General features: G+C 46.3%; 1 protein-coding gene across 1 annotated transcript; it reads right to left on the reverse strand.

Annotated features, from left to right (window-relative positions):
• Window positions 1-9,415: 9,415 nt before the first annotated feature.
• Window positions 9,416-59,533, reverse strand: TRPM8 (transient receptor potential cation channel subfamily M member 8). The gene is given in 22 exon segments (XM_045559080.1): window positions 9,416-9,626; window positions 9,628-9,870; window positions 18,959-19,136; window positions 21,277-21,448; window positions 22,725-22,866; window positions 23,394-23,485; window positions 29,661-29,877; window positions 30,279-30,391; window positions 31,134-31,279; window positions 31,964-32,093; window positions 32,922-33,017; window positions 34,592-34,882; window positions 38,591-38,709; window positions 39,800-39,902; window positions 43,083-43,280; window positions 45,767-45,834; window positions 46,408-46,582; window positions 51,794-51,966; window positions 52,365-52,542; window positions 53,090-53,246; window positions 56,083-56,156; window positions 59,415-59,533. Coding segments are annotated over 22 exon segments (3,282 nt in total). The 5' UTR covers window positions 59,532-59,533; the 3' UTR covers window positions 9,416-9,526.
• Between the last annotated feature and the right edge of the window lie 1,415 nt (window positions 59,534-60,948).

The raw sequence follows: 60,948 nt of genomic DNA on the forward strand, positions 1-60,948 counted from the left end.
ACAAAAAAAAAAAAAATTCTCCAACTGTAAATAGACCATACCTTTGAATCCAGTTGTCTAAACCGATGCCTCATTCTGCAAGAAAGTTAAAAAAAAGGAAAGTGAGCAAGAGAAAAAGAGACTGAGAGAGGATTGTCAGGCTCCATTTTCCAGTCTTTTCGAGTACAGAATTCAGGTCATTTTCACTTTCAGCTAAATCAAGGATCAGCTGTGTTTGCTTTTCTGATTTTCTTCCTAATACCCAAAGGAAGCAGAATTCCTCTCTAATCCCAATCAGGAGAGCACATAAACACCACCCCTGCTAGTGGGGTGGTGGAGGATGACTTGGAAGGTCTGTCCCTCCCTCCCAAAACCAAGATCTCAGCATCTAAGAGCACAGGAGTGCTACGGCGCCTGCGTTGTGGCTCAGACAGAGCGAGCCTCCCATGCCTCTTTCACTGGCTGTGCTGAACCCAACAAAGGGGTTCCTTGTGCTTGTATATACTCATACTCTATTAGAGTGAATCTTGAGGTGTATTTTGAACTCTCAGGAAGTGTGACCGCTGTCAGTGCGGAATGTTATCCCTCACGGTAAGAAGAGCATGCTTCTGTAGACTTCACAACACGTTCCCTGTGGACCACTTGTAGACTTAGCTATGACTTATCTATTTCATAAGATGTTTAATGAATGTATTTACAAGTCACTGTGATGTTTTTAACCACTCCATGTGATTCATAAATAATGTTCATAACTTTTCAGGACAGCCTGTAACAGATCAACCAAATGGTTTTTCCATCTTCTAATCTCTATACTTCTTCATTACAGAGATAAATAGGTGTGTGGCACCTGCAAGATAATGCCAATTACCCATGACCTGTGAGTCTTGCTGGAAGCCACCTCTGTAGCCACGACAGGGGGACCCACCCTCTTGTTAACCTGGTTCCATGGTCCTGCGCTGCAGGCTCCAAACACCTCCTTCTCCCCCGGGGCCTTGAAGGACAATCGGGACAGTAGGTGGGTGGTTGTTTTCACCTTCTTAAAGGGCTGGCACACAGTTATGTGCTTGTCATCTTCAACTACCTGGGCAGTATCTCTGTGGTGCTATTGCTCTCTGCTGAAAATGCCCTTTACCGAGTTTGCTCAGCTAGCTGCCTGCGTTCTGCCGGCTCACGTATACAAAGGGAGCCTTGCAAAGAGAAATGAACGGTGACATACTCCTCTGAGGTGTCGTTGGCTTTCGTGTTGATCTTGACAAGGTAATTTTCCTTCATGACACCTTCCCACGCCAGAGTCTCGTTGTCCTCATTTTTGAAACCTTGAATAATGAGAAAAAGAAAAACATTCAAATTGTTTCATTTGCCCCTCGCCTCCTAAATAAACACCTGCCAGGCATTTTTTAAGACTCTAGAAGTAGAATTAGATCCATCCTGCGCAGGCAGATCTGACTAAAGCTACTTCCTGGTGACAGCGCCAGAGCGGCGGAATAGTAATGCTTTCTTGGTGACAATGAGGAATTGCAGCTGCCTGTGTGAAAGAGGAATGCAATCTTTATTCTAGAAGGAGATCGATCCAAATCCTCTCTCTGTGTTTCGTGACTTAGCAAAATCATTCCACCAATGAGTTTGGCTCTCACTTTTGATATGTGCTCTTCTTCAATTCTGGTGACATAAAAATGCTAAACCATTCAGTTGGATAATTACTGATGGATTTTGTACTGACTCTCAACCTGAAACTGGGGTAGGAACTTCAAAGGAGAGGAAAATAAGCCCAGAACATTGTTCCTGTCCTCCTGAAACATGCAGTCTGGGTGTGGACCTCAAAGAAAACTCACCTAAGCAAGGACATGCTGTAGAGCTGGCCTAGGACATGCTCCAGTTAAGAGTCTTAGCTCAGTTTCCTACAGTGCCTGAGCCTTCCAGATGACAGGAAAACAGAGGAACAGATCAACATGTCACCTGTGCTGAAGGTACTAATGCAACAGACATCAAGCCTCCCCGTGGATTCGTGGGGACAGGGAAGCACATATGTTCCTACACATGTCCGCTTGGAATAAATTTATGTAGTTTTTACTTTTAACTCACTGTTTTAATTTATTCATCAACATCTTAGAGTTTAGGAACAATTATAAGATCTTTCTGGGTTTAAAAAGAATTAATTGGGGGCCAAAGGCAGAACCGATATGTAAGTGGCTAGAATTAAGCAAATCCCACATACTGAGTATGGATTTGTGTTTAAATGGTAGTTATTCACTTTACAAAGTAATTCTTAACTAATTTTTGCCAATTGTATTTTTCCTAGCAAAGTGGTTTCCAATGTCTTTTATTCAAACTAAAATATGTAAAGGCCAAGGCGGGTACTTAAACATCAACACAGAAAGGACAGACACTCCTGAACACGGATGGACAAAAAGCAAGACGACAAATGACCCAGAAAACACAATCAACCTCTGTAACAGTCAAAGAAACGCTAGTTGAAATGATGACGTGGCATTTTCACCAACCATACTGGAAAATTAGCAGGATCTGAAACAATGACTATATCCTGTTTTAGCAAAACTGTGGAGGAACAGGACTCCCACATAATGGGAAAAATCTGTCAATTGTCACACCCTTAGGTTAGTGGGGGTCTGGGGGAGACGGGCAATATACAAAGACTCCAAAGTGAGCGTATTCTTTTTTTTTTTTTTTGAGACAGAGTCTCACTCTGTTGCCCAGGCTAGAATGAGTGCCGTGGCGTCAGCCTAGCTCACAGCAACCTCAAACTCCTGGGCTCAAGCAATCCTTCTGCCTCAGCCTCCCGAGTAGCTGGGACTACAGGCATGCACCACCATGCCCGGCTAATTTTTTCTATATATATTTTTAGCTGTCCATATAATTTCTTTCTATTTTTAGTAAAGACGGGGTCTCGCTTTTTCTCAGGCTGGTCTCGAACTCCTGAGCTCCAATGATCCGCCCGCCTCGGCCTCCCAGAGTGCTAGGATTACAGGCGTGAGCCACCGTGCCTGGCCTAGTGAGCATATTCTTTATCTAGAAATTTCTCTTTAGAAATAACTCAAAGGAAAAAATTATTGATGTGCTCAAAAATGGATGCATAAAACTCTTTATCACAATGTTATATGCTAACAAAAAAGTCAAAACAGTCTACATATTTGGCAACAAGGAATTGGTTAAATTATAGTACATCCATAGGCTGGAATACTCCATCATTAAAAATTGTCATATAGGTTTTTATTTATGGACATGGAAAGTGTTTACAATGTATTATTAGTTGAACAGGTTAGATTATGAATGTGTATGCATAGAGAATTCCAATTGTTAAACACCCACATAAGAATGACGTAATGAACACCAGCATGTTGACAGCATTTATCTCTGGATGACGGGAGACATGTGCTCTTCAGCTTTATTTAGGCTTTTCTGCAGTTTTCAAATGTTCTACAATGAATATGAACTGCTCTCTGAATCACAAAAAAAACAATACATTTTATAAAAAAGCAATTACTGGGTAGTATGCTTTTTTATTGTTTGAAGATATCACCAAAAAGTACCAAGAGTAAAAGTTTGGGTTCTACTTTTCTGAAAATTATTTGAAACCTATTGCATTTTTCTCTTAACAAGGATAATTTCAAAATTAAACCCCTGACTTCCCCATCATTTGGAGGCCTAAGCAAAGTACGGTCAGGAAATGAATTGCCAACTGGAGGTTCTGGCGACCGCGCTGCTGTGGTTTCTGGATTTAGGGGTCTCCAAGGAGGAGCAAGTGAGTAGGCAGTGACCGTGGCCCTGGGGAGTCTCCAGGTAGCCGATGGGGCTCTTGCTCCCTCTCTCTCGTCATCACTGCATCGTCACTGGGTGGAGAAAGATCCTGTCCTTCTGTGGTCTCCCACTCCCTCTATCTCTTTATTTCCTCCTGAGAATAAGAACTGTTTGAAGAGGGAAAACGTCGACAGTTCACACTGTTTCTCCAACCACTGTGCGGTCATCACTCGCCCCTACCCCACCAAGGAGACAAGCCCAGATTAACATCACTCACTTCTGACTCACCTGGTTGCTGCCTCAAGCTGGGCTCCTTCCCACTTTCTGGCCATGATAGAGGATGTTTTTCCACTTTATGTTCACATTGTGCTTGATCATTAAATAAGTTTGGGGGGAATGTAATGCATTTTGTCCTGCCTTTTCCACCCCACCCCTAATCTGGGGTACTGTAATGTTAATAATTCGTCCCTTACTTGTACGCTGAGTTTCCGGATTCCACTGATCCCGAACCAAGTCTGACACGTCTTCAGAGAAAAGAGCTTTATCCCACCAGCTCCTCATCCACCCATCCCCAGCCTGGATCCCACTAGTGACAAGCAATTAACTCACTGCCTCAGAGTAAGTCATTTCATTTCCAGATAGCACTAATTGTTACACATTGTTTTTTCTTTATACTGAGCCAAAATCTTTCTTACTGCAACTTTTATCTGTTGTTTTTCTCCAGAACCATTCAGAAAAAAAAATATGAAACTTGTAAGGCTTCTGTTGTCCGAAGGCATAGACTAGGTCATCTCCCAGGTCCCAGGGACACTCATCACGACATGGTTCCAAGACAGAATGAAAGGTCCTCCTGGGGCTTGTCATTAAGTGCCTCTGATATTTGGGTGTTGTCTTCGAGTACAGTCAAATCCCAGATCTGAACTTTCAAATCCCATTTCTGATACAAAGACTTTTTATTCTTCGTGTTAGAAATGAGTCATTTTGTCTTCCAAGACAAAATGAGGGGGAGAAAGATGGCAACTTATCCAAGTTGTCAAAACACTTTCTTCATTAACAAAGGCAATTGCATATGTCTGACAGTTAATGACATCCCCAGAGTGACATTTAATATCTTAAAATAATGCTGTTAAAAGAGCTGGCTATGATGCTCCTTTAAGCTCTGACAGGAGTTTACGTTCTGAAAGCCAGCCTTTACGAGTCACGGCTACAGGGAGGGCGCAGAGGCATGTCATGACCAATATTTAAGGTCATATTTGAGTATCTTGCCTCTGTTTCTATGTAGTTAAAGAGCCCCACAAAAAAATGATGGTTCTTGGCAAGTTAAATTCTTCTTAACTTACACCAATTATCATACCTAGGTTAGTAAAATTTATATTTTTACTTTCTGATTCTTCAAAATATTTGGGGTTACACTAAGGGGACGGAATGATCAGCCCCATATAGAACATGAATCCAAAGATGGCAGTTGGTGACCATTTTATCAGATACCATGCGGGAAAAACCAGAGCCCAAGCATATCCAACAGCCATGGGAAGACACGCTGCCTGGGAACCGCAGGAACAAGGCAGGCGCCAAGCAGAGTAACGAGAACTCACTGCGGCAAAAGCCAGTGTGGAGGAAAGAACAACCTAACCTTATTCCTTCTGTCACGTGGACTGGGTTCTCCCTCAGATTTTGTTTCCAGAATTGCCCTCAACTCCCAGTTATCTGCCTAGCAGAGACTTTTCTTTTTCCCAGCGTGCTCCAGTGGGGGATATAGCACCAGACCCTCCCGTCCCTAACACCCTATCATGACCGCTCTTCCCCAGGTCACGAGAGGGGGCATCAGGATTTGAGGGTCCTCACTGCATGTGGCGGACTGAGGGTCTCCCCAGACTGGCCCTGGGAGTTTGTTTGCTCATTTCTGTCTTGAGGGACACAAGTCCAATCATCACAGTGATATTGTGATGCATGTTTCGTGACTCACGTCACCATTTCTTGCACCAGCGTGTCCCCTGGCTAGATTTGCTCCTTCCTCTGAGATTCAGGAGGGCACATTGGGACATGGTGGGCTGGGGACCTGTGTGGCACTAGAACCCGGCTGCAGGACACAGCCCACATCTTCCACGGATTGCCACAACCCTCCACCCTGGGGACTCCTCTGTCACCTCACCTCACCGCTCCCATCCTCCCCCCTCTGACCACTCCTCCCCTGTGGCCCCACCCCAGCCTCCGCCCCTCTGCCTGGCTAATTCCAATGCACCCTCCGGGTCTCAGTTTAGAAAACCGCTTCCTCCGGAAGGTCCTCCCTGACCCACTCTCGTCTCGGGTTAGAGCATCCTCTGTGTGGCCCTCATGGCTCTCTGCACACTCCCTAAAATCAGTGCTTCCCACGATTTTCAACTAAGGCTTTTTAGTTTTCATTCTCCTGACCACTCCCCCTAGGCTGTGAGCCCATTTGCGGGTGGGGAGCTTCTATCCTGCTCCGCACCACATCCCCAGGGCTGCCCGGGGATTGTCACGTGGGGCGTATCTGCTGAGTCAACTCTCGCAGGCCCCTCACCCCTGTACCATGGCTCCCTGGGACACCCACTGTCTCACCTCTGGCCACAAGCCCAGCCCCATGTGCCTTTGCTCACGGCCGCGTCCCCAGAACCAAGCGTTAATACTTGTCAAAGACTAAATGCCTCCTTCAAGCCGACTGCTCTTACGGCATTTATTTCCCAGGGGCTAACAGAGGCCACGCCCTGTTTTATGCTCTGCTTTTCGTGCCTGTGCACGGCTCCCATCCATCCTTGCCCTTACTCTGTTTTTCTTAAATTCGGATCAGCAGGTAACATGGGGTGAGTTTTAGAAAGCTCTTCCAAAGAGCACTGTGGCAGGAAACGAGGTTGGCAGGCTCTTGCTTTGGGGATTTATAAGAACTCAGTGGTTTTCCTTTCTTTCATCTCCCTGTTTAGACATTTTATGGGAATTTTTTCATTAGTTCCTGGTGGCTACCTAGAATATAAAGGATGCTAGGGTTTAGGACACACTACCCCAAGGTATGGCACCACGGCATATTGAATATTTTGAGCTGAAAGAATTTGAGAAAACCGCAGAATCAGAAAAGTCTCTCTGACTTTTCCCCATTCTCCTCCCCTAAAGGAGGACCTTTGACCTTCCCTGAAGCAGGTGACAATACCCTGGTGTGAGAGGCGGCCTCCTTATGCCCAGAGCAGAGGGGCATCCTCATCTCCAAGGTCACAGGGACACAGAGAGGAACACTGCTGCCCCCAGCGTGTGACCATTATATCATACCATGCTCCTTTTCCCTGTCCTGTTTCTCCACAACTCTCCATTCCTCACTAAACCTACTATAAAAAAAACACTCCAGTTTGTTTCTTCATTTCCTTATGAAGGTTCCTGGGTCACGCAAACCCTCCATTAAATAAATCTGCACACTCTTCTCTTATAAATTTGTTTTTTTTTATAGGGGCCTCAGCCACGAGCCTAAGATGGGTAGAGGAAAAGATATTTCCGTCTCTGCAGTAACAAGATTAGTTGAATAATTTATAAATATCAAGGAGCCCATCTCTATCCCAAATTGCAAAAGGTCATTTCCTGGAGCCAAGTGCACGCGTGTCTATGATATCCACATCAACCACGGATCGCGGGCAGCAAGGACCGGCTCAGGAAAGGTTTTTTTCAAGGATGGAAGACAGCCAGGTCTTCAAATGACTTATGAACATCTATCAGTTTTGGAAAAGAAGTGAAGGAGAATCAGCCAAGTTCAGAGCACAACGAAGCAGCTAGTTCTGACAGCTCCGTTTCCATGCCCAAGCTCGGGAGGCCCGGGAAGGCACGGCCAGGCCAGCCACGCGCCGAGCGCTCCCCAGGGCGGATGTGGCTGCAGGAGTTAGAGTGCAGAAAACTTCCTTGCAAATTGTTCAAGGCATCAAAGATAATGCTGGCCTGCTCAAAACTGCCTAAGTTTCACACAGCAGTGGAGCTAACGAGAGGCCAGCCCCCACGCACCTGCCCCCACCGGCGCCACTCCTTTCTGCTGTGAACTGGGGGTGCGGAGGGGGAGGCCCTGTCAGAGGACCAGCACATCTCGCTTGTTCAGGTGCTACGTGGTGCGGCAGGTGGCAGAATAGGGCCACAGATACTTCCTAGGTGCAGGCCACTCTTCCTCATCCTCCACCCCACCCCCCTTCAGGGCGGGCCTGTGACTCGCTTTACCCAACAGAATGCAGCAGAAGCGATGTCACCTGACTTTCTGAACAAGGCCTCAGGGGCAGTGCAGGGTCTGCTCTTTGCAGGAATCCAGCCGCTCTGCGTGGAAACCCAAGCTGGGGGACACCGGGGCTCCCTACTGTCAGCCCAGCCAACGCCACACATGACAGTACATGCAGACGTCAGGACCAGATGGCCCGCGGCCCACCGGATGCTCCAAGGAGCAGAGGCCAGCCATCCCAGCCTAGCCCTGGACAAGGACGGGCCCTCCGACGGGCCACTTTACGACTTTCCTAGGCTTGGTAGGGTGACCAGCAGGCCCTGAAATTCAGGGAGTCCTAGGAGGCAGGGCCTTCAACTTCACCATCGGGATGGCCCTGGGTGAAAGGAAACAAGCTGGTCACCCTAACTGCATGTCTGGGACACGGGACTCTCAGGCCTAAGATGGGAAAGTTGGGGAAAACCAGGACAAGCTGGTCACCCTGGGCCCTAGGCACATGTGCCATCATGAGTCCCTTCCTTCATAAAAAAGTATTAAAAATATTTCATGGCTGAATTGGTATAAAAACAAATAGATTTATATATTTAAAGTTTCTCTTTGATCTAAAAGTTTTTTTCTTATGATTTTTAAAACAAATTAAAAGGTATTCGAGGGCCCTAAGGCCCCGCGTGCCGGGGCACTCACTGTGCCCGACGGAGCAGTCGGCCCCGTGGCTGCGCCCGCCCCACAGATGGCTCCCTTGGCCTGGGTCTGAGGCTGGGGGCAGGAGAAGGGGCCAGTGCCCCTTCTGTCTTTTCTTTTGTGTCCAAGCATCCAAGTGAATAAAAGCAGGCCTGTCCCTCCTTGCATGCCTCCCTGGGTCGAGGCATGCCTGTGGGCCAGAAAGACTGTCTGGCTTGGTGGCTGTGGGATCAGGTGTTACGAAACCCAAGCCTGCTGTGGGTTTCCGCAGGCCCAGGAGGACAGCCAGATGCCAGCTCCTGCCTTCACAGGGGACGGCAGAGCCAAGGGGGAGCCAAGGGTGACAGCTGCTCCCACAGCAGGGTGAGGAGAGTAGCTGGGTGGGGACCTGCCTGCACCCCCGAGTTTGCCAGGGCTCAGGAGGTAAGTGACCACATGAGAGAGAGAACAATCCGACACATGGGCAGTGGACTCCAGCCTTCCTGAAGGAGGTGGGTGGCCAACAGGGGCAGCATGCACAGTGTCCCCCCCTGACAGCTCCACCAGCTGGGAGTGCGTGAGTTCGAGGGGAAGTCTCACCTCTGGAGAGCAACTAATAGGCTGGTGAATGTATTGGACTGTACATTCCAATGTCTAAATTGGGATGATGTTTTATCAAGTAAAATAATTGTAAGATTTTCTATTTCCCTAAGAGCGACCAGAAAAGTCACAAACCCTGCTGGAGTCAGGGTTCAAGTTTGCCAGAGAATAAATATCACAGAAGCAATGAAAAGCGAAAACAAAGTCATGATTTGACCCTACACCACGAATCCGGCATGTTCAACACACTATTTACATTATTATTATGCTCGTCCAGAAGTGATTCCCCTTAGACCTACGGCACTTCCTCATCTACGCTTTCCCTCGAGCGAGTCATGGCTGGCCTGACGCCGCACCTCTGTCCAGGTACAGGTGTGAGCCGGGAAATACCGGTGAGAAGTTCCTCCCTGTTGAGATGGGACCGGGCCTCCCTCCGGGAGCTTAATCACCGCTGCGACCCCAAGCACAGATGGACAAACCACTCACAGCACACAGAAGACTCCGAGTTCCTCTCCTTGCAGCAGCACTTGAAACACTTCTTCACCACCATGTAGAAGTAGGCGAAGATGACGAAGGGGAAGGGGATGTTGAGACGGCTGCAGTACTCCTGCACCAGGAAGTACCTCTGGAACTTCCACACCTGGTCGTTGTTCTCCTGCACGGTGCCCACCGTGTAGCTGGCAAGAGGGGAGAGAAGGCCAAGGCTTAGCATTCCACGTGCCTCATCATTTAATTGCCAAACACAGACACATTGGCATTAAGCTATTTCTTAAGTCCACACCGAGGAGAAGAATCCATCCTGGCTGAAGGGCCAGGACAATTCCGCACCAGGCAATGTTTAGTTCATGCTGGGCCCAAAGTGTGTTTGGCTTTGGGTATGGTTTTTTTTTTAATCACCAAAAAAATGTTCAATGAACTTTAAAATTATTTTTAGTTCAAGATTTTTCAAAGATTATCTTTTTTCATTCATTGTTATTGTGTGAGATACAAAAAGCCCCAAGATGTTGACCCTCCTAGGAATGATGTGCCCCTCACACATGTTTAATTGTAGACAGTCTGGGAAAATAGTTTGTTTGCACTAATCAAGAGCCCTAAAAATGTTCATCCCTTTGACCCAGTGACTTTCCTTCTGGGAATTTAACCTAAGAATAAGGGAGATACACAGAAAAAAATATATAAATGGATATATACACGTGGCTATTGCCCACAACACTGTAGGTAACAGCCCCCCTACCCCAAGGGAAAGGAACAACCTGAACGTTTAACACTAAGAAAATTGTTGTGGTTAATCAATATGATTTCATTATGCAGCCATTAAAAATTATGTCCATGAATAATTTTTATACTTTGAGAAAATGCTTATATATGTGTTAAGTGAAAATAACTAGGCTCAAACTTGTACTTACAACATGGTCTCCCTACGCAAATCACAATTAACAGATCAACCCCGAGTGGTGGTCATCTCAGGCGCTCTTCATTCTGTTTTCCCTTTGCTGTCCAAGCCCTGTGCAATGACTGTGAATTACTTACATAATTATAAAAATATCTATTTTGTGTCCTACCCCAAAACTGATTATTTCAATGACTTTTCAGTTACAGATTAAACCAAAATTATAAAATAGGCTAACACTCATTATACAACAGACACTACTAAGCAGTCTGCTTAAATTAACTGGTTTAATCTACAAGCAACTCTGTGAGGTTAAGTCCTGTTACCATCTGCAGTTAGCAGACCAGGAAATTGAGGTGCAGCTGGGGTAAGCTGTCTGAGTCCCCCAACCAGGAAGTGTTGCAGCTGGGGTGTGGACCCCGCCACCTGGCCCAGCGTCCGTCGGCTTCACCGCGACACAGTACCACCTCACAGAGTGCCGCGCGAAAGGTTTTAAGCAATGTTCTATTTCAAAAGGATTTTATGGGACCACTTCCTAGCTTAGCGACCTAGATAACTACAGAGCACTTTACAATTTGTAAAGTTCAGACATCCAAAGACACTTTTATTGCTAATATCAAATCATGCCTTCAAGAGCCAAAGCAGCAGCAGTGAGCCATTTGAAATCTATACGCAAGCCCTGAATGGGAGAGCGTTTCGTTCTCCAAATTCCGGGTAATGTCTTCAGAGGCCAAACCTAAATGAAGAGAACAGGCAGAGAAACTGTTTACAGCTATTGTGAGACCTCATTCTTGCACCTTGGTACATTGCAGTCTAAAACTTAAATACCTTAAACTAAGAAAAGATCATATACCTACTCAAAACACTAGCCTTCACAGACAATGGTTATGGCTTTGCTTGTAAGTTTAGCTTTGCTTCTCTCGGTGTTTAACGGTGGATGGAATGCCTCTGGGGTCTACACCGCACGTCCTGGATTCTGAGGAAGGCAGACCTTTGTAGCAAGCGCCTCTCCGACAGGGAGAGGTCTCCAAAGGGAAGGGACCCATGCTTATTGAACATTTACTACACATAAGCTCCTACACTCGGCATGTAAAGTGGTTACTGACGGATCCTCACATCAATCTTGAATGGTGGATCTTTTCAGGAGACAAACAAGCAGGGCTGTGATGTGCTCCAGCGACGCGAGCTGAATGGAGCAGTCGCCCAGCGCTTCTTCCGAATTAGGTCAGGCTGCTCTGAGACTAATACCGCGCACCACTGTCCACCCTCCTGCCTGCAAAGGGGACGCACCCCTCCGCCACTGCCATGACACAGGACAACAGCACCCTAGGTGGATGAAGTCCAGAATAACTATCCCCATTCAAATTATTGTCCCTAGAAGTAACCTTTGACATATCTAGTCAAAGATGGATTTTACTCACTGCCCCAAAATCAAACATAAAAAAAGCAACTGTATCCATTTTAGTGCATCATATGTGGTTTTCTGAGGTTCTATCCAAAAAGAAGTAAGAAGTCCTATTGGAAGAAGGAATATTCAGGATTCTTAGAGCAGGGGGAAGGCAGGCGGGACTCCCTCCCTCCTGTCCTTGGAGAGCTCAGAGTGGACCGTAGCCGAGAAGGGTCACGGAGGAGGAGACTTGCACTGTGGGTGACCTGCTCACTCAGAGTCAGGGAAAAACGGCTCATAACTTCCAGATCATCTAGAATAGGGATTGGCCAACTGCCACTCAGGGGCCAAATCCAACCTCCCCCCTGTTTCTGTACAGCCCGCAAGCGAAGAATGGCTTTCACAAAGCAGAGAGGAGCGGATGGGTGCAGTTTCACAGGACGCCGCCTCTTTCGGCGCATCTGGCCAGACCAAAGCCCCTGGCTGACCCTCACGGAAAGTCTGTGTATAGGCCAGTACCCATCAGCAAGGCTTTGCATTTGTATCATTCTCTATTTCAAAGGGGTCTACCTCCTATGTCACCATTTCACGTGTTCTCAGGACAACTCTGTTGACGACGAGGACCCTCCAGCTAGAAAGGCAGCCCCCGCTGTACCTCAGGGCAAGGTGGATCCCGGAGCAGCATCCCTTTCCCAGACAAAGGGTAAAAATCCTCATGCACAGCCCAGGGGGCACAGGTGAGCTGGCTGAGAAGTGGACATTAATACCCACAAGCTGCTTTGCATATATAATGCTGAGGTTTATTTATACATTGAGGTCCACCTTCCCCGCATGACAGCAGCTTCCAAGATGTTCTTTTTCTCTCCAGTGAACTCCGGACTTAGCAAAATAGACATGAGGGCTCTCCAGGGGAGGCTCACAATTGAGCATTGCTTCAAACTGCTTTGCTAAAATAATTTTTATATTCTTTAGAGATTGTTTTCAAATTCTGTAGAGGAGAGACTGAACTCTGCAGAGAAGGGCTTTCTGGTGCCGGCACCAAAGCATCAGAGCGGCTTAGAGACCGTCTCTCAGGCCCAGGGTCTCACCTGCCCCAACTCAGATGGTTCCCCAAGCTCCCTGCCCACCACTGACCGCCTGGTGTCTTCCCTGGGAGAGTTCTGCAATTTTCCCCTCACCTCAACATCTCCAGTGACATCTGTGCCCTCAGAGTCCTGTCCCAGGCAAATGCCCAGCTGCCTGGAGACCTGCAGTGACAGCCGAGGGCCATCTCCTGAAACCAGCCAAGCACCCACAGTGGAGCGAGAGAGGAGGCGGGGGCACAAGCCCCCATGGAGGGACAAAACTCCAGAAATTCACTGAGATTGGAGATGTTACTAAGAAATAACAGACGTTCAGAATTCAGATAGCTTTGTACATAAATGAAATCCAGAAGTACGTTAAAAGAATAATATTCCGTGACCACAGACTAGAAGGATGACTAAATATTAAGAACACTTATATAATTCATCATTTGTATAATTCATCATAATACTAGATCAAAAGGAAAAATATCATTTCAATAGTTGCTAGAAAGTCTTCTGGCAACATTCAACATCCTTTTCTGATTAAGAAAAAAAAGAGAAGAAGAAAGGAGCTTAATAAACCAAAAACAGGAGGAACTGTCCATGACATGATAAAAAGAAAAGGAAAAAAAAGAGAATTCAGTAAGGAGACTTGTTCCAAAATAAATAGAGAAAAACTTAAAATCCTTCCTACATATCAAAAAGTAGTTATTGAAAAAAAACATAAGAGAAATAGTATCTCTCTCACAACCATTAATGGCTGGAAACAAATGAACAAGAAATCTGCCAGAACCATGTTAAACAAACCAGAAAATTTCACTGAAAAATTACATATATTTGAATAAATGGAGATTGCACCATTTTTTTCTGGATGGTAAGATGCCAACTTTCCCTACATGTTTCTATAAAGTTAACATCATCACAATAAAATTCACAAGACTTTTTTTTGGAAGAAGGAAGAGGAAAGGATTCACAAGATGAGCCTTGGGCTCCTCTGGCAGTTAAATCCGCAAGAAAAGCCAGGAAAGTTTCGAATAAGAATAATGAGGGGGGCTTGTACAACAGATGTTAAAATGATTTAAAAAAAAAAAAAAACCTTCAGTAATCAAAGCCATTTGGTAGTAAAAACTGAAACAGAAAGACCGATCAACAGAACAGAATGCAAAGTCTGCAAAAAATTCACAAACAAAAAGTCGACGCTAAAACAACGAAAGAATTTTACAATGAAATGCAATATAAGAAACTTGTCAGCTAGATTCCTATCCGGTGAACACCTCCTCCAAACTTTTCCCGGATTGCAGACACTTTCCTTTGTCACTCCTCCCCGCACGCCAGCAATATCTAGCCAGTACTGCTCTGTGGCCTTTGGTGACCCTGACTCTTTGTCTCTCCCGATGCCCCAGCGTGTATGTCTGACACATCCTGGTTCCCCTCTTACACTGCCACATCAAAAAAGCAGGGACAACGCCAATAGCAGGAGACAACCAGCTATTTCACTACACTGATTTTGGAAGCGATGATTCAAGTTAGTTCATTGCTAACAGAATAACACAATTAAGATTGTGCCATACACCTGAGTGAAGACCCATGTGCTCTCCCTTCACCTTTAGGAAAATGTCCAAAATCTTCAATATGCCATAAAAGACTCTCTAGAACCTAGCCTCCGCCTCCCTCTCCATCCTCCCCGGAAGCTGATCCTTGCCCAGACTGGCCTATCTCCCTGTCTCTCCCTCCCCCACCAGCGCTCCCGGTTCCAGGTGCAGGGTCCTGCGCAAACATCACCTCCATGCAGTGCCCACTGCAGTTCCTAAACTCACCTCCAACAGTGTCTCACAATTAATAGCTCCCTCCTCTGGAACCAGCCTGTCCCCACTGCTTACATTACACTCTATTATATTTAATATGTTTACATGTCAGCCCCTCCCTTAACAGCAGGAACTTAACCTCTCTCTGCCTGCAACTCCTTATTTGTGAAATGGTGGTAAGCCCACACCTGCACGAAAATGATTAATAAAGGATGTAGCACCCGTGAAGCACTGGTACCCGCACTCCGCATGGGAGAGCCCTGATGAACACTAGCTACTGTTGTCATTACAAATACCTGGTCTCTTCTTCTCATTCTTTTCACCCCACGTGGATAGCCTGCCTTGGACCGTTGGAGTGGCACCCAGTCTTTAGTTGGTACCAGGTGAGTCTTTTCTTCTTTCTACTTTTCTACATATTTGTAATAAACACATATTATTCCTAAGGTTCTAAAAAACTTATTCTTAGAAATTACTCTCCATCAGGACATATTTGATGAGTGCTTTTCATAACTGCGCCAGGAGAATGTATCTTCAGGACACAGAGCTTGCAAGCACCACAGCTGCTGTGACGATGACCTGGAGTCATTTACTGACTTTAAATTCACTTCATGCCTCTGATAAGCCACACAGGGCCTGGGATCGATAATTCTAATGTAGCATAATCGCAGATGTGCACAGCCATTTCCTCCCACTGTCGAATACCATCTAGAGAGCTCTGCTGCACTCCTTCAGAATTCCCACGGGTACATTCACACTGCAGTTAATAAGGTTGCCATTGTGTACGGTTAAGCTCTTAAATGAATATTTTGATGTGGTGCCAGGCAGGGGTCACAGCCCGGGGCCATCTGCTCACGGAGTAATCCCTGAACAACTACAACCACGATCAGAAATGTCAGAAATGTTCACCCGAGGATTTCACCCAAGAACCACAATGAGGTGTCCCCTGCTGCTCTCAAGCCCCCAGACAGGGATCGGCAAGGCAGAGGCCTGTGGCTCAAGCCAGGACTAATCCAGGAGACTCCCCATGGGAAGGGAGATCCCCAGGTTGTCACACTGTAGCCCCAAACGTGGCAACAGTGGGGTCTGCCGTGATGGCTCAGGCCCCGTGGGGAAGACACCTGAGCCGCTGGCCTTGCACCTCCTTAACCCAGGAACGACGGGTGGGGCTCCTGTCCTGTTCAGCTCCAGTTTCTGTCATTCCATGATCGGAAGGTAGGTCATGGATGACAAAAGTGGCAATGTCCTCATGACGGCTTCTGTGAACACCTCACAGCGCAAAGATTCCTCACTGAGACTCACTGAGTTAGCAGAACTCAAAGGTCATGGTGTCCAGGGCTGTCGTCGGCCTTTGTGTTGAATTCCTGTTTCCTACAGGAACTGCCCGGTGCAGGTAGACGGCTCATTGCTGCAGAGACCCAAAGCCATCCCGTTTCCTCCTCACCTCTGCTTCAAGCTTGGGGATCGGTCCCCTCTTCCTCCCTCTCATGGATCCACAAGGGCCCATTTCCTGCCCATCCTCTTTCCCAGCTCAGACACTGGGCCCCTCTGACGTTGGGATGTCACTTGGACAAATGACAGTCATGACATTGTCGCTGCCTGTGAGTCAGGCAGGCCCCTGGATTCCCGAGTCCCTCCCTGGCCACCAGTTAGGGGCAGTGAGGGAGAAGGCTGCATGTTCCCGCTCTAAGGCCACGGAACACTAGCAGCCACAGGAGCTTTGTGGCCCAGCACCCGGCACAGAGCAGATGTTGTAGGCTTACGTGGCGAATCCCTTGCTGGTCTGTTATTCAGCACTGACGCGTCTCAGAATACGATATGACACACCAGGAACTAAGCTCGTAACTGATAACTGAATAATGAACTAAACGTGGGTAAGAACCTGTTCTCTCCACTCATGGAACAAACCCATGAAATGCCAGATGCGGAAATTAAAGTCACAGTCTCCGTGCTCCAGAGTTTACTGTGCAAGAGCAGAGTGGCGCGGGGACTCCTGCACAAAGCCACCAGGCCATCAGGGGACACTCCGGCAAAGGACGATGTGTAGCTGTGCAAAGGGCAGGGACGCACCAGGCAGCAGAGGGTCGGGATGGAACAGGGAATCCAGAGAGAAGGAGCATGTGCAAAAGCATCAGCCGTGACAGGTGACCCTGTCCAAAGATGAACACGTGGGTACCTGCCAGGGGAAGGCGGCGGGGAGGAGCCTGGAGAGCCAGGTCACGGACGGCCTTGGGAAGCCGAGGAGCCTGAAATTTACCCTGAAAGCTGTGGGGAAATACTAAAACCCTTCCAGAATGTTAAGCAGAACAACGACATTTTAGAAACATCACCATGGCCACAGACCAGAGGAGGACTTCTCCGGACACTGGGAGACCAGATGGCTGCCCACTGCTCAGTCCCTTCGACGTATGACGTCCCAGAGCAATATGCCCCACCCAGCCCTGCCCAAAGGAGGCCAGTGACCCACAAAGGCAGGTGCCCTCATCTGCAGTCCCTGGGCACCCTGGAATCTCAAGGCTCTAGGTGACAACTGTCTTTTCCTTATTTTCTTTTCTAAATTATGAAAGAAATGTGTGATCATTGTAACAAGTGACATATACACTTGATTTTTTAAGTTCTTATTTTTTATTGCTAGAAAACACGATTATACCATAAAATTAGTCTGCAATTTGTTTTTTATATTTAAAAAAAACCACCCGTCCAAGTCACTAAACATAGATGTAATTTTGTCTTTTTAAAAGCTGCATCATTCTATAATATGGATACTACACACTTTATTCGACCAGTCCCCTATGACAGACATCAAACAATGGTCCGATGGATATCTTTGTGCATAGATCTATAGGATAGATTCCCAGATATGGGTGTTAGGTTAAAGGTCTGTATGTTGTTCTTTTAACAGCTATTTTCAACTACTTTGCAAAGAATGAAAGGCAATTCACGTTCCCAGCAGCAATGCCCACATCCCAGCATCCCAACGCCAGGGGCTCCCTTGGACCTTCCTTCACCTGATGGGCTCAAAACCAGCATCTCATTGTTTTAATCTGAATTTTCCTACCCACAAGGCTGAATCCCTTCTCATGGATTTATTGGCCATTTAAACTTTTCTTCTCTGGATCGCTTGCTCGTATTCTCTGACAATTTTTCAATGGAGTTGTCTTTCTCTTATAAATTTGCAGGAGTTCTTTTTATATTAGGAATTAAAAGCCTTTGTTCATCATAAGCATCAGAAACATTTCCCCAACCTATCATTTATCATTTGACTTCATTTGAGATATCTTTTACCCTAAAAAAGTGCTTTATGAAATCAAATGTGTTTATCTTATCAGCCATAGCTTCTGGATTTCTGCTTTTGACTAAAAAGTTCTCTTCTACCCCAAGGTTTAACAAATAATTTATTAAATTTGCATATTTGTTTGTTAATTGTCTGTCGGACTGTGCTGGGATTTGTGTACGTCAAATGACCATCTACCCTAAAGAAGCAGCGTGAAACTAAACTCCCTCTGAAACTACCACGTGGGACTGTTAGAAATCCTCCTAAGAAACATGGAGCAGAAATGAAAAACATCATTTTCCAAATATCTTAAGGAGAATTTCCCAAACAAACATTTTAGAGTCACCATATTCTTCTTCCCCAACCTTGTTGGACATGAGCCCCGAAAGGGAGTCACTCTTTGGACTCTGCTCTTTGTATTCTGATTTCAACTGAAAATTTTAAAACACCAACTAAGGACTGATTTGAAGTCCTAGAATCCATGCCACTGAACCCCATAAAAATCAAGGCATCTTAGAGGTGAGCTGAACTGCATTTTAGTCACCAGTCTGCAGAGACGGCTAAATGGATGCTACGTACACAGCCTGCATTCACTGGAGGTCGCCATAGCCGCTTGTCTTTGGTGTCAAGTAAACTTAATGCACAGCTATAGGGACACACGTATTTTTAATATGGTCCCTTTAAGGCCACCACCCCCTGCAGACCACCAGTCCCCTCCAGACCTCTAACATAAGTTCCTTGAGGGTGGACCTTGGCTGCTCTGCTCCCAGAGCCTCCAGCCCTGCCTGGTGCAGGGCCTGGCACCTGCACCAGGGGGACACCAGGTGGCCACGCGGCCAAGCACATACCCGAACATGGCGACCAGCAGGTTGACCAGCAGGATGTTGGTGGACAGCATGTAGATGCACACCAGCGGGATGGTGATCCACTCGGGGAACCGGGGCAGGTTCTGCTCGTCCAGCTCCACGCACAGTGGTTTGGACTCGTTCCCAGTGAAGGTGCAGTGGGAAAAGTCATACGTGGTCCCTGAGGACGTAGAAACCAAGAGGCAAAGTGAGGACCCTGTGGAGGGGCGAGGGCGATGGCACCCCTGGGGCCACAAGATGATGCTCACGGAGTGTCTTAGGCACTTTGTCCAAACACGGTACAAGCCTTAGAACCACCCATTCATCCACTCAACACGTATTTACTGAGCAGCTACTATGAACCAGGGACTTTACTAAGATTGAGATCAAAGGAAGAGCAAAGAAGACATGTTCTTTGCCTTCAGGAAGCTTCCAGCCTCTTTAGGTAGACAGATGATTGCCCACCTATTAACCACTCCAGTTTAAAGTTTTAGCTCATAAGAAGTGCTAAAAAGGATATGCACAAGGTCCTATGTGGGTGTAAACTGAGGCACCTCATTCAGGAATTGTTTTCCCAAGAAAGAAGGGTCTGTGGACTGAGAGTAGAGGACAAGCAGGAGCCAAGCACATGAACTAATGAGGAGGGTGGGTGCCCAGAGCACCCCAACAGAGGCAGTGGCATGTGCAAAGGCCCTGTGGTAGGAGCAGGGGAACATCCGTGGAAATGAGAGAATGAGATGTACAGGGACTAGACATGTCGTTTTTATGTTTATACTAAAAAAATGATGAGTAGCCGCTAGACTGTTTTAAACATAAGAACACTACATCAGATTTTCTTTATCAGAGGATAAAGGATCGCTCTGGCCGCAGCTCAGATCAGGAGCGGAGGGGACTGCCGGAGGTCAGGGCTAAGAGTCGGGCAGCCAGTGATGAGGACGGCTTGGGCAGGGTGGTGGCAGTGGGATGAGAGAAAGTAGCTGTAGTTCAAAAACATTTAGGAGATAAAACGAAACTAGCTGAGGAACTGGATATGGGGGCAACATCAGGGGGTCAAGGATGACACTGAGGCTTCTGACGTGCACACATGCATGAACGGCGGTGACAGACCCTCCCGCAGGGGCCGTGGAGGAGGTCTGTGTCTAGAAATCTAGAAAGGAGCACCAAGACTTTTCATCTGGACGTGCTGAGGTGCATCTGAGGCATCTCAGAGGAGAAGGCAGTGGATATAAGCGTGTGGCCTCTGGGACTGGCTCTGGGCCAGAGATCCTCATCTGAGCGTGTGCGGGAGGCTGTGCCTGCAGGCAAGGGGGTGAGGTGCCCTGCGGGCAAGGGGGTGCTATGCCAGTGTTGCCCAAGATGGAACTGAGAGGCAGCAAGGTGGAGTCGCCCCCCAAGGGTGCACAGCGCGTTGGTGGCTAACCTCCCTCTGAACCCCACCTGCCACTTCCCTTTAGATCCCTGGGTGCTGTGCCCCACTGGGGACTAAACCTACTGACATGGAGGGGTGTCATAAGGACAAGATGAACCCGCTTGCGTGAAATGGCACGCACGGCGTGCAGAGCGGGAACACTAAGCACAAGGCGCCTTCCCTCGCTGCGTGGAAAAAGAGCTGCTTCTCAGACCTTGGAAGAGCTTCAGCAGAAGGGGCCAGAGAGGCTGCACGAGGCCAGGGGGCTAACAGAGAAAAGGACGGGGACTGCAAAATGCAACCACAGGGGCAGGCACTGGATCAAGGAAGCCACCAGGACCATCGATTGTGGCAGGATAGGAAATGACAAGCCAAGGCTACTGTTGTTGGCATCCTGAAGATGCTCTAGCCAGTTCCTTCAAAACATGCCCAATTTGCATAAGCCCACACTTTCCCTGTGCAAGCTGGGTCTGTGCCACCATTAGCCTGCCTCCAAATCCGGCTGGCAGTGGGCTGATGCTGGAAGTCTAAATTCCAGGTTCCCATGTGAAGTTTTCAGCATTGCTCTTTTTGAAAGAAAGGGGTGCCCAGTGACTCTGTTATGTGGGAGAGCACAACTTGCAACACTCGTTTCTAAACTAGGGAGTCTTGCTGCTTTCAATTGCCACCTTGCTACTGAAAATAAGAGAAACACTATTTTTTAAAAGGTTTAAAAATTGAAATGTTGGGCACACGTGTGCAAGGCTGACATAAAATCTTGCTTAGGGCAAAAGGAAAGGTTTTGAGGGATTAGTTTTCAATCCACGGTGTTGGACCCAATCTCACGGGTGCCATCTGGGGGTCAGCCCTGGAGGTGGGTTCAGGAAGCAACTCCCTCCTCCCAGCTGTCTCCACTGGGCCGAATCAGGCTTACCATCCACGTCACTGGGCACCTGGCCGAACATGGCCAGGTAGGGCTCGTAGATGACCGAGCGGAATATCCACCTCCAGCGATGCTCGTTTTGCCTGAGGATCCCTTGCCTGGCCACACCAAAGGCCACCATCCACACCGCAAAGAGGAACAGGAAGAAGAACACGTCGATCAGCTGCCAAGAGAGGACATTAGGATGGAGTCAGGACTGGTCGCCTGGTCTACTCGGCCTGGCCATTCTCAGTGGGCCACGGAGAAGGGCAGGGGTTCCAGGGCCTGGACCATCTAAGTCACCCAGAGTTCACGTGCTGATTTGCAAAAATAGCCGTCATCATCTTCGGGTCTGGGGTCATCTATTTTCCAGAATTAAAACCAACCGATGCATTTTTGCTTACTGGTCTCCAGCCAGCTCAGCAACAGCAGAGTTCTGAGAGCCCGGCTCAAGAACAAAGGAGGGACCTAAGACTGGGAGGACCCTCTGTCTGTACACCTCATGACGTACCAGGTGCCCTACTCAGGTGGTGGATGCCCTGAAAGCCCTGGGTGGGCCACTACACAGTCTATATGTGTCACAGAACTGCACAGGCACCCTAGACATTTGCACACATAAAAAATTTTTTTAAATTAAGGGGAAAAATCCTGATACAACCTGAAAAAAAAATGTTCATATTCTTTAAATCTCTAAATTATTTTCATAGTTTTGTTTTTTTTTTTTTAGGGAAATAAAAATCATCCTATTAAACAAGAATGAAGAGTTTAACTTTTAAAAAATTTTTGCACAGATAGCATGACTGCATGGTGACTGGATGCCTCAGATATGCTTTGAATTAAAACCGCAAACTCAAAGAACCTCAGCATTGGAAAGAAACTTCCAGATGAGCTAATCCAAACGCCATCTGATTTAAAGGTGGAAACAGTGGAGGTTTGGATCATCTGGAAAACAAATTTAGGGAAGCACCACCATCAGTGTGTTATTCTCTCTGTTACAAAACAAGTCTGGCATCACCTGTCCCTGTATCTGTGTTACACAGTGACATGATTCAGGCTCCAGCCCTCACTCTGTGCCTGGCTCACTGCTTGTCCCTAAACATATTAACCTCTTTGGACTCAACTGTCCACATCTGTAACGTTGGTATAAAAGACCTTCCCCTGCCTATGCTCTTAGCAAATTGTTAAAACTCAAATGAAAGCACGTTGTAAAGCATAAAATCTAAATAAGTGCAGTGTTATTTGTTAGCCATGCACTGAATGACATTATTTTGCTCCTAACAACCATCTTTTGTTAAATTTTAACACTGGAGAAGCCCCTGATGAAACACATCAAAGAAAGAAAACCTCACTGATTGTGAAATGCAGCAGTCACTGTAGGGACAAAATCCCGCCTGTCAACAATTAAAGGAACCCTGGGGACAGCAAGAAAAATGATGACAACCAACGTTCTTGACTCTTACCATCCTCTGCAACATTATGATCTTGGGTCCTAAGTTTCTGCTTACGGTGAAAATGTGGATCAACCTTAGGGTGAAGATAATGTAATCCAGGCAGAAAATGACTCGCCCAGAATACAGAGAGGTTTTGTTAGAACTGTGGAGCCTGTCGGGGAAGAGGGGGAGAGTTGGTGAAATATCGACAACACATTTCAAAGTTAGCTTTCTACAAATAACCAAATGTCAAGGATCAGGCAAGAGCTGGGAGATCGAGCGAGTGGAAACCAGCCAGGGACACCACCCCCCCCCGGCCATGGCCTTCTGCCCTCGTGGGCTCAAGTAGCACCAAGGTAAGGACATCACACCAGACTGAGCTCTCAGCGGTCCCTGCCTCATTTGTCCTGCATCCTCAAACACCACTGCGGGGACCCAAGCACGTCACCTCTGCCTGTCCTGGCTCACAGGCTTCTGTGATGACGGCAGTTCTGAACCCGTCCTCCCAGCCCTTTGCGACTTCTCTTCATTTCCCCTGATGAAACCCACCTTGTTCGCACCAGACCGTTTGAAATCTCTAACGGGGAAAACAAAACCAAACAAAACAATAGACTTCTCTTGGGACCAAAATGTACAAAGAGCTATTCTCCACTTTTGTGCCCCAGACACCTGACGCCGGGGAAAGTGATGAAGACTTACCGAAATACAATTCCTGCTATGAAGTAAAAGATCCCCAGTGTGTCCATGACGTTCCACAGGTCGGTAAAATAATTCACCCCATTCACGTACCACTGCACAGAGAGGGACAGAGAGGGAACATCAGCAGCTTGGAAACATCAATCACTTCCAGATTTTCGAGTGTCCACTCATTTTTTTCAGGTCTCTTTTGAGCCAGTGAAGCGTCTGCTTGTTCTTCCATATGCCAAGTAAGCCCTACCACATGCCTCATGCTAATCCTGGGGGATTGAAAAGCGGGCTGCACTCTGGCTGTTCTGTTCTCCATGTGCTGCTGGCAAAATCAAAAAAAAGGACATATGTATCCTGACTGTTCTTTCAAGATGAACTTGCCAAAAGTGAGTACAACCTGTGTGGGCAAATCCGAAACATCTGGCCATGCACAGTGGTATAGGCTGTGCACTGCACAATTCTAAAGGGTGTTATCCATACTGTTGTCATCGCAGATTTGTGTATTCACTGTAAAATTTTTCTGGAATATGGCAGTAAAATATCTTGATTAAAAGAAACCTTTTTTAAAAAAAAAATGTATATGTAGGTGCTGCATGTGGCACCTATGTATGTGTTCACAGAAATGACTGACAGAAACAATGTGCCTCAGGGATCAATTTGTAAGTATCCGTCATGATTTTTCAAAAGAAAGTATGTCAGGAAAACATTGAGACAAAGAGGAAAAGGATTATCCCTTAGAAGACTGCATCTGGACACCCCCTATAGCAACCCCTGACCTGGATTTGAGTAACTCAGGGTGGTCATCCAACCCTCTCTTTTATCCATCCATTCAGAATATATTTACTGAGAGCATATAGACTCCCAAATGCCTGTGCCCGGCTCCTGGACACAAAGATACTGGACTAGGTGCAATGTGATTCTCAAGAAATCCCCTGTCCCGTGGGAAAGACGGATGCCAAACATGTTTAAAAGGAAACGTGCTGAAGTGTGGCCTGGGGAGCAAGTTCGAATGAGGAAACCATCACTTGTGCAAGGCAGGAAAACACAGCAAAGAAGGGTCACCAAAGGTACCTGGCACTTCTTCACTTCACTAAATGAACTCAACAGTACGTGTCTGTCTGATAGTAAGGGATTATATTTCCTACTTTGCAGCTGAAAGCAAGGCCTCGAGAGGCCGAGGAACTTGGCCAGCAAGTGGCAGGCCTTGCAGTTCTGAATCTTAGCAGCTTCTCCCCACATCAGTCTGTTCCTTCAGATCCCACGGAAACCCTGCGATCTCAGACGTGGAAGGGATTCCAGACACATCATCGTCTTCTGAAGAAGCATCTCCTTTCCTTCAGTTGTAAATTCAAGTACAGCTTGAGTGGACCAAGCGGGCGAGGGCATTAGGAAATCAAGGTTTGAGCAGCCACAGTCTGATGACATTCCACTGTGTGAAGATTGACCCCTCCGGCTCAGAAACCGGGCAGGACCCCCGGGGAGGCAGCAGGAAGTGTCCCCTCGGCTGGTGCCAGCAGCCTGATCACCACCCCCCACAACCATGTGCTCTTCTGCTGCCCGGCAAGGTGAGGGCTACCTGCTGCCGGCTCCTCCCCCTGAAACCCCGCTGTGGGAGGCAGGTAGGTACCGGTCAGCTTGCACCGCCCCAGCCCAGCCTCGGCCCAGGTGGCCTGCGAGGGTCAGTTCTGGGGCTCTGAGCTACCACTGCAGAGAGCAAACACTTTTTAAAACGAAAAGAGGCCTCTTCTCTGAGTAGAATGCCAGAGACGGGCCATATTCATAAAATGTCAAGACCGCATTTCTTCATATCTCAGGATTGGGAAATTCAACGGGCCTCAGGATGGAATAGTGCCCTCCGTGAGGACATCATGGAATGTATCCCATTTTAAACAAACATTGCAATGTCTGTTCAATGGACTCAGGGGTTATTTAGCAACTGTATTTGCACTTCACTGCTTTGGTTCAAAATTCCAAATTAGCATATCGGCATCTGCATCTGGACAAGGGGACATAGGCAGACACTAACAAACACAGCTTTTTGACGCCAGACACAATCTAAAACGGGTAGCATCCTGTTTGGGTTTTTCCCCCTAGCAAGTGCGAACTAGGTTAATTAAGACAGCACCAGCCCAGGAGAACTATTTCTTAGAGACAACCAGTCACACCTGGGCTGGCCAAGGCATGCGTCTGCAGACAAGAAGAGAAACAGCGACCCCCAGTGTCGAGTTCTCTGAACAACAAGCATCTTCACGGCTATGCTCTGCAGACACGCTCAGGACCCCAGAGCCACAGGTCAGAGCTGTAAGGCTGGGGGAGACCTCGGACGGCAGAGCCAGACGGGCACCCAGACTGCTGACCCTGAGGACAGACACTTCCTGTGGCGTTACCTTCATACACCTTATTGCTGAATTAAAACCAGCCCATTCAAAGATAACTCTTAAAAAGAGGAAGAGATACTTATTAAACATCCTCATCATTCCCACTCCTGCGCAGAGTCCCTGCCTTCCCTGCGTCCTCCCTGGGCAACACCTCATGCTACCCCTGCCAGGGCCCTTCTTCAAGCAAACCATACCTGTGCTGGATCTCCTCCTGCGTGACCCATACAGGTGACATGGTTGCCAAGTGCACACAGGAGATTGACATGGAGAGTTGGCAATTTACGACTTCAGGTTTTACTGTTGCAAGTGCCCAGGGCCCACCACCCCATGAACGTGAGACTCGCCCTCCCGGGGCTGCTCCAGTGCTCATCTCTTTGAAAGCACCCAGAAATCATCCCCACTGGGAGAAAGCCCCAAAAGGACAGAAATATTTGTCTGGTTCGTTGCTGTATCCCCAGTGTCTAGAACAGTGTCCGGCAGATAGTAGGTGCTCAGTAAATATTTTGTAAAAGGAAAAACACACGCATGAAACATGCGCCGTAAGCCAAGACGCGTCTCCCTGCAGCTTCCATCCAGGGCAGGCTCTGCCTTCCACAGCGACCCCGCGTCGGTCTCCTCTCCCAGCCTCACAGTTTCTATAGATGCCCGAAGGAACCAAGCACTGTGCGGACTTGAACATCAGCTTCTGTGTCTTAACGCAGCCAGAGACAGGGCTGGGGACAGGAGTAGCGGAGAGCTGTGTGGGAGCACAAAGGCTGAGAAGCAGCAGGAAAAGTACTTTTGACTTTTTACCAACCAATCCAAGAAGAGGCCACCAAAGCGCCCTCTGCCCAAAAGGGCACCCACAAGCACCTTCACGCCAGGGGTGCGGGCAGAGCTCCTCTCCGGCTCTTGAGCGCTGGTCCACGAGCCGTCACTGTGGCCACCCACGTGGCCATGCTGGGGCCAAGCCCTTGGGTTGAATTATGAAGACCTGCCTCGTCAGCTCGTTTATTAAAACACACACACCTGCCAGAAACAAGTCGCTACCAGCCCCTGTGCTGGCCCTGGGGGTCCCAGATGAATGAGAAGCAAATGTCTCCATCAGATCACCCACGCCGTGCAGTGTGTGTTAGGAGGCCGAGACACCCAGGGGCGTCAACGCCAGTGGAGCTGATGCAAGAAGAGACAGGCTGGGCTCCTGCAAGGCCCCGTCTTCCCGTTTCTCTCGGAGGCCTCTTGCAGTAGGTTACCGCATACCCACCCGCGTGAGGACGAGGAACCAGGTCAGAGAAATTAAGTTACTAACGACCATCTGTCTCCAATTCCAGCTGGTTCTCTCTCCGTCCCCATCTCCCATCTGTGCCTGAGACTACGCATTTCTCCACAGGGCTGTGACTGCACCGTGGCTGGATTCTACTCCGCAACTACATCTAAGATGTGGGGCTGGTCCCTCAGCTGCAGAAACCAGACCATGACACGTGCTGCTCAAGTTCCCACAAACCCTGTGCCTTTTCTGGCAAGTGAAGCTGCCTCCCCTGCCATCTCCACGGAAGCGCACAGGGCACTGTCCACGCGTGTGACTCACACCACCGAGGGCCCATCAGAGGCCTGCATGACCGCCCAGAGCCCGGCTGCCTCTCCAGGGGCCTGTTCCTGCGACGGCGAGCTGCCCTCCACACCCACCGATCTCCACAGACCAGAGGGAACCCTTTGGCACTTGCCCCCTCCAGGGACAGACACTGCCATGGCCTTCCTAGTCCACAGATGAGACGTGGTCCACCTCTCTGGGGCGTGAGAGTTGGTCCCTCCCCGTTCCCCCAGCCCAGAAAGGCTAAGCTGGGAATGCTGTCGTCTTCTCCCTGAGGCCCTGCCGAAAGGCACCAGCACGGGAGTGGAGGAGAGAGAAGCCAGGGCCCTGGGACCCGACCACACCGGTTTGCAGGCGTAACTAGTCAGGAGAAGGGGACACGCGAGACCTCGCGCAGAGCAAGCCCTGCAGCTGGCTGGGGACTCCTGGTTAGACAAGCGTTGTCCTCGCACTGCCTCACTTGGTCTGGGCTGAGTCTCCTTGAGTCTTTCTCCGCTTCTCCCAAACAAGGTGCCCACGGCCCTGCTGCTGCCAACACGTCACATGTCAAAGCACAGAACTAGGGAGTGGAAAGAGGCAAGGTGGCAGGCGTCACGGGCCAAATTGTGTCCCCCAAGATTCATACTGTGAATTCCTAACCTCAGGACCTCAGAGTGTGGCCTTGTCTGGAAACAGGGTCACTGCAGATGTGACGAACTAGGCAAAGACAAGGTCACACTGAAGCTGGGTGGGCCCTGATCCGACACAACGCTGTCCTTATGAGAAGGGGGGTTTGGGACAGACACGCACACAGGGAGAACAGCGTATGGACGTGAGGACAGGGAGCGGAGTGATGCATCAACAAACCCAGGGACGGTAGATCGCCGACCATCGCCGATGGACCACCGGAAGCCGGGGGAGAGGCCCGGACAGATTCCCCTTCAGAAGGAACAACCGTGATCTCAGGCTCCAGGCCTCCAGAACTGTGAGACATCCAACCTCCGTTATTTCAGCCACCCTCTCTGTGGTGCTTGGTCGCGGTGGCCCTACAAACTAACACAGAAAGCCTGGCCTGGGTGGGGCCGTGGCCTCCGCAGGCTGACTGAAGTTACAGAAAACCCCTGCACGGCAGCAGGACCCAGTCCTGGGGGACAGCTGCCGGCCGACAGGAAGCCTGATAACCTTGCCGTACCCAACGCTGACAGGTGTCATTTCGCTTCTCCTTCCTCCACCTCCACGCCAGCTCCGTCCCCCTCCGCACCTCCAACCGACTAGGCAGGGAAGGGCAGATGCGGGTGCTGGTGCCCAGAGTCCCCCCACTGCCACACCCACAGCAGACGTCACTCACGGATCAAGACAGGCTTCTGCTGAGAACAGACTCTCAAACCCCTCCCAACCCAGGACTCCTGGAAGTCACCAAAAACAAACAAACAAAAAGTCTATTGGAGCAGGTGTGACAGGTGAAGCCACCTTAGGATTCGTCCACTGGTCAGTGACTCTGTGAGGGCAAGAAGGGCGTCCTTCCCCCCTCCAGGTCTCTCGCAGCATGTGCCGCTGTACCTCATAAACCGCGAGTTCCTAGCGCTCACTTGCTGCATCGATACATCCTCTGGATTTGGTCTCAGAAGGGACCAGAGAAATCACAGCAACAGCAGTTCTCAAACAATTTGTAAACTGCTGCTAAGTCTGAAAGGATTTCTGGGGGGAGTCTTTATAACGGCTCAGGGATAGTGCCATCCTTCACCAGGAACACTTACTTTCAACAATTACTAACTAAGCACCCGCTACCTGTGGGGTCTGTGCTAGAGTTGTGGGTTCAATGGCGGAGAGACAATGCCAAAAAGCGCAGATCCCAAGAAACCACAGAAAAGCGTGAAGGTTAATTCACACAAACTCCCTGAAACCCACAGGGACTTACACGGCTTCAAAACACTATCCGTCTGTCAGGCTGGGGTCGAAAGTCCTGCCAGCTCCATGCCCCTTGTCATGCTGCCCCGGTGACGGCAATGGTAGGAACACAAACCGCTCCTGATGACGGCAGTGGGTTTAAGTCCAAGGTCTCTCTTCCCTTTGGACACTCTCCCGTTCCTGGCTAATTCATCTCCATCAATTAACACAAAAGAAGTAAGTGACCCTGGCAAAGAGTGAGTTTGGTTCTGCGAGATCTCATTGCATTGCTAAGAAAGAGCTTGCAAATGCCCTTCATGCTGGTGGGCTCCCACATAATGGGAGCATTTATTTTGGGAAAATAATGACTGTCGAACTTCAGAAGTAACTTCTACTCCTCTTGGCTTTAGAAAAATGCCGTTCACCGAGGAAAGGAAGAGGTGCCCCATGTGGCGGCTGTCCTACCTGTCTCACTTCATCACAGAGGAGGACGAAGACCAGCGCGTAGAGGACCAGCTCGGGGGGCTGAGGCACAGGGTGGAAATCCATGAGCAGCACATAGGCGAACAGCAGCAGGAAGGCGATGTAGAAGACCACGTTCCAGGAGAAGACCACGAAGGGGGAGGTGAAGAAGGCCACGTAGTACCACAGCAGCTTCTTGTGCTTGTCCAGGGGCTTCTTCCTGGGCCCGGGGGTAAGGGCAGCGTCAGCATCGCGCAAGACACATGAGGGCGCAGCCGTGTGGGTTCCAGCCCCCCTTCCGCGCACAGACCAACACAGACCCACGCTGGGAGGAGGGGCAGGGTCAAATGGTGTTCTAAGGTGGACCCAACCAAAATCCAACCCCTGGCATTTGACAATTAACAAACGCAAATCCTGCCTCAGATATTGAAGACATGACCCCACCTCTACGCATTTAAATCAAACCCAAGAAAATCCAGGGAAGACACCAGACTGAATTCGTAGGCATGGATGTGAACTAGTGTGAAGTTCCAAACCTTGCAATCATTTGCACAAGAACACAGACACACACACTCCTATACACACACACACACACACACACACACACATACACACACGTACCTAAATGATACAAAGCCACAGCCCACCAAGGGTATAATAAACAGACACAGAATAATCTTCCAGTTCTTGGTGTCTCGGGAAATCTCTCCATACCATTGCTTGGAAAGAAAATTCTACAAGGAAGCAGAGACAAAAACAAAGATCCTTATCCACATAGCAATATGCAGGACAGGACCCAATCTTTCTTCCCAGCCCCACACCCTCCCAAAAATATGTAACTCTCTGAATCAAGGCCCTTATTCTTTTATATAATTTACCTGGATTCTAAGGGGCTATGATAAAGCAATTTAAAATTCTACTTGATTTTAAGTCTTCTTCTGAATTGGGTTATGTGAACTTTAAAATAGAAGTTTGTGAGTCCAAATTCCAAAAACCTATGAATATTTAACCAACTCTAGTTTTTATTACATAAGTGTAAACAATTATCTTTCTAGCTCCTTTCTCTTCAGTGATCCCAAATTCTCCGGTACAGCCAAGGCAACCTGTAGAGTCCCCAAGGACTCGTTTCCAGAGGCAGACAGGTGACGCTTTTGTCAGAAAACTACAAGGATGTCAGGAAAGGAAAGACGGCTGGTGTGTTGACATCAATTCAAGCTGAAATGCCAGAAAAAGCTTTCCCCAGACTGCACCAACCCTTGAAGTTGGAAATCAGAAAACTCACATCATCTCTAAGAGGTAGAGGGTTGAGCACAGATCTGACCACATCAGAGGAACTCACAGCTCTCAAAAAAGAACTCAACTACCCCTGCTATGGCTTTTATGTTGGAGGAGAAGGCTTCATTTTAATATTTTTTAATGCTGTTACTAGGGTCTGGCATTTCTGGGCATGTTGGTTGGCGGCTCAGTGTCGTCTACCTGGACCCCGGGCTGGGCAATGAAATGCTGGTCTGTCGCCTCCACCGCCAACTCCAGGCAGTTGCTTCCACCCCAGGCTTCACAGGAATAGACCAGCAGTTGCTCTGCCAAGTCCTCGTCGTTGCTGTAACACTCCGTGAACAGTTCTGCAGTGGCATCAGCACAGGGGGAGAGAGGCTGGAGGCGGGGCTCCGCACACCCGAAACTGTCCCCCCCAGGCTACCCCCAAACCCAAGAACAGCCTCTGTGTGGAATGCAGACTTAGAAAAGGCATAGGGAATGCCGTCAGGATACAATCCTTCACTGAATAACGGATTTCCTTTGGCCACACCATACCATCTGGAGCTCCGATGGCAGTAGGTGACAATAAACAGTGGTTTGAGCTGAGATAAACGAGGGAGCCTGCTCTTTGCTGGGCTCCATCTGGGCTCAGGCAACAGAGCCACAGCAACGGGGAAGGGACCCTCTGCCACCCCTTGACCCGAGCAGCCCTTCCCCCATTCATTTACATTCCGTGCTGTCCTGGCAGATAAAACACAGCACAAAACAATGGGCTGGGAGTAAAAAAAATGACCTGTTGCATTAAGGGTGTGCTTATATTTCATTGCCTAAGAACAAAGAAATTATTGGGGTGCAGATCCTCAGAGGAAATTTTTTTAAAAGTCAAGATATTAGGAGCCACTGCCTGATTGAGGTCATCCGGAAATGAACATAATATCTTTGAAATTTCCATAAATTAAAAGAAACAATTAGACACCTTTTTCCTAACACAGAGAAGCCAGAAGATCTTTTACATCAGATAAGACAAGTCCCCATCACCGGGGACTTACCGACCGCGCGGGTCTCGTACTCGTTCGCCAGCTCCTCGGACTCCCCGGCAGCGTTGATGTCGTTCTTCACCTTGGCCAGGGTCTTCAGGAGCTTGCTGGCCCCCAAGGCGGCCAGGGTACAGCCCCTGGTCTTTTCGGGCGTGGAGAATGTTAAGGTTAATTCATCTTCCCTTGAAGTAGTCGAGTCAACATTCATGTCAGACAAGGAGCAGCTCATGGCACAAGGGGGAGATGGTAAGATCTGAACTGTTCATATTGATTCAAAGTAAAATTTGTAATAACCACAAACTAACCCAGAGCCCGAATGTGTTCACAGTCTTGAACATGGAATTAGCACATAAAAAGAAAACATGAAGGTGAATGCCATGAGAAACTGACAGAAGACTATGATCGCGGGAGGTCTGACTAACCCACTGTGGTACTGTACCAGCTCAAAGGCGGGCAGTGGGTAAGAATACAGAAGACCTGAACAATGTCACTAGAAAGACTGTGAATTCAATATTCAATATCCAATTCTATGCTCTAAAAATGGAGAACGTAGTGCGAGTGCCCATAAATCATTTACAAACATTGTTACATGCTAAATAACTAAGAAAATTCTCAATAAATGTTCCAAAGCAGAATTTTCACAGGCCCCACTTCCTGTCCATAATGTGATAAATCTAGAAATTGATTCTTAAAATTAAATTTGAAAACCTCATCCACACAGAAAACATGCACACTCCCACACACACCAGAGAAGCAGGTGCCTACTGGGTTGCCCACCAAGAACAACTGCTGTCCCCCCGGAACCGTCCCCCACAAGCACACCTCCATCGACACAGAAACAGAGGCACAACCGTGCTTATCAGACAGCAGCGTCCCGTGCTGGTGATGATGTTTCTGACTAGGCATGAGATCGAAGTGTTGCAGCAAAGCTCACGTTAGGTGTAAATCTGGCGTGGGCTTGGACATCTACCTGTTCCCAAATGACTTTGGAGAGTTCCTTCTTGTTCTGAAGAATGGCCCAGATGAACAGCGCTTGCAGGGGGTGCCGGGTAATAGGAGACACGTCCTGGAGGGGCGAGAGTGTAGGGTCAGCGTGTGCATGTGGAAATCATTTTACGGACATGCAAACAGAACAGGAAGCCCTGGGAGAGCACACCACGTCTGGGGGGCTCTGTAGCTCGAGTATGAGCGCATTTTCCCAGCACGGTGATGTGATTTTCATCTCTGCCACTCACCAGGTGGTATAATTTGACACAAAGTCTTTTATCTATCATAAAAGACAAAGTACAACTAGATAGAAAAGTATAAAGCGTGAAAAAAATGTGCCAAGAGCAATTTGAAAACCGAATGGCAGGCTGGAGAGAAAGCAATGTGTTCTCATCCTTCTCATCATATAAATCTGTTTCTCATCCAGAAAAAAATCTTTCAAGCTAACTCCCAACTTTCTTGTGGTTTCAGTTCAATTTTATCACCACATAAAGCTAGCCTTGTTTCTTTGGACTGTTATTCAAAGATTTGATTCCTGATACATCAGCTAGAATCCCAGCTCCTAGTCAGCATTCTGTGTCTCCCAGTGGAACTTTGCAGATAGAAACAACTAAATGGGTACATTCCTCTCCAACTTCCTTACAAGTTTTACCAGGTGTAAAATGCATGAGGCACAGTTATGCACATTGCAGAGGGATTTAACATAAATAGAGTCAAACAGAAGCTCTCTAGATGCTTCCAATTCCTGCAAACACCTAGCTCACTTACATTTTTGCAACACACACACACACACACACACACACACACACACACAAAATCCCAGAATTACAAAAGGTAATGATCTAGTTTGAGTTCCCCCAGAAGCAATCCTGAGACACGGATTTGAGGTAAGTAGTTTATTCGGGAGGTAATCCCAAGAAAATCAATGGAGGAGTGAGGAAATGATATCAGAAAAGAAAGAAACCAATAAAAGGTGCATTACCAAGCAAGTTATCTCCCTGGGTAACTAGAAATTAACCCCTGTAGGCAACTCTAGGAGCCAGTGTAGAACACATGCCTCAGAGTTGCCTCCACCAAGTGGAGAGGGGCTCAGGTACTTGGACATCAACCTCCAGCAGTCCCCGGGCTCTGGCCAGAGCAAACTTGCAGCAGAGCTGCAGCTGCTGCAATGGGAAGCCAGGCCTGCCTGCACTTAGAGTGGGAGAGTCGGGGCGGCACGTACGCATCCTCTCACATGCACGCTGGACTATCCCGCTGGAAAAATTCACTGCCCCTTTTATTCACAAAAGAACACTTTGCCAGTTCTTCAGGGCTTTCCATGCATGAACAGGAAGGAGCTACTTCAAGGAAATCACGTCCAGTGGGCTGAGACATGAGCAGCCGTGTGTTTGTCCCTGTTCTCTGTTAGACACCTTCAGAAAGTAAATACATCACACTGAGCTTTGCCACTGAGAAAACTGCAACCAGCTTAAAACACAGCGTGGAGCATAAAGCAAGACATTAGAGAACGCGCCAGGCAGATGCCTTATCTCCAGTAAAGACAGTGTCAACATGCTAACTGCTTTATGGCTACGGGACAGGGCGTGGGAAGATAGAGGTGGAGGGTTTTTTGAAGGAAGACTGGAAATATCAGAGAATTCTCCCAGTACATACGTGGAATTCTACGTCCATCTCATCCCTGCTGTTTTTGTCTTCCTTCCGGAAGCCTCTCCGGAAGCTGGTCACCAGTTTCCAGACAAAGGTGAGCAAGGCGTCATTGTAAGAGTTCTTGGCGATCTGCAGGTTCCGATACACCAGGGTGCTGAAGTGGCTGGAGAAGAGCTCGGCGAGGACGTCGTGGGTGAGGAACTTGCGCAGGTTCAGGCCGTTCTCCAGAAACAGGCGGACAAACCTGGGTCTGTCCTTGACGAGGGCGGTGAACATGACTTCCTGAAGGTCCGCGGACTAAGGCAAAGAGCAGAGCAGGACCAGCAACACCGGGAAAACAACGTAAGGAAAGTGTAAGGCGCTTTTCTTTCCCAGCCACAGACTAATAGTATCTTCAACTTCTCTCTCCATCCTGTCTCGAGACTAAAATGTATCTTTTCAGTTTTAACATGACATTGGGTTAGAATTCAAACACCTGAACAGGGAAGTGGTGTGGTGGAATCTTTGAAATCAGCTAGATGTGAACTTAGCTGTGACTTGGCCTCTTGCTATTTTAAAGTGGAGATAAATATATTAATACCTAATGTAGGGATGACGTTGCTCAAAAATTGACCCCAGCATCTGACACAGGGGAAACACTCCATCAGGGCTGGGGTAGGGACCAGCAGTGCCGCTGAAGCCATCTCTCTGGGTCCACAGTAGACACCCAGCGTGAGCCGGCCACCAATGCCGTCTCTTTATTCTGTGCCATGGGGTCTGCTGCCCTTCACAGACGCCTGCGAACCTCCCACGGTGGCGACTGTTCTCAAATGCAGTTGTCAAGATGGAATCCACCAAACCACATGCAAGCCACATGCCACCAAGCAAATGCCTGTCATGTTACATCCCAGTAAGTCACTGAAACATTTAATGATTCACTTGATTATTAGTTATCTAGGTTTATCTGTACTTTCTGGACTTCTGATGAAATTTATCCCGTGGAAACTTACTGAGAATCTCAAGAAAGATAATCAATATTGACTTCAGACACAACCCAGAGGGCTACGGGCTACATCAGCTCTCAGATATGTTCTGTGTGTCCTCTGCAGCACTTCTTACAATTTGATTCCATTGCCAACATTTAAAAATCAGAAGGTTCATCCAAATCTACATTTCTAGCATTGAAATCCAGATTTAAGAGTGAAAACCAGCAGCTCTGACAACATGGGACTCGTTGGCTGGAGCCGAGGGGCAGCTGCCCCAGGAGCCTGGGCTCTCAGTCCCACCGTCCCCACCCCCACAGGGTGGCCCCCAGCCCACGTCACTTGCTCACAGGGCTTGCCTGACTGCTGGGCTAAAGTGAGCATCTCTTGCCAAGGGCAGCATCAGTGGTTTCATTTTTGTCTGATGTTGGTCTCATGGGGATCATGCATCACCTAGAAAGGGAGCTGTCAAGGGTCCCTTGATTCCCCTATTGTGGATCCAGCTGGGCTCAGCAGGGGAGGAGACAGCCACCCCTGGGAGGGTGGAATTTGTACATTCTTCCCTGTCCTCAAAGCAAGTGTCCCCTGTCCCCAGGATCTCATATTTCTTTCTAAATCCATTTGCCTTTCCATCAGTGACACACTTGCTAGCATGAGGCAGTGGTTCTCAAACTTTAATCAGAGTCCCCCGGAAGGCTTGGTAAAATGCAGATTGCTGGGAATCAACCTTGGAATTTCTGATTCAGCTGGTCCGAGGCGGAGTCTGATGATTTGCATGGTAACAAGTTCCCAGGTTATACCCAGCTGCCACCGGCCCAGGCCCACACCTTGAGGACCACTAGCATACGAGAATGGGAAAAGGCTTTGCAGTCAGACACATCTTGGTTTTCAAACCTTGATTCTATCATTTTCTAGCCATGTGACCTGGAAAATTGTGTCTCCGTGCCTCAGTTTGCCCTTCTACGAAACCAGTGGTTGTAAGAATGAAATAAGCCAACACAGGTCAGGTCCTTTCAAAGATCTGAGTTCAGAGCAGGTCCTCAAAAAAGCATCAGTAACCCCCCTGCTATGACACCCAGGGACCCTGGTTTAATAGCCAGCAAAAGGAGATAATCCGTGCTGTAGACTGGTACGAGGGGCACATATACTAACACAATGAAACTGCTTCATGCACTATAAATAGTTACACAGATGTTATCATTATTCCAAAGATTTTAATTTTTAAACAAATAGTGCTTAAAATGTGCCAATGTTCTAAGTACTTTAGAAACATTATCTGATTTAATCATCCTGACAACCCAATGATGGGTATTGCTATTATTATCATCTCTACTTTCAGACAAGCAGTGATCTGCTAGTAAATGTTTATCAACCTTTCCCTGAAAGAAAATAGAGGCCCTGATTTGTGGTGTGTGCCAATTCTCAGGGTGTAAATACTCCCGCCACGGCCAATTTTCAGCTACCAACGTGGCACCCTTGAGTTCCAGCATTCAGACACAACAGACATAAATAACCTTCTGAGTACAGGTAATAGTAAATGTAGTCAAAGGATTAGAAAGTGATGAGCTTTGATTATTACCTTTGCTTTCATAAAATCTATGTAATTCTAAGTTTGTATAATTTCATTTTTAATAATGACTGTCTTGAACAACCAACTCACAAAATCCCTAAAAATTTAGCAGTCAGTTCTTACAAGCCAGGACAAGTGGCTCCAACGTGTCACTGGAGGAAAAAACTGAGGCCTAGAGAGGTTATTTGCCCAAAGCCACGCTGATGGGCTGGCACCAGAGTCCAAGCTCTTAGCCATTATGCCTTTCACCCTTAACAATCCTTAGCTGAGGTAACAAAGTTAAATGTGCCAGTCAATATGTGCCTGGGTTTACGTTTATTTGTACCATCCGGCCTTGCTTAAATAGAACATTTCACACAAAATGTAAGTCATCTATAAATCAATTACCTAGATCTACATACAGTTCCACTTCCCCTTCACTAACTAAAGCCTCGCAGGGGTTCGTTATACTACAAAGACCAAATACAACGTAGTGTTTGCTAAAGGAATGAAAAACTTAAAAATTCATATGCCATTAGTTTATTTGCACTGCTATTAAAGTTGATCTCATGTTAATATAAATCAAATCTTAGTCTTTGATTGTACAACAATAGGCCTGAAGGTGCTCCCTGAACCTGGCTGATAAGGGTGAAAGTTACGGAGTATGTGCACTTCCAAATCTATGCATCCATGTATACAATTAAATGTATTCTCACTGCCTACTAATGACTTAAATTAATTTGGAAGAGGTGAAAGCAAAGAGGCAGCCTTGCAAAGCTCAGCGTGACAGTTCATAATTGTGTCTATTGAGCAGGGCTCCTGAGGCTGATTGGACTTCCAGTTGTACAGGAGAATACACTGCTGGGAAATACGACCCTAAAACACTAATCAAATTGAAAAGGGAGAAAAGGCAGTCTGCTGGGAAAATATACAGTTTTTATTGCATGTTCAGTTTCCATATTAAAGGTGCCCATTTGACTAAGGGAGTCCCAAGTTTCCAGCTCTAAGACATTCCTTGAGTGTCTTCAATCACGGTGTTCCGTTTTTCCTTACGCATCTCACAGCTGACAATTCCCTTTGAATCTGGTGAGGCAGGTGGGGCAGGGAGCAAAACAGTGCTGCTGCCTTGACTTTGAGCCAAGCTACTTTCAATCATCCTGCACACACTTTCCCATACTTCTGCCCACCGCTCCCAGGAGGAGATCTGCAGCTCCACACCCAGGTGGAGAATCACCTTTCACACTGTGGCCAAAGGCACTGGGGAGCTGATATTATCTCACGTTAGGCCATTTACTTTTATTATCTCTTCCCAACAAACCGACTAAGTCAATGTTATTATCCCAGACTACAGATGAGGAAATCGAGGCTCAGCAACACTGATGTACCAGAACAGAGCAATCCTTCACAAGATTCAATACTAAAGACCTTGTTGGATATGGACGAGCCATCATCCAGACTCAAAGTTGAGAAAACACAGGACGGCTTCCTGCTTACCTCCCAGCGGCGGTCATTGGTGAAGATCTCATCGTTGGCCAAGTCCAGCTGGTTCCACTCCAGCAGAAGCTTCAGCTGCCCATTCCAGTTATCCTTATCTTGTTCATTGGTGCTGAAGGCTGTGGGACGGCAAGGAAAGAGCCAACTCACCAAACGCCCGGAAGTAAGAGAGCCAGAACCAATCGGTATGCAAATCATCAGAGCCACTTGTCAAAGGTGGTGCTAAGCAAGTTCTTTTAGATTCAGATGCTTCCAACTGTCATTTCACTCTATCCTCAATCCTGATCCACATTCTGTATGTCCTAATGCATATGATGAGGATCATCTGAGGCTATCATAACATCTTTCCATTGCATATCCTAACAGTGTAACAATGGTATCCAGAGATTTTTCCATAAATTCAGATTCCATAAGTGTTACATTTCAAGGGCCATATCTAACTTATACTATATCCAAATCCATGAAATTATGAGCCATATTGCAATGATGTTCTTCTCTTTTCCAGAGCTAATATTTTCTGTATCTATACAGATAAAATTCCATTTTTGTAAATACCATTATAACCAAACCTCTGGCAGGCACAATAATAATGATTCTAATAAACAGCTAATGCTTAAATTGCACTTCCTATGTGCCTGGGTACTTCACACTTGTTAATCAGGCAGTTCAGCCCTAGAAGGCAGACCTTTGCCACGGACCTGTTTACTGCAGGTAATATCCACTTTGATGGATTCTAAGACAGCAAAGACCATAGGTGAGAATTTTTTCACCTGAGGTCCATTCATAAGCTTCAGGAAATTTGTAAGCCCCTGAAATTGAATGCAAAATTATTTGTGTGTGCACGTATGTGCATGTGTGTGACTCTATAGTAAAGGTCCGTAGTTTTGTCACATCTCAAAGGAGTCTGAGACTCAAAAAAATATATATGTATTTTAAACCACTGTTGGAAACAGCTCTTTGGAGAGTACTATGATCATATTTGATTGGTATTTTAATGACATAAAAATTCTTATTCTATTAAATACATACAACCAAAGAGATTTACTCCACCTGGGCAATAGTCATTATTCTAGCTTCCAATCTATGATAATCACAAGCAAATGCAAGACCATATTCTAATAAAGCCATTCTATAAAAGAAATGTAAGTCATTAAAAGCCACAGAAAGCAACACAAAGCTGAAACTTCAAAAAGGGCTATTTTTACTCACCTTTGTACAGAGCATAGGAAATGGCATTGCTCACGATTTCGTCCCCAGCTTCTTCCATTTTAATAACTGTTAACAGGTGAGAACTTTCAAGAATTTCCTTGAGCTGGCAACATTTAAAGAACAAAGTTGTCAGCCAACTGATTTTGGGCATGAGGAGCATAAACTTCTCTCTTTGGGTGAGAGCTCTTTTATCCCATCTTTTTAAAAAGACCACCTATAAGGGAGCTCCAGATCTTCTTCCCTTACCTTCAACACCTGTACCCACAGCTTCTAATTTCTAATGAGTCCTTGACCACAATGAGAATAAAGCATGGGTTATATGAGAGCACACATATCCCCATCAAAGAGCCGGCAGCCACATTTAACTACGGATGTGTGTGTATGTGTCTATCACAAAGCCTGGCACATGGTAGACACTCAGTTGTTGAACTGGTAAATAAATGAAGAAAGGACAACAGAAGACCATAGACACCACCCAAGTGTGGTCATAAAGACTCAAACAGTAGAAAAGTTAAGTTCAAATGCAAACAAGAACCAAAGGACTTGGTGACTGAAGAAAGAGATAAAGAATTTGCTATATTATCCTTTGTGATTGTTCTATAGTGTTTAATCTTAAATTAAAGAGCCCTCTAATTCCAAGGTTTAGCCTGGCAGCAGCTTGGTGAGGAAGGGCCCCTTCCCTCCAGAGGAGGAAGCAAGGCAGGTTTCAACTAGCCGGAGTTCCAGGTGCGGGTGGGTTTTCCTGGCAACATTTGGGATGAGGATCTGGAACTGCAGAGAGTCTCAGGTGGGCAGGAGAGAGAAGTGTCAGGTCAGGGTGCAGCCATTGGAAGGTAGAAACATGTGGACTAAGAAAGGCCCTTGGGTTTGGAAATTAGGAGGTGAGCTTTTAAGGCTGCAGTTTCCTGGAAAAGGTGGTGATGGAGACCTTAGTTCAGAAGATGCAGCAGCCAGGGGCTAATGAGGAAACAAATTAAAACTGGAGGAAAACACGATTCATGGGAATTTTGAGGGAGAGAGTGAGAGATGGTACAATGAAGGGAAAGGCCCTCTTCACCTGTCTGCAGCCTTTGTTCAGGCTGACAGAAAGAAATGATAGGCTAGGAGGAGGGGCACAGGTCTCAGGATTATGGGACACAAGTGGGAGTGAACTGTGCTAAGAGGTTCTTTTTATTTTCCTTTGAAATAAAAAGGAAGAAGGAGAAAATGAATATGGATACAGCACAACTGATGGGACCCAGCAACAGCTATAGGGGCCTCCTAGCTGGCATCCCCTCCCCACAAACTCTGGCCTCGTCCTATCCTTCCCCCCACTGAAGCCCGTGTGAGCTTTCCTGAGCACCACTCTGATCGCATGTTCTCCCTGCTTCAAACCTTTCAACAATGTCCCATTACACTTGAACAAGACCAAGCAGTGCCCAGGGAGCTGCTTGGTCTGGGCCCTCACAAGCTCTCAAGCTTCCACGCACAATATCTACCCTCACTGCCATCTTCCAGCTCCTCGGGTATGTCACGCTTGCCTCTCATCTCAGGACCTTTGCACGTTCTGTTTCCACCGTCACAATCCCATCCCTCACCTCATTAACTCCATCCACTCTTCCAATCTTGGCTCCCATGTCACTTCCTCTGAGAAGCTTTTCAGAAAACCCCACACAGGCCAGGCTCCCTTGGCACATGGCCTTCTGTGTCTATGTCACCTTTCTTCAGAACACCCGTTTCAGTTTGAAATTATACCATGCATTGTGTTGTAACTGCTCAACATGAACTTTTTTCCAACTTCGTTTTCCTCTGTGAGGATACAGATTCTTTCTGTTGTGTACATAATTCTTTCTGAAGCACCTATTTCATAACCTGGTACACAGTGTGTGCTCAATAATATCTATTGAATAAATGAACAAATGAAAGAGTTAGGATGAATGAACGATATATAGACTGGTTGATAGACTGTCAAGTTCTTGAGAAGTTGAGGACTAGCTAAGAACGGTTAGGAGAGCAGGGAGTGATCCCAGTAGGAGAAGGGTAATGGGGCTCTTAGAGAGGTCAAGACACTGCAAGTTCAGGTTTTGGGGTTGGTCGTCCACATGGTCAGTGAGCTCACCCACTATTATCCTGGAAGGTTGCTTAATTAGTATTTGACTGAACACACACATTCATTAATGAACAATTCCACTCTTGAGCTTGGTCTTTAGAAAAAATCTGTACCAATTGCAAAACCCCATATGAGTACATAATTAAAATTCCAGACTAATTTTTATTATTTATGTATGTCTTCTGACTGACATAATTATAATTATGATATATTATTAGCATATTAGATATGAATATGAATCATATATGAGTCTCAGAGAAAGCAATATAATCAAACAAGGTAGACTGTGTCTTTTAGCCTGTTTCAGATGAGCTGCCTATAACTGTTTTCTTGAAGCAGAAATCAAAATCCCTCACAAAGGTGTGGGGACCCATTAGGTGGCCTCTGTTTTTTGGAGATGATCTGGTCCAGACCCAGCAAGCCAACTTGTTGTCTGCAGCCTCTTTCCTTTGTGGAAACATTTCCATGTGGCAACACCTGCTCCTAAAAACATCCAAATACCAAAGGCCGTTTCTGAATGAGCTGGTGCGAATGCAGCTACTGACAACAGCATGACTTTCTAATGAACCGAGTGATCCAGGAAATGAAAGTCCTTACAAGTCAACAGCAGCCACGAAGCAGAGGAAAGTAAGAAAGCACAGCACTACCATGTCAAAGTCTTTTTATAAACATAGCAATAAGACTCATAATAAGCATTCGAGTGAGTCCACATTTCTTACATGATCTAATAAAGATGAGAGATTCTGAACTGAATCACAGGCCAGTGAATGCAGAAAGGCAAGTGTTCTGTAGTGGTGGTTTCTCCAATAGATACAGACTCAATGTAGTGTCTGCATTGCCAAAATACAGTTCCCCAGTATTTCTTCCCACCCCATCACTGATACATGTGAAACACAGAAGCACATGTGTTGACATCACGGCATAAAAGGATTATAAGCTCTGCAAACAGATCCGAATGCAGGCCTCGCACGCTGCCCCTTAGGAGGTCCGTATGGGCGCTTGGCGAGTCACTTAACTTACCCGAGCTTCAGTTTCCAGCAAAGCGTCTGGTTTGGGCCACAGTCAAGTCTCAAAGGCATGGAGAAAGTATCAGGTGTGTGCAGCTGCCAGTGGAGTTGGGCATTGAAAGCGTCCTCCCTTCCCACAATCTCGGGGTCTTTTCTCAGCTCTCAGACACGTCCCCACACGACTCACCCATTTGATCCAGTTCTCGGTCTCGTCCTCAGGCAGCCGGGACACGGTGCGGGGTAAAAAGCGCACCAGCTTCTCCTTGATGATGGAAGACGTCAGGGCGTCCTCCACCTCCACCAGGCTGGCGATCACATCCGCGATCTGGCCTGAGCCTTCCACCACCACACACGGAATCTTACTCTTGACGGAGGTGTTGATGGCCTGGGAGGAGGGAGAGAGTCGGGCAGGTGGACGAGATGCTGGTGCTGGGCAGAACCCAGCTCGAGACGGAGGCTCTTAACCCAGTTGGTGAACAAAACACACAGACACATCCCTGCACCTTTTCCTTTGGGGCTTTTGTCTTAAATCAGAAACAAACCAAATGTTGGCAATGACTTTACAAATGAGAAATGTAATCTGGTTGTATGACATACTGTGGCCAAAACAAATTCCATAATAAGAGCACATGTGACTAGTTTGTTTTCCATTAATAAGTGCTTTAAAATATCCCTGTATACAAAATAGATCATTCCAAATACTGACATAATAGATTTGAGTGACAACTATTAAGACGGTATTCAAAATTATTATTGATAGCTTATCTGATGAAGGTTACCAACACTTCAACTTTCAATGTATTGGTTTGCAAATACCTTAAAAACAGCAGCCACATGTTTTGTGTTATGTTTACTGATATATTTCCCTCCTCAAATCATTTCCCTCACCCTATTATTAAAAGAGAACAGAAATATATTTACTTCTGGGATAAACACCTACCACACTTTTATTTCCTTTATAATAACTGCAGAGGTCAGAACAGAGGAATCAGGTTTTAAGAATTTTAATCACGTAAGATAAAGGTGCATTCACACCAGCTCATTCAGAAATGGCCTTTGGTATTTGGATATTTTTAGGAGCAGGTGTTGCCACTTGGAAATGTTTCCATAAAGGAAGGAGGCTGCAAACATTAAAATAACAAGGGTTATTTTAATCACAGGGCCTGTTTCAGCCTGAGAGTCAAAGGTCGGATTTATGTAAATAATAAAAACAAATATGTTCTAGAACTAGATTGGGAGTTCAGCAATATTTGGTTGTAGAAGGGCTTCAGAATATCAAATGCAGCAACTGAAATCCTGGAATCGCAAAGATAAAGTGATCTACACATGGGTACAGAAGATACTGTCCAGCACTTTTTAAGGCCTGAATGCTTCCCTTAGAGAAGACCTCGCCCGGAGAGCAAAGCGTGTGGCGCCATGATGGGGGGCTGACGGAGGGTCAGAGCCGCAGAACAGGCAGTGCTCTCTGCCAGCCCCACTGTGGCACGTGCTGGGTGGGGGCTGAACCAGGAGGAAGAGCCAGACAGACACCAGCCGGGCATCTCCTCCTCCCTCCCTCCTCTCTGCCGCCCCCTCTTCCCTGGCTGTTCATTGGCTGAGCGTTGGTGGAAAATGCGGCAGAAATGCAATGCCCTAAACCTAGGGCACCTCTCTGGTCTTCCCCTACACACTAAGCAAAGAAATCTTAATTCCAAACCTAAAATTTGAAAGACAGATAATAAACATAACCATCTTTCAACTACTTCTTCTCCATCTCTCTTCCTCTTTGGTGTGCCTGCTTTCTTAGCATTCAGATATTGACAATGTCACACTGAAAAAAATATCTTTTGATTTTTCCCTAAAAAACTTTCCCTGAAAAACTGTTGTCTAACAATGGTCTCAACAGATCTCACAGTAGGTACTCAGTAAATATCCGTTGAACGAATGGATGAAAAGACCATTGTTCTATAAAAGAATAAACAAAGGAAAGAGCTGGATTATGATTCTCAGTACGTCACCAGCAATTACTCCAGAGGTGTACCCTGGCAAAGAGAGGACAGAGGATCAGAGTCCTTCATCTAATCCTGTCTCAGAGTTAAACCAGGGTGGGAAAGGGGGAGGTATGCAAATCAACAGGGAAATTAATTAAAAAGAAGAGCTAAAAATTTCTTTCTTGCAGTGTCCAACAGGAAAATGAGCTTTTGAAAATGTTGTTTTCCAATACTGACTAAAATGTAGTCCCACTGGTAGTCTTCCTTTTCTAAAAAAAAAAAAAAAAAAAAAAAGTCAAACAGAAGCCTGGCTGCAGGCAAGATGACCTCAGTAATACCGCAGTCTACACATATGGGCTAGGAAGCCAAATTCTTGCTCAACCGTTCAATGTTGCAGGTATGGAATCACTGAAGAAGGTTTCCATGATCTCAGAGTCACTTAGGGTTTGGGTTTCTCCACGTGGCATCCCTGCACCCTCAGGAGGCACATGGACGGGCCTTAGGGGGTCTGGGAACTTCGGATTTGGAGGCAATCTGTGTGTGTATGATCACAGACCACCTCTATGCAGATGGGGTAGCCACAGTTTTCCAATATACGTGCTGGTCACTATCCTTAAGTCCCCTGAGTTAATGACACCTCCTCTCTCTGGCAGGTTGATTGTCAAGGCCAACGCTAAGTGCACAGACTATTCATGACACTTCACATTCTCCTACCAAATCTTCCCAGCCAAGGAATAACTTAAGTCTGTCAGGAGAACAGTATTTGGAGGCAAAACACTACCTACTTGCTGTAGTAGAAGAATTCCTCAGGTTAGATTAGATGAGCCCCAAAGCCCTGAAAATACAATTTTGTTAGATAAGCTTATTAATCAATCTTCTAGAAAACCAAAGCAGGACTCACTTTCAAAGTCTCTTTTCCACCTCCTTGGGCAAAACACACAATGGGGATCTTCCCACCATAGTTGGAATCTGTAAAACATAAAAAGTAAAGCTTATTTTGGGCTCAATAGAAATACTCACCTAGCTCCAAGAGAGAGAAAGTGTACGCCACTTACCAGGGCAAACAAAGGTCTTCACTCAACTGCTGCATTCTCTCCCTTGAAACCAATGTTCTAGGTGGCTCTATTATACAGACGTAGCCATGATTCCAAACAGTAAACCATCCGGTTGTTAATCTAATGGGTTGGTTTTTATTACTTCTACCCTAGCTAATTGCATTGCTTCACAAACTCTTTTTTGTCATGGTAGATTTTATTTGTTCTTAGATGGTGTCTAGCAGAAGAGACAGGAGTCTTGCTAATACTGACGGAAGAGTGGGAGACAGCAGCATGTGCCATTGCCTCCAGCAAGTTGAAGGGTACCTCTCACAGTGACGCTGGCAGAAGCAGTTCTAGTGCTTTGAAGCAGCTCTTCTTTGGCAATAAAAGCACCTAATCAGGTGGGTTCATCATGCTTCACTCAATAATTGGTAGCTGGTGGTGGTGGTGCTGCCGCTGCTGTCACTATCACGCATGTCTAATGTGCCACTTCCTAAATACTGACCTTGAATCGTGCGCTCGGAGATGTACTTCTCCAGCTGGCTCCGGAGCTTCGCCTCAACCGTGGGATGTCCGTGACAGCCATTGTCCACGAGCAGCAAATGGGTGTGATTGTTGTCCAGGACATACAGAGGGTCTCTCGTGAAGTCATCCATAAGGTACTGGGCTAAAAAACATCCCTGAAAAGTACAGAGAAACTTGTCTTTGAGATTTTATTTGTTGGCCAAGATGCACAATGACATTTTAATATGTTCATATTAAAGCTACTACTTTGGGTTCAATTATATTGATGCCTCCTCCCAGATTCCAACATTCAAAAGGGTCTTAGAGATCTAACAGTCCAGGCTTCATTTTAAATGTAAGGAAATGAAGGCTCAAAATGGTTGGGTCATTTGCCCATTGTCACATAAATGGCAAGTGACAGTATAAAGATAAAATTTCTGGTCCAGTTCTCAGTCCATCACCCTGTGCTCTTTGTATACATTCACTGAAATAGATACCATTCCAGAAAGTGTGTGTGTGTGTGTGTGTGTGTGTGTGTGTGTGTGTGTATGCATATATGACATATACGTGTGGATGTGTCTGGACACAAGCATAGGTAGACACTGATGTACACATACATGTATTTGTCTGGAATCATATGCCAGGATCCATGCAGAGTCTAGGCATTAGAAAATAAATAAAATAGAGTCTTTGCACTTGAGAAGTACATAGTAACATGACCACAAAAAGAAGCAATTAAATGGATACTCTGTCTCAAAAATACTAGAGAATAAAAAACTGCTGCAGGAGCATAAAGAACCAAGAAGATTTCTGACTCTCAAGCTCCATTCAAAGGTGTGGAGTTTTTAGAGTATCACGGTGACATTAAAAGGTGTTTCAACCTTTACTCCAAGAATAGAATTACGTTGAAAACTCAACGGGGACAAGAAGGTTACTGATCCTGGCGATGACATACATACAATCGGAGCAAAGGCAGAATGGAAAGTAAAGGTCAAATGGTGCAATTCTATTCCCTAAGTGGTCTTGCCCAGCCAAGAGCTCCAACCAGGAGAGTTCCAGATATAATAAGACACAAGATAATATTTGCACATCCAGGTACATCCAGGTGTTTGAAGGAGGAGCCCTACAAATTTTCATGAAACAAGTAATTCCCCAAACAATTTTATTTACACTCTTTCAGAACACAACCTTAACAAGGAAAGAATCACAAAAAGAAAAGCCAAAGACCAAGCTCTCTAATTAATGAGAATACAAAAACCTAATAAACCATTGGCTAATTAAATGCAACACGATTATTAAAGAACCATTAGTGTTTTTCCAGGATTCAGTCCATTAGATTATGGGTTAAAGGAGAAAAATAACAACCTCATAGATGCAAAAAGATATTTCATACTCAGCATTCATTCTTGATTTTAAAAAAATATAAACTAGAAATAAAAAGATAATGTCCTATGATAATTTTTAAAATATATGCATATTGAACCTTTAGCCAAATCCTTTTTACTGGTGAAATTCTAGAACCATTGCCATTAATTATAATGCCACGTATCCTAGATGCCTGTCAGAGTGTCTGCTAGCATAACTATTATTTAATATTATTCTGGACATTGTAGTCAAGGCAAGAAGATGACAAAAAATACAAGGTACAATTAAATGGAAGAGTTGTTTTAAAAACTAACATTATTTGCCAATAATATAGTTGCAAGCCTAGAACACTCAGAGAATCTGCTGAAAAACTATGAGAACTAGTAAAAGAGTCCACTAAAGTATCTGATCCAAAGCAACAATAAACAAATTACTATTTTCATATACACCAGCAAAAAAATGAGTGAAAAATTACATTGAATGAAGACCCCATGTACAACAATAAACATGTAAAATCTCTAGAAATAATGCTAAGAAATAGACAGGACCTGCTAAGGAAAACTGTAATATTTTCCTGAAAGACACAGACTAGCATAAATTGAGGGACATATCATATTGCTGGAAGCAGACTTGATATTATAATAACTTCCACTTTTCCAGTATCAGTTTATAGGTTTAATGTGACTCCACTCGGTGAGTGTGCAGTTCTGTTGTTGTTTGTTTTGCTTTGTGATCATATCTTGACAAAGGGATTATAAGTTGAAATGAAAAAAAAAAAAAAAACTTGGTAATGAAAAGCCAAGAAAAATTTGAAGAACAAGAATGATGAGTAGAGGCCTGTGCTCTATTTTTAATGCATACCTAATGCTACAATTACTTTTAAAGTATAGTACTGACTCAAGAATAAACAGATAATGGAAGATGAGAAAAAAACCCTGAAAGAGATCCTAAATTTTAGTGTTTGTGAAATGTGGCACTGTCTCAGGTCAGCTAAACCTGGGTCCTGGTACAGCCCCATCTACCAGTGGTAGGGTTTTGTAATAAAGCCCTGAGCAGAAACTACATAGGATGATTTGGCTCAGTTATTATGAACAACTGGTTTCCACTTATACAAAAGACCAAACACTATTATTCTGGGAAGACAGTAAAGAAACAAGGAAACTAATCACAAGTTCATGTGAATTTGCTATGAAACTTCTCTAAGCCACTAAAGATTATCATTAACAGAAACATAAAAGAAATAAAAACTTATTTGTCTCTAAAAATAATACATGTTTACTGTAGAACTTATGAAAAATGCAGAAGGTAAGAGAAAAATTTAAAATTATGCTTAATTCTACAACCCAGTGAGAGTTACCATTTTTATTAATAATATATTTATTTCTTTGCTAGGCATACTTTTTGCTTTATTTTATGTTTAAAATTATAAATATTTTCCATACCTGTACTATCAGAACATCTTTGGGAATAATAATTTGACAGTTCCGTAATTTTTTCTCATATTTGTACAGTAATATAGGTGAAGATTTTCCTACTATAAATATTACTAGATATTTAAGTTAATGCCAATTCTTAGCTATTATAAGAAATATTTTAATGAAGATATTTGTACAAATATTAAATTCTTTAGTGATATATTTATAAGTATGATTACTGGACCTACAGTATGAACAGTTTTCATGCTCTTGATACATATTTCCAAATGGTTTTCTATAAAGAACACACATTTACTCTTTCTCTAGGAATTTGTAAAGATCCCATATTTCTGTATGCATTGGAAGGCTATAAATATTTTTTAAATGAGCAATTAATAAACTGTTTTTTCAATTACTCAGTGAAACAATCTGACCCAAAGCAATTTGGAAGGTAACTTTTTTACTTTTCTTTAAGCTCAGTCAATGATAATTCCTCTATTCAGATTTTCTAGTTCTCGAATCAATTTTGGAAAATTATAATTTTACAGAAAAATATCAGTTCTCATGAGATTTTCAAATTTATTGATATAACACTATATGTAGCATTCTCACATTTTTCTTAACATCTACTATTACTAATATATTTAATTTTTCAGTTCTATTTATTCTTTAAATTAAACTGTTAAAGCTATTTTAAATAAAAAACATTTCTATTCTTTTTCTTTTTTCTTTTTTAATTATTTTTGATTGAATATTACTTTTTCTCCTGTTTGCCACAGTTGTGTTTGTGGTGTTATTTTCCAACTTATTAACTTGAATACTACAGTGCTTAAAAAATTGTGAGCCATGGATCTGCCACTCACCAGATATGCAAGTTAAGGAAGTTTCTCACTTTCTCTATACCTTGATTTTCTCATCTATAATGAGAGGGTAATAGTAGTACTTATCTTGTGGGTATATTGTGAAGATTAAATGAGCCTATATACGTAAAACACTTAGAACAGAATTTGGTACATAGTAAGGGCTACGTTAAGTAAGGGCTATAAAAGTTAGATATTGTTATTATGATTATTGAATTACTTATTAACTTTATTTTTACTAATAAATGTATATGGCTATGCCTTTTACTTTGAGTGCAGCTTTGGCTATATTTATTGATGATAGATGTTGATATTTATTAATATATAATATCTTCATTTACATTGCTTTCTAAGTGATTTGAGATTACATTTTTGAAAGTTCATTCATGGCTCAATATTTATTTACCAGATGATTGGTTGGTTGTTTTGTAATTTCCAAGTGATGGGCACTTTCTCTTTAATCTTTACATATTCATGGAAAGTCTTACCTGTTGCCAGAGAAGGAGCCCTATAAATGGTCTCCAGGGAGATACCGAAGTCTTTTTTCCAATTCAGGGGTAAAAGTACCTACTTTCAGGGTTGTTTTTGTGATTCTGTGAATTAATATGTGTACGGTATCCACCCCCAAAATGAGAATTAGACAACACTAAGTTGACTCCCATGCCCATGACAAACCTTGCTAATAGGTAATAGTACTATCTCTCTCCCAGCCTGTCACCGTCCTTGAAATCCTACTCCAGGCCACTGTAACCCCTGAAGTTGGCATTTGATGAGAGACCATTTTGCCAACTCTTGTTGAGAGTCTAGTAATAATAATAAAAGCTACCATTCACTCTGCACAATTACATAAATGCACCCCGTATCAGTACAAGGCTATTATTTTAAAAACTGAGAGAAGGGAACTGGCTCAAGACCAGAAGAGCAGTGATTACTGAAACCCACGCTTCTGTCTCCAAAACCCACCTTCCTTCCTCCCCACCAGGCTGTCTCCTTGAAGATGCATAAGAAATGCCTCCCACTCTCCTCTGCCCCTTACAAATCTCAAAAATGATAACAGAGACACTAATGTGAAACAATTTTAAAGAAGAACCACAGCAACTCCAAAAAATCCTTAACATTTACTGTCTAAGCCTCTGAGGAGTCCCAGATGGGAGCAGGTGTAGATTAAAATTGGATTTCTGAGCATTTGGTCCAAAGCTTCTGGGAAGAGAACACCTGTTGCTTAAGAAGGTCCTCAACTCACTAGAAATGTTGTTTTCAAAATTCCATACTGATACGAAACCCCATATGTCTACCTTGTATTTTTAACACGAAATGCTCATTACTCTCTAAATATGTTCACAGGAAACGGGTGGGGGGGGGCAGTGTCTTGCAGCCTTCTTAATGCCAAATTAACCAGGAACCATAACAGTTGATCTGAATCCCAGCAATTAAGGTATTGCAGCCGGGCTTGAGCTCTCGTGAGATGGATCTAAGTCACACTTATAAAGAATAAGAACCTGGCTCTAACATGACATTGCTGGGAATAAATTTTAATGAACAAAACACATCCGATGTTAACTCCTTCCCAGGAGTTCCTTAAGTATGTCATCCTTGTTCTTAATTCCTGAGGTCCCAAAGGCGCTCTCTGCAAGGCAGACTGCCCCGTGAGCCGGCTCCATCCCAGAGCCCCAGCGTTTGGGCCACAGCCCCTGCCCTGGTCTTCCTTCCACGTGACCTTGCAGACCCCCTCCATGCCCACCCGTACCTCAGCATCGCAATTCCTGATGAGGGTGTCCCGGTTGGAGACCATGCCCCAAGCCGCTATGCCGATGGCAACAATGTTCTCCTCTGAATTCCTGCTGATGGTGTTGTCCCTCACGACCTCGCCGATGTACTTCATCAGGCCGTAATGGGTGCCGCCCGTGAGAATCCACGCACCTGTCAGTGAGCGAGAAGAGCAAATGTTCAGCTGGTGCCGGGAAAGGTTTCTGTCCTGTGCTCACGGACACCTAAAGAAGGCCCCATCCTCCCACCGAGGACACAGCATTGACAGCTGCACTTTGGAATGGCCTTGCCTGTGCTGTACGGCAAGGAAGGAGAAGGGGACCTCAGACAGTGTTCCTGAGAGGTGGTCAATTAAAAATACAGGTTTGGGGCCCCACTCCAGTTCTACTTCGTTAGACACTCCGGGAGGTGGGGCCAGAGAATCTGCATCTTTAACCAGCCTCTAGGGGACTCTTTTGTGGACAATGAATGCCAAGCGTGAGCCTCGAAGCGAGTTAGGCAGTGCCACTGTGGCAAGTTAGGTGTTCTGCTCCCTCCCCCCGCCCGCGCACCCTTGGCCTGCGCGATGTAGATGAGGCGGCTGAAGATCTTGCGCATGCGCGGCTTCAGCGCGAAGTTCTTGGCGCCGCCGGTCACCGAGATGACCAGGTTGGGCGTCCGCAGGTGCCAGTGCTGGGTCAGCAGCTCGTAGAGCGGCTCGGCGTCCGTGTCGCAGGACAGGCGGATGTACTGCGGGGACAGGGAAGAGCGCGGGGGTCGGCTCGCGGCCGGGGGCCGAGGGAAAGCGGCGCAGCGCGGGCCCGGGGGTCGCGGGCGTTCGTGGTCCTCGCGGCGTCAGCCCGGGCGGAGCGGGGTGCGCTCGGCAGCGGGGCGCCCTCCGGCGGCGAGGCCAGGCTGGGGCGCTGGGAAGAGACCCCCGAGGAGGGAGCTGGGCCACATGCCGCGCAGGGCAGTGCTTGGGGACGGGAGGAGACGCGAGGTCAGCGACAGAGACGCTGCTGTCCCTGAGACGGGCCCGGTGGTGTGCAGAGGCCACATGCTCAGGGCCACCTGCCCGGGGCCTGGACGGGGGAGGCTGAGTGATGATCCGGTCCTTACCTGTCGGGTTGTCCAGTTGCACACGATCTAATCTCGCTCACCTTTTTCTGCCATCACTTCGGCGTTTACTGCCCGTCTCTTTGCGTCCACACTGCGGACAATCACGGGGCTCGGGCAGCCCCGGCGGCGTTCGCGTGCGGACTCGCGAGGGAACGCAGGGGGCGCTGCCGCTGCTCACCTTCCCTTTCTTCCCCAGCGTCTCGAACTGGATATCCCCGAAGGCGTCGGTCGGAAGCTCCTTGGTGTGCTTCTTGTAATTCCATTTCTCACTGTGGTTGACCTGGGTGCCTTCCATGTGCTGGCTCTGGGCGTAGCCACACTTGCACACGTTCTCCCTGCGCAGCGACGTTGACGGGGAGAAACGGACTTCATTAAACCTGCTTGCGGAACCCAGGCATTACTAGCTTAAATAGGAACAAAAGGAAATGACACCGTCGAGTCTTCTTTTCAGACTGTTTTCATCATCTCACTTGATCGTGTAGAAGCTATTTGGGTGTGTTTTATCCCTGGTGTTTAAGGTCCAGCCACCGACAAGCTGGCTGTGTGCTGAGGGCTGGGATTGGCGCTCAGGGCCCTGCCCCTGTGGCGTCTAGCACCCGAGTAGCCACCGGGCTGCATGGGATGAGCCTGGGAAATCTGGAAACTGCATATGCAGCTTCTTGCATGGGAGCCCTGGGAAGGTCTCAGCGCCTCAGCACCAACCCTGACAGTTTGCCCAGCTGGCAACGCGGGCGAGGTGAGCCCTCCTTCCTGCGGGCTGAGCTCGCGGTGGAGACGCTCCCCTGGCAGGGACCCCAAGTGTTCCAGAGTTTAGAGGGACCCTCCTTTCCATATTACAGATCAGCTGCTTAGGGGACTTTCAATAATTTGAGCTAGACTAGAACAAACTGCAATAAATGAACACTAGTTGTTCCCATTAAAAGTGCAATAGAACTGAATTTGTCTGTTAGGTGACACATGTGCAAGACAGGAAGTTGGGAGAGGATAAAAAGACACGGCAAGTGGTAAATCCTTTCCCCTGCTCCTTCCCCAGGCAGCTATAATCACTGCACAGATACTGACTGAAAGTCCAGAGTCAGACCTGGGGTGGCATCACAGCACCCCAGCGTTGACTGGATACGATTCCTGCCCCTCTGCTGCTCACAATCTCTTGGGAATGGCTAAGTACAACACTTGGCACAGTACACAGTAACAAATGCTTCCTTCCATCCTCGCACAGTCCCTCTCAGGCTTCCCGCGGGTGTTAGAAACCATGCAAAGCATCTTGCTGGGCCCAGTACATGGTACTTGATCCCTCAAGGTGACTTTTAGGTTATGGTGGTGCCAACGAAGGCAGCGCCAACAGGAAAGAAGCAAAAATGCAATTAAAAAAAATCTAAAAACACATTTCATGACTCTTTGACCCCTCTATCCAGGGCATCCTGAGTGTTGTGGCCTCCAAAGAGATGAACAACAAAACAAAAATTCCAATTTGGCCAAAAAGCAACTCTGTCCTAGTGAGACACTGGTCACCCTCCTCCCAGCTCCTTTCTGCCTGGCCCACCCTCTTGGTTCTGCATCTCTCCCTAGTGTCTTTCCAATCAGTCTTTGGACAAGATTCAGAAGGATGCTAGAATTCAGGAATTTTGTGACATTGTTTGAGCCCCAAATCTGGCTGTGGTTTTCAGCCACAAGATCCCAATATCACACGCCACAGGCCCCCCCAGTTTCACTCAAGCCAGTTATCGACAGGATATCTGCAACCGGGAAAGTGTTGATGGATTTGGTCTGCCTGAAGCAGTGTCATCCTTAGACAGGGAGGCAGCTGGGGAGACAGAGAAGGCACAACCTTGGAATCAAAAGCCTGGCTTCAAATCACTCGCCCGTCCTCCATTGGCCATGTGACCTGGGGAAAAATACTGAACCTCTCTGAACCCCACTTGCCTTATCTCACAAATGATAAAAATGGTGGCCTTGCCAGGGAGTTGTATCAGCACTCAAGTAAATAAATTCCTGCAACAGAGTAGATGCTCGGAAAATACCTGAATGAATGAATGAAGCCAAACTGTGCTTTCCACAGGTCAAATGAATAGATGAACAGCAGACTCCTTCAGTAACACATGCATGGAGTAAGTAGCTGACTCACAGGTCTATACTCTGTCAGAATGACTCGTGATGAGTAAGTGTGTACAATGAGAAACAGAAATCTCTTGGTTTTTCTGATGTTCATTTTCTAATTCGCATGAAGTAAGAATACACATCCACTGAGAACCTTTCATGCTCTGATTGTACGTGCTTCCTCACTGAATCCTTACCACGACCGGTAAGGTATACTTCTGCTAGATTTTTAGGATAAGAGATGTAGTCATGCAGAGAGGAGGCGGCCAAGTCAAGGCTGGAGCCAAGACTGATGCTACAGCCCCTCTCTGGGCTTAGCCTGCATCCCGCCTCCAGTCACTGCCTCTGTTCCACAGAGGATTGGTCCTTTAATCATAAACTAGAGCAGCAACTTCCAATCAGTTGACACCTAGACTTTCTTGCATCGCCAGCAGGCCAAAGAGGAGGGACAGAGAGGAACAAGAAGTGTGAGAGGTGGGATTAAAATTTTTTGAGTTTGATTCAGGAACATCTTGTCCAATAGTCAATCCATCCACTCATTCACGTGCTCATTAGCATTCATTGAGGACCTCCTGCGTTCTGAGCTGCTGGGGGCTGCTTTTGTAACCCAACCTTAATGTTCCAAAAGGCACGAGACTCAGAGTAGAGGGACACCAGTTAGAAGGGAAGGATGGAACTCAACAGGGGAAGGAAAGTCCTGACGGAGGAGCCAGTCAGATTGACACACATGGGTGTGCGTGGTGTTGTCAACCAACTGCTATCAAACAACCCTATTGCCAAGGCCACTCAGGTGGGCTCCCAGGCTCATGGGAGTACCGAAGCAACTGGCAGCCTCTCTCAGTGACTTTACCAACTATTGCCAAAGCTAAAAACATTTTTAAAAAATTTTTAAGCTCTAAGGAATAACTACAAGCTACTTGCCAAATCTTTCCTGCTCACACACCATTTCTGAGAATTACAAGATGAAAACATCTTTAATAATGAACTAGTGAGCATTCTTTGTTTGTTGTAATGATGAATAATAATTTATTTTTGAACATGGAAAGCAAAAACAGAGGGAAAATAGTAGCTTACGTGGCCTTGGAATCTTTGGTAAAGAAGACACATTCTCGTTTCTTAAAATTTGCTTGAATAAAATTCACCAGGTCCTTTGGAGAAAGAACATGGGATAATACATTACTGATTTATTCTCATCCCCAGCTGATATTAATGAATATAAATTGGATCTAATCCTACTTCAAAGGCTTTAAGAATTTACCATGAATTCACAGCATCCAGCATTTGTTCATGCTTTTAGAGTACACAAAGTTTTTTTTAAAGAGGCATATATTTAAATTTTTATAACTGAATGCAAATTTTTCCAAAAGTTACTTGGAGCTATTTTGTATATAAATGGCATTATACACAAACAAATTATGTTTTTCTGTATCTAAGGCTACTGGGGGAATATAAGCAGTGCACGATAGTTTTTCATAAATAATGTATCAATGCCGATTCCCATTCCTCTTATGCTTGCTTTTTAAAAGAAGATATGTTCCAAAACTCCTTCCATAGTTGTGTTTGTCCTCCCATGGGCAAAGTGCTTAGGCGCATCTGGGACCTAATTCTGACAAACCAAAAGCCTTTCTAAATCCAAAGCTTCCCTTAAGTTGGCAGAAACAAACTATATGGAAACAGATGAAAAAGTACTTTGAAAATACCTACATCCTCAAAGTGTGAGGAGATATTTGCAACACATATTAGACATCATAGGATTCGCATCCAGAATATATAAGAACTATAAATCAGTAAGTATAAGATAGACAACCCCATGGGAAAAAAATAGCAAAAGACAAGAGCAAACATTGAATAAAAGAGAAAAACCCATAAACATATGAAAAGAAGCTCAATCTTATTAATAATGAGGCAAATGTGAAGTAAAACCACAGTAGGATCCCACTTCTCACCCACCGGGTTGGCAAAAATTAAAAAGGCAATTAACACTCAACACAGGTGAAGAAAGGGCATGGGAAAATTGATACAACCATTCCAGAAAATTGCCCACTATTGTCATTAAAGTTACCTCCCTGAGGAATAGTCCCTTGTGGAGAGAGAGGCAGGATCGTCCCATGCACAGCCTGCACACTCGGATTGCCTGGCAAAGCCGCCTGGAGTGCATTTCTCGCTGCAGGGGGCTGTCTTGCCCTGGGGAGGTGGGCTGCTAAGGGCTTCCCTTCCTCCGCAGCCCAGTGCCACTTCCTGCAGGTCACCCGCGCCTGGCATCTGGAGTTCTCTGATAACTTCATACATAGTTGGGTTTTTAGACAGGCTGCTGGCACCAGAGCCAATCCTGACTCCTCCTCCCTTGCTGTGAGGCTGTCACCAGGGAGTCCCTTTCCTGGAATGAAGTCTACAGTATCCCCACCTCCCTGCCCAGCCCACCCCCTGCCCCTGCAAGTCCTGAGCTATCAGAGAATGGGGACCATGTGCCTTCTCTTCCAGATCCTTTGAACATAAGTTTCCCCATAAATCCTGTGTCTTAAACCCAGACCCCACACAGAAGAGATGTTTACTGTCATCCACTCGGCCTTAACCCAAAGAACATTTCCCAGGGAGACCCAGCTTATACATCCAAGAATGTTAAGAGTAGTATTGCTCCTAATAGCAAAAAATAGAAACCTGAATGCCCATTAAATATAGGCACACAATGGGCTGCACAGAGAAATCAATCGACCCCGGCCCCGTGTATCAACAGGGATGAATCTTAAAAACTGAGTGTTGAGCAAAAAAAAAAAAAAAAAATAGAAACATAAGTGAATACTTATAGTACAATTCCATGTATATCAAAAACAGACAAAGCTAAAACATGCTGTTTAGGGAAATGCATATTCAAGTCATAAATTTATAAATAAAAGCAAAAATTGGGTAACACAAAATTCAGGGTAGTGACAAGAGAGAGTAAATCAGCAGAAAGGGCACCTGGGGGACTTTGGAAGTGCTCCTGACACTGTTTCTCACACTGGTGGTGAGCGCAAGGGCTTTAACTTTAATATTCTTCTTTAAGATGGAAATTTGCATTTATACATTCTTTTCTATGTATATTTCACAGCAAACATTCAGAGAGCAAAAGTAGCTTCTACACTCACCTGTATCTAAAAATTTTGAAAATCTGTGATGGCCATTTTTCCTCACAATATTTTTTATCCACTTACCTAATTTTGAATCTACTTCATATGAATGAAGAAAACTCAACAGCTGTGTAAGCTTGTGAAATCAATGATCGGGGAAGAAAAGCGGTGATAAAAAAAAATTGCTTTGTTGCTAAAATTTGCCTGTGAAAATGCACTTTGCAGAGGTGTGTGTGTGCTCCAGGGCAAACAGGAATCCCCCAGAACTGAGACGCCTTTGGGTGGTCTCAGCAGTTCTACCCATGAGGGCCACCTGCATCGGGTAACCTGGAAGGGGGGGCAGGAGATCCATCCAGTGGGAGGCCACAGGAGCACCCCAAGAGAAAGAATCAGCCTCTGTCCATCTCCTGGGTCACTGATGCCTTAGCCAGAGGGACCCATCTGCAAGGAACCTCCCAGAGATGCTTCACTGCTTGGGGTGGAAGGAGGAGAGAAAGAGGGGGAACGCTGGAGAAGTCACCAATGCCCTTCACCCACTATTTGCTTCTCACAGGGCTGGGACGAGAGTGAGACTGGGGAAGTGCCCAGGCCGGGCACGTGCACGTGCACAGCAGCCCCTGAGAGAGGGTGGCCCCTGTGAATTTTGAATCAGGGTGCCCCACTTGCCTAGTCACAAAGTCAGCCCCCTTGTAACCCACCACTGAGAACAAAATACTGAACAGCACCCCAAAACCCCCCCATTCCCATGTCTTCCCGTTCTTTCCAATGCCAGCCGCTATCCCAACTTTTACCACCATAGTTGAGAGGGAGTTTGGATGTCAGAATGGAGTGTTGTCTATTATGAGAGTATGGGATACAGCCTGAGAGTGGGCAGAACCCTGCGGGAGGGAACTTCGCCGTGCCAGCAAGGCCAGGCTGGGGACAGGCAGCAGGGTGCGAAGGAGACCAGCTCCTGCCGACACCCCACTCTGAGTCCAGCTCATTCTCTGTCCCTTCTGTGTCCTGAAGGCAACATGGAGGCCGGCTTGGAATGAGGGGACACCGTGCCAAGAGCACAATTAGGAGGCTGTTGCAAGAACAAATGCAGACAGACCCAAACTGAGACCTGCCCACAGCACTGGAGATGGGACCCAGATTCAAGAGTCTGATCCGAAGCAAGAGCAGCAAGCATTCAATAATGAAACAAACATTAAAGACACAGCACTTTGAATTTCCTCAAAGTCCTTTAGCAAGTGCATTATTGAACAACTTATTAAGGTTAAAGCTACAACCTTTAAAACAGATGGCGCTCTGACTTACACTTTCGCAGTAGGACAAGTCTGTGCTCCGAGACACGCTGGAGTACAGGGTCCGGGTGCTGTCCAAAGTGCCATTCCTTCTGTTTCTCATGCTGAGCCTGGCTGCCTCGAAGGACATCTCTCCTGTGAAGACTGGGGGCAGGGGTGAGTTTGGGTTACAAACAGTGAAAGGGCTTCCTTCCCTCCACCCTGTTCTCTGCATTGTGCAGCGTCCTGAGCTCCATCCTGCCCACCAGGGTCACTGTACCCCTACCCCTAATTGCTTTTTGTCCTCTGGGACCCAGCTGGAGTTTCTGTCCTCCCGAATGTCTTCCCTGGTCTCCACCCCTGGATCAGGATCCCCTCCTGGGTGTCCCCTCTCTGCAGGGGCAGCATGCGTGGCACCATATCACAACTGCCCCAGAAGACAGAGAGCCCTGAGAGGACAGCCCACACCACGTGCATCACAGAGCACTACACGTATGGGGCTTGCAGTAGCTACTTGCTAAGTTAGAGAATCTGGAGTAAGGACATTTGCGGAGCAGACTGTAGCTTATGTCGGCCAGCCACAAGACTCTGCCATGCCACAGAAACTGGACACTTCTTTAAAACCCACTTGGAATGGTCGGTCCAGACTGTTTAAAACAATGAGCGCTTCTTTTACTTCTCTCCCCAGGCATTTCAAAGAGAAGCTCAGACTATTAATTGGTACTTTACATACATTATTGCAAAACCGCAAATCAATCCTGCAAGGCATTCACTGTGATTCCCATACAGCAAATTGCTTCTAAGTAGGGCACCAATGGTTAGCAAGTGACTTCATTTGCCTCAGAAGGAAAAACTGCTTATTTCTCATTGCAACCGAAAAAGGGTATTTTTGCTTTTGAATCACATTTCCATCAAACAAGAGATGGGGAAGCTGTGTAAGACAGGTCTGCAGCAAGCGCCCTGCTCTGACGCTTTGAACGCCTGCATTCAGGCGTATTAGCTCCTCACTGGCTCTCTGAGGCCCGTTGATACTCAAGGCGATTGACTCAGTCTAGGCATCTCTACAAAGTCTACCTAACAGCTGCTCCAGGTGTGCAGCCTTGTTCATCTCCTAGACACGTTCTTTCAGGATTTCAGGCTGGGACATGAAAGAAGCGTTGGAGGAAGGGGCATACGGCCCTAGGCCTGAGGGAAGAGATGGGAAAAGAGCCCCCAGAGAGCCTGGACAGTGCAAGGAGGGGTGGGCAGGGGAGGAGACACCCGTGAAGAGGAGTGACCTGGACAGGCAGGGGGGACAAAGCCATGCCAGGGGCAACCTCTGGATAGGATACGTCACGTGCCAAGGAGAAGTAACAAAACCACAGCACCGGATTCCCTAATCCAAAACCCTCTGGAAAAATGGACAAAGGGCCTAGAATCTAGATTCACCAAACAAAGGAACACAAATCGCCAATCAACACAAAAACATACTAAACCTCCCTTGCAATAAAACCAGTAAGGGTTCAACAATGGAACACTGAGGGGAGACGTTTTCAGATGGTAGCATTTGATGTCGAGATGAGGGTGGT

Source organism: Lemur catta, chromosome 8 (genome assembly GCF_020740605.2).
Source record: "Lemur catta isolate mLemCat1 chromosome 8, mLemCat1.pri, whole genome shotgun sequence".
Lineage (NCBI taxonomy): Eukaryota > Metazoa > Chordata > Mammalia > Primates > Lemuridae > Lemur > Lemur catta.